Source organism: Chrysoperla carnea, assembly GCF_905475395.1.
Source record: "Chrysoperla carnea chromosome X unlocalized genomic scaffold, inChrCarn1.1 SUPER_X_unloc_24, whole genome shotgun sequence".
Classification (NCBI taxonomy): domain Eukaryota; kingdom Metazoa; phylum Arthropoda; class Insecta; order Neuroptera; family Chrysopidae; genus Chrysoperla; species Chrysoperla carnea.
In genome coordinates, this window is record NW_025408150.1 from 1 (window position 1) to 52,942 (window position 52,942).

At 24.5% G+C, this 52,942-nt stretch overlaps 7 non-coding genes across 7 annotated transcripts; all 7 read right to left on the minus strand.

The window, feature by feature from the left end:
* Positions 1-1,264: 1,264 nt before the first annotated feature.
* On the minus strand, positions 1,265-1,383 carry LOC123304140. Its single transcript, XR_006536188.1, has one exon. It is a non-coding gene; the product is annotated as a 5S ribosomal RNA (ribosomal RNA).
* A 6,355-nt stretch (positions 1,384-7,738) lies between these two features.
* On the minus strand, positions 7,739-7,857 carry LOC123304143. The gene has a single exon (XR_006536191.1). It is a non-coding gene; the product is annotated as a 5S ribosomal RNA (ribosomal RNA).
* A 6,355-nt stretch (positions 7,858-14,212) lies between these two features.
* LOC123304144 lies at positions 14,213-14,331 on the minus strand. The gene has a single exon (XR_006536192.1). It is a non-coding gene; the product is annotated as a 5S ribosomal RNA (ribosomal RNA).
* A 6,355-nt stretch (positions 14,332-20,686) lies between these two features.
* On the minus strand, positions 20,687-20,805 carry LOC123304145. Its single transcript, XR_006536193.1, has one exon. It is a non-coding gene; the product is annotated as a 5S ribosomal RNA (ribosomal RNA).
* A 6,356-nt stretch (positions 20,806-27,161) lies between these two features.
* Positions 27,162-27,280, minus strand: LOC123304146. The gene has a single exon (XR_006536194.1). It is a non-coding gene; the product is annotated as a 5S ribosomal RNA (ribosomal RNA).
* Positions 27,281-33,635: 6,355 nt separating this feature from the next.
* LOC123304141 lies at positions 33,636-33,754 on the minus strand. The gene has a single exon (XR_006536189.1). It is a non-coding gene; the product is annotated as a 5S ribosomal RNA (ribosomal RNA).
* Positions 33,755-48,155: 14,401 nt separating this feature from the next.
* On the minus strand, positions 48,156-48,274 carry LOC123304142. Its single transcript, XR_006536190.1, has one exon. It is a non-coding gene; the product is annotated as a 5S ribosomal RNA (ribosomal RNA).
* Between the last annotated feature and the right edge of the window lie 4,668 nt (positions 48,275-52,942).

Genomic DNA, 52,942 nt, shown 5'->3' on the forward strand with positions numbered 1-52,942 from the left:
AATACCTTGGATATTATCACGCAAAACTTTTCTATGACGTTTTGCACCCCCTTTTCCAAGACCCTTTCCACCTTTTCCTCTGCCAGTCATTTTAATAAAAAATTATTTACAATATTTTAACGAACGGATAACACGTGTGTTAACCTCACAAGTATTGTAATGTATGTGAGCGCCGGTACAATTGTGCCTTTTTATATAAAGCATTAAAGATTTTTTAAGCCACGCCTATACAATTTGATTAGTCCATACTCTGATAGCTATCCAATAGGATATGACAACAAAAATTTTGAAATTTCATATAAATATAAATACAACACATTTATTTCGCATTTAAACATTTGACTTTGTAGTATCAAATTGTCGAATATAATTTTTAAAATTGTGTGTTTTTTTGTAAAAACATTATTATTTGAAAATGGCTAGAACCAAGCAAACTGCACGTAAATCAACTGGTGGTAAAGCACCAAGAAAACAATTAGCAACGAAAGCTGCACGTAAAAGTGCACCAGCAACTGGTGGAGTAAAAAAACCACACAGATATCGTCCTGGTACAGTAGCTTTACGAGAAATTCGTCGTTATCAAAAAAGTACTGAATTGTTAATTCGTAAATTACCATTCCAACGTTTAGTACGTGAAATTGCACAAGATTTTAAAACCGATTTACGTTTTCAAAGTTCAGCTGTTATGGCATTACAAGAAGCTAGTGAAGCCTATTTAGTAGGTTTATTTGAAGATACCAATTTATGCGCAATTCATGCAAAGCGTGTTACAATTATGCCTAAGGATATACAATTGGCAAGACGTATTCGTGGAGAACGTGCATAAGCGTTTTAAATGACAATTTAAAAAAAAAAAAAACAAATAAGAAATATTTTCGGTCCTATATATAGGACCAACATATATTATTAAATAAGAGTATATTATTTTTATTAAAAAATATATATATATATATATATATAAATTATTGAAATAAAATTAAACATTATTAAAATTTTGTTATAATTATAAGCGATTGCTATTTCTAAAAATAAATAAATTTCATAAAATTTATATTATTTTATATTCATTTGAAATATTAAAAAAACTTCTCGCTTTAAAGTAACCATGATATGAGTTATAAATGCAATAAAATTTTATACAAAAAATAATATTTATTTGTTGACGAATAATATAAAAGGTTTACATTTCTAAATAACATATATTTATATATGGTGTGTAAAAAAAAAGAAAAGAAGAAAAATAATTTATATTTTTAATATAAAAAGGCAACCGCACACAGTGTTCCCAAGCGGTCACCCATCCAAGTACTGACTGTGCCCAATGTTGCTTAACTTCGGTGATCGGACGAGAACCGGTGTTTTCAACGTGGTATGGCTGTTGCCAGTAATAAATGAAAATTTTTACAAATATATATTTTTCATAAATATCATTAATATTAAAGTATATTATTAAAATTTTCAATGAAGTAATCAATTTAAATATATACTTATTTATTATACCATATATTTTAAATAAAAATGCAACCGCACACAGTATTCTCAAGTGGCCACCCATCCGTGGTACTGACTGTGGCAAATGTTTCTTAACTATTATTTTATAAAATATTTATACAAAAAATAATTTACTCTTATCAAATATTAATTTGTGGCCTGTATTAAGGCCTATGTTATTTTCATTTTTTAGCAAAAATAATGAAATATTTCAATATATTATTAAAGTAACAGATCATTTCTTTTTTGGTGCTGCTTTTTTAATTTTTGTAGGAGATGATTTGGCAACAGAAGCTTTCTTAGCTTTTGGTGCTTTCGGTTTACGAGCAGGGCTACTTTTGGCAGCGGATTTTGTACTTTTTGCTGGTTTTGCTTTAACTGGTGCTTTTTTTGATGCCGCTGATGATTTTGCAGTAACTTTTTTAGCAGCAGTTGATGATGATGGAGTCGCTTTTTTTGCTTTAGGCTTTTTGGCTGCCAATGATGTAGTTGTGGCTTTCTTTTCTTTTGGTGCCCGTTTACTTTTAGCACTCTTTGCTGAACCTTTTGCTCCACTTTCTTTTTTGGATACTTTTGATTTAGCTGAAGAATTAGATGAAGCGGAAGCAGCCAATTTGAATGAACCAGATGCACCTTTACCTTTAGTTTGTACCAAGGCTCCCTCAGTTACAGCAGCTTTTAAATATTTTTTAATAAATGGTGAAATTTTATCAGAATCCACTTTATAATTTGCAGCTAAATATTTTTTAATTGCTTGTAATGATGAACCACCACGTTCTTTTAAATTTTTAATTGCGTTAACAACCATTTCTGATGTACGTGGATGTGTTGGTTTTGAATGTTGTTTTGTACGTTTAGCACCAGAAGCTGTTGCTTTTTTTGTTGGTGTTGTAGAAGCAGCAGTAACCGCAGTTGCTGCAACAGCTGTAGAATTTTCTTCGGCCATATTTTTTTACTTTATAAAAATAATGTATTTATTATAAATATTTAAATGATAAAATATAATAATTCTATCAAATAAAAAATAAAGGTTTTCAATTATATCATTATTCACAATAATATAAGTCCCTATGTAAGTCAAAGTACCATGTAGAAAACACATAAAAATTAAATAGTATTTCTAATTTACTGTCGTAGTAAACATGATTTATTTTTTCAATTTCTATAATATATAAAATAATAAATTATAAATTTAATAATAATATTTATTTTATAAATTAAAATATATTTAATTTTTTTATTAACAATTATTAATAAACATAGTTTAATATTAATTATTTCAATCATACAAAACAATAATATTTTTAAGGTAAACTTAAAAAGTATATATTTTTATTTTTTATTTAATATCGATTTATTATAAATTATTAGTATATAAATAATTAAAAAATTTAATATATAAATATATATATTATAGTATAAGATTTCATTTTTAGAAAAACTTTTTTTGTCAATAATGAAAACGTATTATTATGAAATGTGTTAATCGAACATTGACAAAATATATTTCATTAGAAAATACTTTTATTTATGCATTAATATCAATAATTAACTATTAAATTAATTTTTTCATAATTATATAAAGAAATTTTATACTGATATAAGTATTTATATATTATAATATTTATTTTAAATATAAAAAAATTTATGACAAAATATATTATTAGAGTATTTGTTGAGATTAATATAAGATTATTTTAAATAAGAATTAATTTATATAATTATTAAAATATTATTAATTTTATGTTATGTAATTTTAATAAAAATAAATAATAATAATAATAAATATACAAATTTTTTAACAATTTAAATTTTATATGATCTAAATAATTTTGTTAAGTACGATATGAGAAATCATTGTAAGCTTCGTTAAGAAACTTTGTAATATAAAATAATAATAATAATATTAAATATATAAATAAATAAAATAAATTTGATATATATTTTTAGTTCATTCTGTGTATAAATCAAAGGATACCGAATAATTGGTAACGGATGCGATATATTATAGTATCGAGTATTAAAACATAATATATAAATTTATCTTGTTATTCAAATTTTTTGTTACTTAACTTATGTATTTAGAAAATTTATAATATTATTTATATAATTGACATAAAATCTTATAAATTGAAATTTTATTAATATGTATCAAAAGAAGAGAGTAACGTATTGATATAATATCAAAGGATACTGATTATTTAAATAACGAATACGTCATATATTGTTTGTGTAACGAAGTTCACTTGGCCATCTAGTTTAAAATAACATTTTCAATAGAAAGTTTATATGCTTTTTTTTTTTTTTTTCTTTAATTATTAAAAAAATAAATTGAAATTTAATTCAATCAAATTTTATAATAATTTTAAAAAAATTTTTCCTTTTAAAAAATATTTTGTGATGTTGTGATAATATGTATTAATACAAGTGCATCCTGATACTTTTATCTCTAGTAAAGGTATGAGTATCATGAACAGTTTTGTTATCTAATGATATTATTTTGATAATATTTTGTGTATATTCTTATAATATTTTGTCTAAATATCATCATAATACAATATTATTTTGATAATATTTTATGAATATTCTTATAATATGTTACCTAAATGTCATCATAATATGATGAATTATTTCCATAATAACATATAAAAAAAGAAAAAAAAAAAAAGAATCATTAATTTATAATTATTTAAATTGATTCTTTAAAAAAATATTATAATATATTATTTATAAAAATAATTTTTACTCTTATTTTAAATAAATTTGTGGCCTTTTATTAAAAGGCCTATGATCGATGTATTATTATTATAAAAATTAATGCAATGTTTTTAATTTATGCTTTCTTTTCAGTTTTCTTTGGTAATAACACTGCTTGAATGTTTGGTAATACACCACCTTGAGCAATTGTTACACCAGATAATAATTTATTTAATTCTTCATCATTACGAATTGCCAATTGTAAATGACGTGGAATGATACGTGTTTTTTTGTTATCACGGGCAGCATTACCAGCTAACTCGAGAACTTCTGCAACCAAATATTCCATAACAGCAGCCAAATATACTGGGGCACCAGCACCTACTCGTTCAGCATAATTTCCTTTTCGTAATAATCTGTGAATTCTTCCAACAGGAAATTGTAATCCTGCTCGGCTTGATCTTGACTTTGCCTTTCCCTTTACTTTACCACCTTTACCTCGTCCAGACATAGCGAATAAATTTATTTAATTAATATTTTTTTTTGTAAATATAATCACACAGATGTGTACGTTACGGGGATTGTAACATAAATGTTTAAAATGTTATTTGGGTATTTTAATTTATAATATTTATAAAATATAAAACTTTAAAAATAAACCAATCACCTTATAGTATTATTTTTAGCCAATCAGAGAGTAGTATTCATTTTTATTGTTATATCCATCTTCGCGTATATAATACGCTAGTTGTATACACGACACGCTCATACATATACTGACTGGTGTTCTGTAACTATCTGTGTATATTAATTGTTTGTAACAATGCCACCAAAAACAAGTGGAAAAGCAGCAAAAAAAGCTGGCAAAGCTCAAAAAAATATATCAAAGAGTGATAAGAAAAAGAAGAGGAAGCGCAAGGAATCATATGCAATTTACATTTACAAAGTATTAAAACAAGTGCATCCTGATACTGGTATCTCTAGTAAAGCTATGAGTATCATGAACAGTTTTGTTAATGATATTTTTGAACGTATTGCTGCTGAAGCATCACGTTTAGCACATTATAATAAACGTTCAACAATCACAAGTCGGGAAATTCAAACCGCAGTTCGATTATTATTACCTGGTGAATTGGCAAAGCACGCTGTTAGTGAAGGTACTAAAGCTGTTACAAAATATACAAGTTCAAAATAAATAAATCGAAAATATTATTTAATTGATAACATAAAAATACATCAACATATAAAAATGGCTCTCTTTTTAAGAGAGCCATCAAATTTTTTAAATAAGAGTAAATTATTTTTATATATACAAAAAAATAAAATAAACAATTATTAATATCATATTTAATATAAAATTTTATATATTAATAGCTTGAATATATCTATTATTAGTATATCAATATTATTAATTTTAAATATAATAAAGGATATCGCGGAATATATATCGTAAATCAGTGTAATGCAAATGCATTACATTACCTTTATTATTTTCATTTTACATTTACTACTTGTTTATGTACGCTTATAATTATTAGAAAAATATTTTTAATAATTTTAAAAAATAAATGAAATAATAAAAATTTAATAATAAATTATTTATTGAAAGTATAAAAAATGGTATAGCAAAATCTTTATTTTCTTTGATTAAGGCGAAATGTTTTATTAGTTATAAATTCGATAATCTCCTATCGATACTTGTTACTCTTAACTTGTATATATAAAAAATATAATAGTATATTAATTTATAATAAAATTTTTTCAAAAATTCAATAAGTTATTGTAAAATAAAATAGATAATATACAAATTATAATTTATTATTGCAGATATATTACAATAAAAAAAAAAAAAATAAATAAAAATATTTGGTAATGTATGTTATAAACAAAATAATTTGTTGTAAACAAATTATATAATATGTTATATTTATTAACAAATTTATTTACTCTTATATAAATAAAATTAGTGGCTTCCCAAAAAGGAAAGCCTGTTTAAATTTATCGGATGTATTAAATATTCTTTAATAAATTTACTAAATATTTTAAGTAAATTATTATATTTTCTTAACCTCCAAAACCATACAAAGTACGACCTTGTCGTTTTAATGCATATACAACATCCATAGCTGTAACTGTTTTACGTTTTGCGTGTTCAGTATATGTAACAGCATCCCGAATAACATTTTCAAGGAATACTTTAAGTACACCACGTGTTTCTTCATAAATTAAACCAGAGATACGTTTTACTCCACCTCGTCGTGCTAAACGACGAATTGCAGGTTTTGTAATACCTTGGATATTATCACGCAAAACTTTTCTATGACGTTTTGCACCCCCTTTTCCAAGACCCTTTCCACCTTTTCCTCTGCCAGTCATTTTAATAAAAAATTATTTACAATATTTTAACGAACGGATAACACGTGTGTTAACCTCACAAGTATTGTAATGTATGTGAGCGCCGGTACAATTGTGCCTTTTTATATAAAGCATTAAAGATTTTTTAAGCCACGCCTATACAATTTGATTAGTCCATACTCTGATAGCTATCCAATAGGATATGACAACAAAAATTTTGAAATTTCATATAAATATAAATACAACACATTTATTTCGCATTTAAACATTTGACTTTGTAGTATCAAATTGTCGAATATAATTTTTAAAATTGTGTGTTTTTTTGTAAAAACATTATTATTTGAAAATGGCTAGAACCAAGCAAACTGCACGTAAATCAACTGGTGGTAAAGCACCAAGAAAACAATTAGCAACGAAAGCTGCACGTAAAAGTGCACCAGCAACTGGTGGAGTAAAAAAACCACACAGATATCGTCCTGGTACAGTAGCTTTACGAGAAATTCGTCGTTATCAAAAAAGTACTGAATTGTTAATTCGTAAATTACCATTCCAACGTTTAGTACGTGAAATTGCACAAGATTTTAAAACCGATTTACGTTTCCAAAGTTCAGCTGTTATGGCATTACAAGAAGCTAGTGAAGCCTATTTAGTAGGTTTATTTGAAGATACCAATTTATGCGCAATTCATGCAAAGCGTGTTACAATTATGCCTAAGGATATACAATTGGCAAGACGTATTCGTGGAGAACGTGCATAAGCGTTTTAAATGACAATTAAAAAAAAAAAAAAACAAATAAGAAATATTTTCGGTCCTATATATAGGACCAACATATATTATTAAATAAGAGTATATTATTTTTATTAAAAAATATATATATATATATATATATAAATTATTGAAATAAAATTAAACATTATTAAAATTTTGTTATAATTATAAGCGATTGCTATTTCTAAAAATAAATAAATTTCATAAAATTTATATTATTTTATATTCATTTGAAATATTAAAAAAACTTCTCGCTTTAAAGTAACCATGATATGAGTTATAAATGCAATAAAATTTTATACAAAAAATAATATTTATTTGTTGACGAATAATATAAAAGGTTTACATTTCTAAATAACATATATTTATATATGGTGTGTAAAAAAAAAGAAAAGAAGAAAAATAATTTATATTTTTAATATAAAAAGGCAACCGCACACAGTGTTCCCAAGCGGTCACCCATCCAAGTACTGACTGTGCCCAATGTTGCTTAACTTCGGTGATCGGACGAGAACCGGTGTTTTCAACGTGGTATGGCTGTTGCCAGTAATAAATGAAAATTTTTACAAATATATATTTTTCATAAATATCATTAATATTAAAGTATATTATTAAAATTTTCAATGAAGTAATCAATTTAAATATATACTTATTTATTATACCATATATTTTAAATAAAAATGCAACCGCACACAGTATTCTCAAGTGGCCACCCATCCGTGGTACTGACTGTGGCAAATGTTTCTTAACTATTATTTTATAAAATATTTATACAAAAAATAATTTACTCTTATCAAATATTAATTTGTGGCCTGTATTAAGGCCTATGTTATTTTCATTTTTTAGCAAAAATAATGAAATATTTCAATATATTATTAAAGTAACAGATCATTTCTTTTTTGGTGCTGCTTTTTTAATTTTTGTAGGAGATGATTTGGCAACAGAAGCTTTCTTAGCTTTTGGTGCTTTCGGTTTACGAGCAGGGCTACTTTTGGCAGCGGATTTTGTACTTTTTGCTGGTTTTGCTTTAACTGGTGCTTTTTTTGATGCCGCTGATGATTTTGCAGTAACTTTTTTAGCAGCAGTTGATGATGATGGAGTCGCTTTTTTTGCTTTAGGCTTTTTGGCTGCCAATGATGTAGTTGTGGCTTTCTTTTCTTTTGGTGCCCGTTTACTTTTAGCACTCTTTGCTGAACCTTTTGCTCCACTTTCTTTTTTGGATACTTTTGATTTAGCTGAAGAATTAGATGAAGCGGAAGCAGCCAATTTGAATGAACCAGATGCACCTTTACCTTTAGTTTGTACCAAGGCTCCCTCAGTTACAGCAGCTTTTAAATATTTTTTAATAAATGGTGAAATTTTATCAGAATCCACTTTATAATTTGCAGCTAAATATTTTTTAATTGCTTGTAATGATGAACCACCACGTTCTTTTAAATTTTTAATTGCGTTAACAACCATTTCTGATGTACGTGGATGTGTTGGTTTTGAATGTTGTTTTGTACGTTTAGCACCAGAAGCTGTTGCTTTTTTTGTTGGTGTTGTAGAAGCAGCAGTAACCGCAGTTGCTGCAACAGCTGTAGAATTTTCTTCGGCCATATTTTTTTACTTTATAAAAATAATGTATTTATTATAAATATTTAAATGATAAAATATAATAATTCTATCAAATAAAAAATAAAGGTTTTCAATTATATCATTATTCACAATAATATAAGTCCCTATGTAAGTCAAAGTACCATGTAGAAAACACATAAAAATTAAATAGTATTTCTAATTTACTGTCGTAGTAAACATGATTTATTTTTTCAATTTCTATAATATATAAAATAATAAATTATAAATTTAATAATAATATTTATTTTATAAATTAAAATATATTTAATTTTTTTATTAACAATTATTAATAAACATAGTTTAATATTAATTATTTCAATCATACAAAACAATAATATTTTTAAGGTAAACTTAAAAAGTATATATTTTTATTTTTTATTTAATATCGATTTATTATAAATTATTAGTATATAAATAATTAAAAAATTTAATATATAAATATATATATTATAGTATAAGATTTCATTTTTAGAAAAACTTTTTTTGTCAATAATGAAAACGTATTATTATGAAATGTGTTAATCGAACATTGACAAAATATATTTCATTAGAAAATACTTTTATTTATGCATTAATATCAATAATTAACTATTAAATTAATTTTTTCATAATTATATAAAGAAATTTTATACTGATATAAGTATTTATATATTATAATATTTATTTTAAATATAAAAAAATTTATGACAAAATATATTATTAGAGTATTTGTTGAGATTAATATAAGATTATTTTAAATAAGAATTAATTTATATAATTATTAAAATATTATTAATTTTATGTTATGTAATTTTAATAAAAATAAATAATAATAATAATAAATATACAAATTTTTTAACAATTTAAATTTTATATGATCTAAATAATTTTGTTAAGTACGATATGAGAAATCATTGTAAGCTTCGTTAAGAAACTTTGTAATATAAAATAATAATAATAATATTAAATATATAAATAAATAAAATAAATTTGATATATATTTTTAGTTCATTCTGTGTATAAATCAAAGGATACCGAATAATTGGTAACGGATGCGATATATTATAGTATCGAGTATTAAAACATAATATATAAATTTATCTTGTTATTCAAATTTTTTGTTACTTAACTTATGTATTTAGAAAATTTATAATATTATTTATATAATTGACATAAAATCTTATAAATTGAAATTTTATTAATATGTATCAAAAGAAGAGAGTAACGTATTGATATAATATCAAAGGATACTGATTATTTAAATAACGAATACGTCATATATTGTTTGTGTAACGAAGTTCACTTGGCCATCTAGTTTAAAATAACATTTTCAATAGAAAGTTTATATGCTTTGTTTTTTTTTTTTCTTTAATTATTAAAAAAATAAATTGAAATTTAATTCAATCAAATTTTATAATAATTTTAAAAAAATTTTTCCTTTTAAAAAATATTTTGTGATGTTGTGATAATATGTATTAATACAAGTGCATCCTGATACTTTTATCTCTAGTAAAGGTATGAGTATCATGAACAGTTTTGTTATCTAATGATATTATTTTGATAATATTTTGTGTATATTCTTATAATATTTTGTCTAAATATCATCATAATACAATATTATTTTGATAATATTTTATGAATATTCTTATAATATGTTACCTAAATGTCATCATAATATGATGAATTATTTCCATAATAACATATAAAAAAAGAAAAAAAAAAAAAGAATCATTAATTTATAATTATTTAAATTGATTCTTTAAAAAAATATTATAATATATTATTTATAAAAATAATTTTTACTCTTATTTTAAATAAATTTGTGGCCTTTTATTAAAAGGCCTATGATCGATGTATTATTATTATAAAAATTAATGCAATGTTTTTAATTTATGCTTTCTTTTCAGTTTTCTTTGGTAATAACACTGCTTGAATGTTTGGTAATACACCACCTTGAGCAATTGTTACACCAGATAATAATTTATTTAATTCTTCATCATTACGAATTGCCAATTGTAAATGACGTGGAATGATACGTGTTTTTTTGTTATCACGGGCAGCATTACCAGCTAACTCGAGAACTTCTGCAGCCAAATATTCCATAACAGCAGCCAAATATACTGGGGCACCAGCACCTACTCGTTCAGCATAATTTCCTTTTCGTAATAATCTGTGAATTCTTCCAACAGGAAATTGTAATCCTGCTCGGCTTGATCTTGACTTTGCCTTTCCCTTTACTTTACCACCTTTACCTCGTCCAGACATAGCGAATAAATTTATTTAATTAATATTTTTTTTTGTAAATATAATCACACAGATGTGTACGTTACGGGGATTGTAACATAAATGTTTAAAATGTTATTTGGGTATTTTAATTTATAATATTTATAAAATATAAAACTTTAAAAATAAACCAATCACCTTATAGTATTATTTTTAGCCAATCAGAGAGTAGTATTCATTTTTATTGTTATATCCATCTTCGCGTATATAATACGCTAGTTGTATACACGACACGCTCATACATATACTGACTGGTGTTCTGTAACTATCTGTGTATATTAATTGTTTGTAACAATGCCACCAAAAACAAGTGGAAAAGCAGCAAAAAAAGCTGGCAAAGCTCAAAAAAATATATCAAAGAGTGATAAGAAAAAGAAGAGGAAGCGCAAGGAATCATATGCAATTTACATTTACAAAGTATTAAAACAAGTGCATCCTGATACTGGTATCTCTAGTAAAGCTATGAGTATCATGAACAGTTTTGTTAATGATATTTTTGAACGTATTGCTGCTGAAGCATCACGTTTAGCACATTATAATAAACGTTCAACAATCACAAGTCGGGAAATTCAAACCGCAGTTCGATTATTATTACCTGGTGAATTGGCAAAGCACGCTGTTAGTGAAGGTACTAAAGCTGTTACAAAATATACAAGTTCAAAATAAATAAATCGAAAATATTATTTAATTGATAACATAAAAATACATCAACATATAAAAACGGCTCTCTTTTTAAGAGAGCCATCAAATTTTTTAAATAAGAGTAAATTATTTGTATATATACAAAAAAATAAAATAAACAATTATTAATATCATATTTAATATAAAATTTTATATATTAATAGCTTGAATATATCTATTATTAGTATATCAATATTATTAATTTTAAATATAATAAAGGATATCGCGGAATATATATCGTAAATCAGTGTAATGCAAATGCATTACATTACCTTTATTATTTTCATTTTACATTTACTACTTGTTTATGTACGCTTATAATTATTAGAAAAATATTTTTAATAATTTTAAAAAATAAATGAAATAATAAAAATTTAATAATAAATTATTTATTGAAAGTATAAAAAATGGTATAGCAAAATCTTTATTTTCTTTGATTAAGGCGAAATGTTTTATTAGTTATAAATTCGATAATCTCCTATCGATACTTGTTACTCTTAACTTGTATATATAAAAAATATAATAGTATATTAATTTATAATAAAATTTTTTCAAAAATTCAATAAGTTATTGTAAAATAAAATAGATAATATACAAATTATAATTTATTATTGCAGATATATTACAATAAAAAAAAAAAAAATAAATAAAAATATTTGGTAATGTATGTTATAAACAAAATAATTTGTTGTAAACAAATTATATAATATGTTATATTTATTAACAAATTTATTTACTCTTATATAAATAAAATTAGTGGCTTCCCAAAAAGGAAAGCCTGTTTAAATTTATCGGATGTATTAAATATTCTTTAATAAATTTACTAAATATTTTAAGTAAATTATTATATTTTCTTAACCTCCAAAACCATACAAAGTACGACCTTGTCGTTTTAATGCATATACCACATCCATAGCTGTAACTGTTTTACGTTTTGCGTGTTCAGTATATGTAACAGCATCCCGAATAACATTTTCAAGGAATACTTTAAGTACACCACGTGTTTCTTCATAAATTAAACCAGAGATACGTTTTACTCCACCTCGTCGTGCTAAACGACGAATTGCAGGTTTTGTAATACCTTGGATATTATCACGCAAAACTTTTCTATGACGTTTTGCACCCCCTTTTCCAAGACCCTTTCCACCTTTTCCTCTGCCAGTCATTTTAATAAAAAATTATTTACAATATTTTAACGAACGGATAACACGTGTGTTAACCTCACAAGTATTGTAATGTATGTGAGCGCCGGTACAATTGTGCCTTTTTATATAAAGCATTAAAGATTTTTTAAGCCACGCCTATACAATTTGATTAGTCCATACTCTGATAGCTATCCAATAGGATATGACAACAAAAATTTTGAAATTTCATATAAATATAAATACAACACATTTATTTCGCATTTAAACATTTGACTTTGTAGTATCAAATTGTCGAATATAATTTTTAAAATTGTGTGTTTTTTTGTAAAAACATTATTATTTGAAAATGGCTAGAACCAAGCAAACTGCACGTAAATCAACTGGTGGTAAAGCACCAAGAAAACAATTAGCAACGAAAGCTGCACGTAAAAGTGCACCAGCAACTGGTGGAGTAAAAAAACCACACAGATATCGTCCTGGTACAGTAGCTTTACGAGAAATTCGTCGTTATCAAAAAAGTACTGAATTGTTAATTCGTAAATTACCATTCCAACGTTTAGTACGTGAAATTGCACAAGATTTTAAAACCGATTTACGTTTCCAAAGTTCAGCTGTTATGGCATTACAAGAAGCTAGTGAAGCCTATTTAGTAGGTTTATTTGAAGATACCAATTTATGCGCAATTCATGCAAAGCGTGTTACAATTATGCCTAAGGATATACAATTGGCAAGACGTATTCGTGGAGAACGTGCATAAGCGTTTTAAATGACAATTTAAAAAAAAAAAAAACAAATAAGAAATATTTTCGGTCCTATATATAGGACCAACATATATTATTAAATAAGAGTATATTATTTTTATTAAAAAATATATATATATATATATATATAAATTATTGAAATAAAATTAAACATTATTAAAATTTTGTTATAATTATAAGCGATTGCTATTTCTAAAAATAAATAAATTTCATAAAATTTATATTATTTTATATTCATTTGAAATATTAAAAAAACTTCTCGCTTTAAAGTAACCATGATATGAGTTATAAATGCAATAAAATTTTATACAAAAAATAATATTTATTTGTTGACGAATAATATAAAAGGTTTACATTTCTAAATAACATATATTTATATATGGTGTGTAAAAAAAAAGAAAAGAAGAAAAATAATTTATATTTTTAATATAAAAAGGCAACCGCACACAGTGTTCCCAAGCGGTCACCCATCCAAGTACTGACTGTGCCCAATGTTGCTTAACTTCGGTGATCGGACGAGAACCGGTGTTTTCAACGTGGTATGGCTGTTGCCAGTAATAAATGAAAATTTTTACAAATATATATTTTTCATAAATATCATTAATATTAAAGTATATTATTAAAATTTTCAATGAAGTAATCAATTTAAATATATACTTATTTATTATACCATATATTTTAAATAAAAATGCAACCGCACACAGTATTCTCAAGTGGCCACCCATCCGTGGTACTGACTGTGGCAAATGTTTCTTAACTATTATTTTATAAAATATTTATACAAAAAATAATTTACTCTTATCAAATATTAATTTGTGGCCTGTATTAAGGCCTATGTTATTTTCATTTTTTAGCAAAAATAATGAAATATTTCAATATATTATTAAAGTAACAGATCATTTCTTTTTTGGTGCTGCTTTTTTAATTTTTGTAGGAGATGATTTGGCAACAGAAGCTTTCTTAGCTTTTGGTGCTTTCGGTTTACGAGCAGGGCTACTTTTGGCAGCGGATTTTGTACTTTTTGCTGGTTTTGCTTTAACTGGTGCTTTTTTTGATGCCGCTGATGATTTTGCAGTAACTTTTTTAGCAGCAGTTGATGATGATGGAGTCGCTTTTTTTGCTTTAGGCTTTTTGGCTGCCAATGATGTAGTTGTGGCTTTCTTTTCTTTTGGTGCCCGTTTACTTTTAGCACTCTTTGCTGAACCTTTTGCTCCACTTTCTTTTTTGGATACTTTTGATTTAGCTGAAGAATTAGATGAAGCGGAAGCAGCCAATTTGAATGAACCAGATGCACCTTTACCTTTAGTTTGTACCAAGGCTCCCTCAGTTACAGCAGCTTTTAAATATTTTTTAATAAATGGTGAAATTTTATCAGAATCCACTTTATAATTTGCAGCTAAATATTTTTTAATTGCTTGTAATGATGAACCACCACGTTCTTTTAAATTTTTAATTGCGTTAACAACCATTTCTGATGTACGTGGATGTGTTGGTTTTGAATGTTGTTTTGTACGTTTAGCACCAGAAGCTGTTGCTTTTTTTGTTGGTGTTGTAGAAGCAGCAGTAACCGCAGTTGCTGCAACAGCTGTAGAATTTTCTTCGGCCATATTTTTTTACTTTATAAAAATAATGTATTTATTATAAATATTTAAATGATAAAATATAATAATTCTATCAAATAAAAAATAAAGGTTTTCAATTATATCATTATTCACAATAATATAAGTCCCTATGTAAGTCAAAGTACCATGTAGAAAACACATAAAAATTAAATAGTATTTCTAATTTACTGTCGTAGTAAACATGATTTATTTTTTCAATTTCTATAATATATAAAATAATAAATTATAAATTTAATAATAATATTTATTTTATAAATTAAAATATATTTAATTTTTTTATTAACAATTATTAATAAACATAGTTTAATATTAATTATTTCAATCATACAAAACAATAATATTTTTAAGGTAAACTTAAAAAGTATATATTTTTATTTTTTATTTAATATCGATTTATTATAAATTATTAGTATATAAATAATTAAAAAATTTAATATATAAATATATATATTATAGTATAAGATTTCATTTTTAGAAAAACTTTTTTTGTCAATAATGAAAACGTATTATTATGAAATGTGTTAATCGAACATTGACAAAATATATTTCATTAGAAAATACTTTTATTTATGCATTAATATCAATAATTAACTATTAAATTAATTTTTTCATAATTATATAAAGAAATTTTATACTGATATAAGTATTTATATATTATAATATTTATTTTAAATATAAAAAAATTTATGACAAAATATATTATTAGAGTATTTGTTGAGATTAATATAAGATTATTTTAAATAAGAATTAATTTATATAATTATTAAAATATTATTAATTTTATGTTATGTAATTTTAATAAAAATAAATAATAATAATAATAAATATACAAATTTTTTAACAATTTAAATTTTATATGATCTAAATAATTTTGTTAAGTACGATATGAGAAATCATTGTAAGCTTCGTTAAGAAACTTTGTAATATAAAATAATAATAATAATATTAAATATATAAATAAATAAAATAAATTTGATATATATTTTTAGTTCATTCTGTGTATAAATCAAAGGATACCGAATAATTGGTAACGGATGCGATATATTATAGTATCGAGTATTAAAACATAATATATAAATTTATCTTGTTATTCAAATTTTTTGTTACTTAACTTATGTATTTAGAAAATTTATAATATTATTTATATAATTGACATAAAATCTTATAAATTGAAATTTTATTAATATGTATCAAAAGAAGAGAGTAACGTATTGATATAATATCAAAGGATACTGATTATTTAAATAACGAATACGTCATATATTGTTTGTGTAACGAAGTTCACTTGGCCATCTAGTTTAAAATAACATTTTCAATAGAAAGTTTATATGCTTTGTTTTTTTTTTTTCTTTAATTATTAAAAAAATAAATTGAAATTTAATTCAATCAAATTTTATAATAATTTTAAAAAAATTTTTCCTTTTAAAAAATATTTTGTGATGTTGTGATAATATGTATTAATACAAGTGCATCCTGATACTTTTATCTCTAGTAAAGGTATGAGTATCATGAACAGTTTTGTTATCTAATGATATTATTTTGATAATATTTTGTGTATATTCTTATAATATTTTGTCTAAATATCATCATAATACAATATTATTTTGATAATATTTTATGAATATTCTTATAATATGTTACCTAAATGTCATCATAATATGATGAATTATTTCCATAATAACATATAAAAAAAGAAAAAAAAAAAAAGAATCATTAATTTATAATTATTTAAATTGATTCTTTAAAAAAATATTATAATATATTATTTATAAAAATAATTTTTACTCTTATTTTAAATAAATTTGTGGCCTTTTATTAAAAGGCCTATGATCGATGTATTATTATTATAAAAATTAATGCAATGTTTTTAATTTATGCTTTCTTTTCAGTTTTCTTTGGTAATAACACTGCTTGAATGTTTGGTAATACACCACCTTGAGCAATTGTTACACCAGATAATAATTTATTTAATTCTTCATCATTACGAATTGCCAATTGTAAATGACGTGGAATGATACGTGTTTTTTTGTTATCACGGGCAGCATTACCAGCTAACTCGAGAACTTCTGCAGCCAAATATTCCATAACAGCAGCCAAATATACTGGGGCACCAGCACCTACTCGTTCAGCATAATTTCCTTTTCGTAATAATCTGTGAATTCTTCCAACAGGAAATTGTAATCCTGCTCGGCTTGATCTTGACTTTGCCTTTCCCTTTACTTTACCACCTTTACCTCGTCCAGACATAGCGAATAAATTTATTTAATTAATATTTTTTTTTGTAAATATAATCACACAGATGTGTACGTTACGGGGATTGTAACATAAATGTTTAAAATGTTATTTGGGTATTTTAATTTATAATATTTATAAAATATAAAACTTTAAAAATAAACCAATCACCTTATAGTATTATTTTTAGCCAATCAGAGAGTAGTATTCATTTTTATTGTTATATCCATCTTCGCGTATATAATACGCTAGTTGTATACACGACACGCTCATACATATACTGACTGGTGTTCTGTAACTATCTGTGTATATTAATTGTTTGTAACAATGCCACCAAAAACAAGTGGAAAAGCAGCAAAAAAAGCTGGCAAAGCTCAAAAAAATATATCAAAGAGTGATAAGAAAAAGAAGAGGAAGCGCAAGGAATCATATGCAATTTACATTTACAAAGTATTAAAACAAGTGCATCCTGATACTGGTATCTCTAGTAAAGCTATGAGTATCATGAACAGTTTTGTTAATGATATTTTTGAACGTATTGCTGCTGAAGCATCACGTTTAGCACATTATAATAAACGTTCAACAATCACAAGTCGGGAAATTCAAACCGCAGTTCGATTATTATTACCTGGTGAATTGGCAAAGCACGCTGTTAGTGAAGGTACTAAAGCTGTTACAAAATATACAAGTTCAAAATAAATAAATCGAAAATATTATTTAATTGATAACATAAAAATACATCAACATATAAAAACGGCTCTCTTTTTAAGAGAGCCATCAAATTTTTTAAATAAGAGTAAATTATTTTTATATATACAAAAAAATAAAATAAACAATTATTAATATCATATTTAATATCAAATTTTATATATTAATAGCTTGAATATATCTATTATTAGTATATCAATATTATTAATTTTAAATATAATAAAGGATATCGCGGAATATATATCGTAAATCAGTGTAATGCAAATGCATTACATTACCTTTATTATTTTCATTTTACATTTACTACTTGTTTATGTACGCTTATAATTATTAGAAAAATATTTTTAATAATTTTAAAAAATAAATGAAATAATAAAAATTTAATAATAAATTATTTATTGAAAGTATAAAAAATGGTATAGCAAAATCTTTATTTTCTTTGATTAAGGCGAAATGTTTTATTAGTTATAAATTCGATAATCTCCTATCGATACTTGTTACTCTTAACTTGTATATATAAAAAATATAATAGTATATTAATTTATAATAAAATTTTTTCAAAAATTCAATAAGTTATTGTAAAATAAAATAGATAATATACAAATTATAATTTATTATTGCAGATATATTACAATAAAAAAAAAAAAAATAAATAAAAATATTTGGTAATGTATGTTATAAACAAAATAATTTGTTGTAAACAAATTATATAATATGTTATATTTATTAACAAATTTATTTACTCTTATATAAATAAAATTAGTGGCTTCCCAAAAAGGAAAGCCTGTTTAAATTTATCGGATGTATTAAATATTCTTTAATAAATTTACTAAATATTTTAAGTAAATTATTATATTTTCTTAACCTCCAAAACCATACAAAGTACGACCTTGTCGTTTTAATGCATATACAACATCCATAGCTGTAACTGTTTTACGTTTTGCGTGTTCAGTATATGTAACAGCATCCCGAATAACATTTTCAAGGAATACTTTAAGTACACCACGTGTTTCTTCATAAATTAAACCAGAGATACGTTTTACTCCACCTCGTCGTGCTAAACGACGAATTGCAGGTTTTGTAATACCTTGGATATTATCACGCAAAACTTTTCTATGACGTTTTGCACCCCCTTTTCCAAGACCCTTTCCACCTTTTCCTCTGCCAGTCATTTTAATAAAAAATTATTTACAATATTTTAACGAACGGATAACACGTGTGTTAACCTCACAAGTATTGTAATGTATGTGAGCGCCGGTACAATTGTGCCTTTTTATATAAAGCATTAAAGATTTTTTAAGCCACGCCTATACAATTTGATTAGTCCATACTCTGATAGCTATCCAATAGGATATGACAACAAAAATTTTGAAATTTCATATAAATATAAATACAACACATTTATTTCGCATTTAAACATTTGACTTTGTAGTATCAAATTGTCGAATATAATTTTTAAAATTGTGTGTTTTTTTGTAAAAACATTATTATTTGAAAATGGCTAGAACCAAGCAAACTGCACGTAAATCAACTGGTGGTAAAGCACCAAGAAAACAATTAGCAACGAAAGCTGCACGTAAAAGTGCACCAGCAACTGGTGGAGTAAAAAAACCACACAGATATCGTCCTGGTACAGTAGCTTTACGAGAAATTCGTCGTTATCAAAAAAGTACTGAATTGTTAATTCGTAAATTACCATTCCAACGTTTAGTACGTGAAATTGCACAAGATTTTAAAACCGATTTACGTTTCCAAAGTTCAGCTGTTATGGCATTACAAGAAGCTAGTGAAGCCTATTTAGTAGGTTTATTTGAAGATACCAATTTATGCGCAATTCATGCAAAGCGTGTTACAATTATGCCTAAGGATATACAATTGGCAAGACGTATTCGTGGAGAACGTGCATAAGCGTTTTAAATGACAATTTAAAAAAAAAAAAAACAAATAAGAAATATTTTCGGTCCTATATATAGGACCAACATATATTATTAAATAAGAGTATATTATTTTTATTAAAAAATATATATATATATATATATATAAATTATTGAAATAAAATTAAACATTATTAAAATTTTGTTATAATTATAAGCGATTGCTATTTCTAAAAATAAATAAATTTCATAAAATTTATATTATTTTATATTCATTTGAAATATTAAAAAAACTTCTCGCTTTAAAGTAACCATGATATGAGTTATAAATGCAATAAAATTTTATACAAAAAATAATATTTATTTGTTGACGAATAATATAAAAGGTTTACATTTCTAAATAACATATATTTATATATGGTGTGTAAAAAAAAAGAAAAGAAGAAAAATAATTTATATTTTTAATATAAAAAGGCAACCGCACACAGTGTTCCCAAGCGGTCACCCATCCAAGTACTGACTGTGCCCAATGTTGCTTAACTTCGGTGATCGGACGAGAACCGGTGTTTTCAACGTGGTATGGCTGTTGCCAGTAATAAATGAAAATTTTTACAAATATATATTTTTCATAAATATCATTAATATTAAAGTATATTATTAAAATTTTCAATGAAGTAATCAATTTAAATATATACTTATTTATTATACCATATATTTTAAATAAAAATGCAACCGCACACAGTATTCTCAAGTGGCCACCCATCCGTGGTACTGACTGTGGCAAATGTTTCTTAACTATTATTTTATAAAATATTTATACAAAAAATAATTTACTCTTATCAAATATTAATTTGTGGCCTGTATTAAGGCCTATGTTATTTTCATTTTTTAGCAAAAATAATGAAATATTTCAATATATTATTAAAGTAACAGATCATTTCTTTTTTGGTGCTGCTTTTTTAATTTTTGTAGGAGATGATTTGGCAACAGAAGCTTTCTTAGCTTTTGGTGCTTTCGGTTTACGAGCAGGGCTACTTTTGGCAGCGGATTTTGTACTTTTTGCTGGTTTTGCTTTAACTGGTGCTTTTTTTGATGCCGCTGATGATTTTGCAGTAACTTTTTTAGCAGCAGTTGATGATGATGGAGTCGCTTTTTTTGCTTTAGGCTTTTTGGCTGCCAATGATGTAGTTGTGGCTTTCTTTTCTTTTGGTGCCCGTTTACTTTTAGCACTCTTTGCTGAACCTTTTGCTCCACTTTCTTTTTTGGATACTTTTGATTTAGCTGAAGAATTAGATGAAGCGGAAGCAGCCAATTTGAATGAACCAGATGCACCTTTACCTTTAGTTTGTACCAAGGCTCCCTCAGTTACAGCAGCTTTTAAATATTTTTTAATAAATGGTGAAATTTTATCAGAATCCACTTTATAATTTGCAGCTAAATATTTTTTAATTGCTTGTAATGATGAACCACCACGTTCTTTTAAATTTTTAATTGCGTTAACAACCATTTCTGATGTACGTGGATGTGTTGGTTTTGAATGTTGTTTTGTACGTTTAGCACCAGAAGCTGTTGCTTTTTTTGTTGGTGTTGTAGAAGCAGCAGTAACCGCAGTTGCTGCAACAGCTGTAGAATTTTCTTCGGCCATATTTTTTTACTTTATAAAAATAATGTATTTATTATAAATATTTAAATGATAAAATATAATAATTCTATCAAATAAAAAATAAAGGTTTTCAATTATATCATTATTCACAATAATATAAGTCCCTATGTAAGTCAAAGTACCATGTAGAAAACACATAAAAATTAAATAGTATTTCTAATTTACTGTCGTAGTAAACATGATTTATTTTTTCAATTTCTATAATATATAAAATAATAAATTATAAATTTAATAATAATATTTATTTTATAAATTAAAATATATTTAATTTTTTTATTAACAATTATTAATAAACATAGTTTAATATTAATTATTTCAATCATACAAAACAATAATATTTTTAAGGTAAACTTAAAAAGTATATATTTTTATTTTTTATTTAATATCGATTTATTATAAATTATTAGTATATAAATAATTAAAAAATTTAATATATATATTTATATATTATAGTATAAGATTTCATTTTTAGAAAAACTTTTTTTGTCAATAATGAAAACGTATTATTATGAAATGTGTTAATCGAACATTGACAAAATATATTTCATTAGAAAATACTTTTATTTATGCATTAATATCAATAATTAACTATTAAATTAATTTTTTCATAATTATATAAAGAAATTTTATACTGATATAAGTATTTATATATTATAATATTTATTTTAAATATAAAAAAATTTATGACAAAATATATTATTAGAGTATTTGTTGAGATTAATATAAGATTATTTTAAATAAGAATTAATTTATATAATTATTAAAATATTATTAATTTTATGTTATGTAATTTTAATAAAAATAAATAATAATAATAATAAATATACAAATTTTTTAACAATTTAAATTTTATATGATCTAAATAATTTTGTTAAGTACGATATGAGAAATCATTGTAAGCTTCGTTAAGAAACTTTGTAATATAAAATAATAATAATAATATTAAATATATAAATAAATAAAATAAATTTGATATATATTTTTAGTTCATTCTGTGTATAAATCAAAGGATACCGAATAATTGGTAACGGATGCGATATATTATAGTATCGAGTATTAAAACATAATATATAAATTTATCTTGTTATTCAAATTTTTTGTTACTTAACTTATGTATTTAGAAAATTTATAATATTATTTATATAATTGACATAAAATCTTATAAATTGAAATTTTATTAATATGTATCAAAAGAAGAGAGTAACGTATTGATATAATATCAAAGGATACTGATTATTTAAATAACGAATACGTCATATATTGTTTGTGTAACGAAGTTCACTTGGCCATCTAGTTTAAAATAACATTTTCAATAGAAAGTTTATATGCTTTGTTTTTTTTTTTTCTTTAATTATTAAAAAAATAAATTGAAATTTAATTCAATCAAATTTTATAATAATTTTAAAAAAATTTTTCCTTTTAAAAAATATTTTGTGATGTTGTGATAATATGTATTAATACAAGTGCATCCTGATACTTTTATCTCTAGTAAAGGTATGAGTATCATGAACAGTTTTGTTATCTAATGATATTATTTTGATAATATTTTGTGTATATTCTTATAATATTTTGTCTAAATATCATCATAATACAATATTATTTTGATAATATTTTATGAATATTCTTATAATATGTTACCTAAATGTCATCATAATATGATGAATTATTTCCATAATAACATATAAAAAAAGAAAAAAAAAAAAGAATCATTAATTTATAATTATTTAAATTGATTCTTTAAAAAAATATTATAATATATTATTTATAAAAATAATTTTTACTCTTATTTTAAATAAATTTGTGGCCTTTTATTAAAAGGCCTATGATCGATGTATTATTATTATAAAAATTAATGCAATGTTTTTAATTTATGCTTTCTTTTCAGTTTTCTTTGGTAATAACACTGCTTGAATGTTTGGTAATACACCACCTTGAGCAATTGTTACACCAGATAATAATTTATTTAATTCTTCATCATTACGAATTGCCAATTGTAAATGACGTGGAATGATACGTGTTTTTTTGTTATCACGGGCAGCATTACCAGCTAACTCGAGAACTTCTGCAGCCAAATATTCCATAACAGCAGCCAAATATACTGGGGCACCAGCACCTACTCGTTCAGCATAATTTCCTTTTCGTAATAATCTGTGAATTCTTCCAACAGGAAATTGTAATCCTGCTCGGCTTGATCTTGACTTTGCCTTTCCCTTTACTTTACCACCTTTACCTCGTCCAGACATAGCGAATAAATTTATTTAATTAATATTTTTTTTTGTAAATATAATCACACAGATGTGTACGTTACGGGGATTGTAACATAAATGTTTAAAATGTTATTTGGGTATTTTAATTTATAATATTTATAAAATATAAAACTTTAAAAATAAACCAATCACCTTATAGTATTATTTTTAGCCAATCAGAGAGTAGTATTCATTTTTATTGTTATATCCATCTTCGCGTATATAATACGCTAGTTGTATACACGACACGCTCATACATATACTGACTGGTGTTCTGTAACTATCTGTGTATATTAATTGTTTGTAACAATGCCACCAAAAACAAGTGGAAAAGCAGCAAAAAAAGCTGGCAAAGCTCAAAAAAATATATCAAAGAGTGATAAGAAAAAGAAGAGGAAGCGCAAGGAATCATATGCAATTTACATTTACAAAGTATTAAAACAAGTGCATCCTGATACTGGTATCTCTAGTAAAGCTATGAGTATCATGAACAGTTTTGTTAATGATATTTTTGAACGTATTGCTGCTGAAGCATCACGTTTAGCACATTATAATAAACGTTCAACAATCACAAGTCGGGAAATTCAAACCGCAGTTCGATTATTATTACCTGGTGAATTGGCAAAGCACGCTGTTAGTGAAGGTACTAAAGCTGTTACAAAATATACAAGTTCAAAATAAATAAATCGAAAATATTATTTAATTGATAACATAAAAATACATCAACATATAAAAACGGCTCTCTTTTTAAGAGAGCCATCAAATTTTTTAAATAAGAGTAAATTATTTTTATATATACAAAAAAATAAAATAAACAATTATTAATATCATATTTAATATAAAATTTTATATATTAATAGCTTGAATATATCTATTATTAGTATATCAATATTATTAATTTTAAATATAATAAAGGATATCGCGGAATATATATCGTAAATCAGTGTAATGCAAATGCATTACATTACCTTTATTATTTTCATTTTACATTTACTACTTGTTTATGTACGCTTATAATTATTAGAAAAATATTTTTAATAATTTTAAAAAATAAATGAAATAATAAAAATTTAATAATAAATTATTTATTGAAAGTATAAAAAATGGTATAGCAAAATCTTTATTTTCTTTGATTAAGGCGAAATGTTTTATTAGTTATAAATTCGATAATCTCCTATCGATACTTGTTACTCTTAACTTGTATATATAAAAAATATAATAGTATATTAATTTATAATAAAATTTTTTCAAAAATTCAATAAGTTATTGTAAAATAAAATAGATAATATACAAATTATAATTTATTATTGCAGATATATTACAATAAAAAAAAAAAAAATAAATAAAAATATTTGGTAATGTATGTTATAAACAAAATAATTTGTTGTAAACAAATTATATAATATGTTATATTTATTAACAAATTTATTTACTCTTATATAAATAAAATTAGTGGCTTCCCAAAAAGGAAAGCCTGTTTAAATTTATCGGATGTATTAAATATTCTTTAATAAATTTACTAAATATTTTAAGTAAATTATTATATTTTCTTAACCTCCAAAACCATACAAAGTACGACCTTGTCGTTTTAATGCATATACAACATCCATAGCTGTAACTGTTTTACGTTTTGCGTGTTCAGTATATGTAACAGCATCCCGAATAACATTTTCAAGGAATACTTTAAGTACACCACGTGTTTCTTCATAAATTAAACCAGAGATACGTTTTACTCCACCTCGTCGTGCTAAACGACGAATTGCAGGTTTTGTAATACCTTGGATATTATCACGCAAAACTTTTCTATGACGTTTTGCACCCCCTTTTCCAAGACCCTTTCCACCTTTTCCTCTGCCAGTCATTTTAATAAAAAATTATTTACAATATTTTAACGAACGGATAACACGTGTGTTAACCTCACAAGTATTGTAATGTATGTGAGCGCCGGTACAATTGTGCCTTTTTATATAAAGCATTAAAGATTTTTTAAGCCACGCCTATACAATTTGATTAGTCCATACTCTGATAGCTATCCAATAGGATATGACAACAAAAATTTTGAAATTTCATATAAATATAAATACAACACATTTATTTCGCATTTAAACATTTGACTTTGTAGTATCAAATTGTCGAATATAATTTTTAAAATTGTGTGTTTTTTTGTAAAAACATTATTATTTGAAAATGGCTAGAACCAAGCAAACTGCACGTAAATCAACTGGTGGTAAAGCACCAAGAAAACAATTAGCAACGAAAGCTGCACGTAAAAGTGCACCAGCAACTGGTGGAGTAAAAAAACCACACAGATATCGTCCTGGTACAGTAGCTTTACGAGAAATTCGTCGTTATCAAAAAAGTACTGAATTGTTAATTCGTAAATTACCATTCCAACGTTTAGTACGTGAAATTGCACAAGATTTTAAAACCGATTTACGTTTCCAAAGTTCAGCTGTTATGGCATTACAAGAAGCTAGTGAAGTCTATTTAGTAGGTTTATTTGAAGATACCAATTTATGCGCAATTCATGCAAAGCGTGTTACAATTATGCCTAAGGATATACAATTGGCAAGACGTATTCGTGGAGAACGTGCATAAGCGTTTTAAATGACAATTTAAAAAAAAAAAAAACAAATAAGAAATATTTTCGGTCCTATATATAGGACCAACATATATTATTAAATAAGAGTATATTATTTTTATTAAAAAATATATATATATATATATATATATAAATTATTGAAATAAAATTAAACATTATTAAAATTTTGTTATAATTATAAGCGATTGCTATTTCTAAAAATAAATAAATTTCATAAAATTTATATTATTTTATATTCATTTGAAATATTAAAAAAACTTCTCGCTTTAAAGTAACCATGATATGAGTTATAAATGCAATAAAATTTTATACAAAAAATAATATTTATTTGTTGACGAATAATATAAAAGGTTTACATTTCTAAATAACATATATTTATATATGGTGTGTAAAAAAAAAGAAAAGAAGAAAAATAATTTATATTTTTAATATAAAAAGGCAACCGCACACAGTGTTCCCAAGCGGTCACCCATCCAAGTACTGACTGTGCCCAATGTTGCTTAACTTCGGTGATCGGACGAGAACCGGTGTTTTCAACGTGGTATGGCTGTTGCCAGTAATAAATGAAAATTTTTACAAATATATATTTTTCATAAATATCATTAATATTAAAGTATATTATTAAAATTTTCAATGAAGTAATCAATTTAAATATATACTTATTTATTATACCATATATTTTAAATAAAAATGCAACCGCACACAGTATTCTCAAGTGGCCACCCATCCGTGGTACTGACTGTGGCAAATGTTTCTTAACTATTATTTTATAAAATATTTATACAAAAAATAATTTACTCTTATCAAATATTAATTTGTGGCCTGTATTAAGGCCTATGTTATTTTCATTTTTTAGCAAAAATAATGAAATATTTCAATATATTATTAAAGTAACAGATCATTTCTTTTTTGGTGCTGCTTTTTTAATTTTTGTAGGAGATGATTTGGCAACAGAAGCTTTCTTAGCTTTTGGTGCTTTCGGTTTACGAGCAGGGCTACTTTTGGCAGCGGATTTTGTACTTTTTGCTGGTTTTGCTTTAACTGGTGCTTTTTTTGATGCCGCTGATGATTTTGCAGTAACTTTTTTAGCAGCAGTTGATGATGATGGAGTCGCTTTTTTTGCTTTAGGCTTTTTGGCTGCCAATGATGTAGTTGTGGCTTTCTTTTCTTTTGGTGCCCGTTTACTTTTAGCACTCTTTGCTGAACCTTTTGCTCCACTTTCTTTTTTGGATACTTTTGATTTAGCTGAAGAATTAGATGAAGCGGAAGCAGCCAATTTGAATCAACCAGATGCACCTTTACCTTTAGTTTGTACCAAGGCTCCCTCAGTTACAGCAGCTTTTAAATATTTTTTAATAAATGGTGAAATTTTATCAGAATCCACTTTATAATTTGCAGCTAAATATTTTTTAATTGCTTGTAATGATGAACCACCACGTTCTTTTAAATTTTTAATTGCGTTAACAACCATTTCTGATGTACGTGGATGTGTTGGTTTTGAATGTTGTTTTGTACGTTTAGCACCAGAAGCTGTTGCTTTTTTTGTTGGTGTTGTAGAAGCAGCAGTAACCGCAGTTGCTGCAACAGCTGTAGAATTTTCTTCGGCCATATTTTTTTACTTTATAAAAATAATGTATTTATTATAAATATTTAAATGATAAAATATAATAATTCTATCAAATAAAAAATAAAGGTTTTCAATTATATCATTATTCACAATAATATAAGTCCCTATGTAAGTCAAAGTACCATGTAGAAAACACATAAAAATTAAATAGTATTTCTAATTTACTGTCGTAGTAAACATGATTTATTTTTTCAATTTCTATAATATATAAAATAATAAATTATAAATTTAATAATAATATTTATTTTATAAATTAAAATATATTTAATTTTTTTATTAACAATTATTAATAAACATAGTTTAATATTAATTATTTCAATCATACAAAACAATAATATTTTTAAGGTAAACTTAAAAAGTATATATTTTTATTTTTTATTTAATATCGATTTATTATAAATTATTAGTATATAAATAATTAAAAAATTTAATATATAAATATATATATTATAGTATAAGATTTCATTTTTAGAAAAACTTTTTTTGTCAATAATGAAAACGTATTATTATGAAATGTGTTAATCGAACATTGACAAAATATATTTCATTAGAAAATACTTTTATTTATGCATTAATATCAATAATTAACTATTAAATTAATTTTTTCATAATTATATAAAGAAATTTTATACTGATATAAGTATTTATATATTATAATATTTATTTTAAATATAAAAAAATTTATGACAAAATATATTATTAGAGTATTTGTTGAGATTAATATAAGATTATTTTAAATAAGAATTAATTTATATAATTATTAAAATATTATTAATTTTATGTTATGTAATTTTAATAAAAATAAATAATAATAATAATAAATATACAAATTTTTTAACAATTTAAATTTTATATGATCTAAATAATTTTGTTAAGTACGATATGAGAAATCATTGTAAGCTTCGTTAAGAAACTTTGTAATATAAAATAATAATAATAATATTAAATATATAAATAAATAAAATAAATTTGATATATATTTTTAGTTCATTCTGTGTATAAATCAAAGGATACCGAATAATTGGTAACGGATGCGATATATTATAGTATCGAGTATTAAAACATAATATATAAATTTATCTTGTTATTCAAATTTTTTGTTACTTAACTTATGTATTTAGAAAATTTATAATATTATTTATATAATTGACATAAAATCTTATAAATTGAAATTTTATTAATATGTATCAAAAGAAGAGAGTAACGTATTGATATAATATCAAAGGATACTGATTATTTAAATAACGAATACGTCATATATTGTTTGTGTAACGAAGTTCACTTGGCCATCTAGTTTAAAATAACATTTTCAATAGAAAGTTTATATGCTTTGTTTTTTTTTTTTCTTTAATTATTAAAAAAATAAATTGAAATTTAATTCAATCAAATTTTATAATAATTTTAAAAAAATTTTTCCTTTTAAAAAATATTTTGTGATGTTGTGATAATATGTATTAATACAAGTGCATCCTGATACTTTTATCTCTAGTAAAGGTATGAGTATCATGAACAGTTTTGTTATCTAATGATATTATTTTGATAATATTTTGTGTATATTCTTATAATATTTTGTCTAAATATCATCATAATACAATATTATTTTGATAATATTTTATGAATATTCTTATAATATGTTACCTAAATGTCATCATAATATGATGAATTATTTCCATAATAACATATAAAAAAAGAAAAAAAAAAAAAGAATCATTAATTTATAATTATTTAAATTGATTCTTTAAAAAAATATTATAATATATTATTTATAAAAATAATTTTTACTCTTATTTTAAATAAATTTGTGGCCTTTTATTAAAAGGCCTATGATCGATGTATTATTATTATAAAAATTAATGCAATGTTTTTAATTTATGCTTTCTTTTCAGTTTTCTTTGGTAATAACACTGCTTGAATGTTTGGTAATACACCACCTTGAGCAATTGTTACACCAGATAATAATTTATTTAATTCTTCATCATTACGAATTGCCAATTGTAAATGACGTGGAATGATACGTGTTTTTTTGTTATCACGGGCAGCATTACCAGCTAACTCGAGAACTTCTGCAGCCAAATATTCCATAACAGCAGCCAAATATACTGGGGCACCAGCACCTACTCGTTCAGCATAATTTCCTTTTCGTAATAATCTGTGAATTCTTCCAACAGGAAATTGTAATCCTGCTCGGCTTGATCTTGACTTTGCCTTTCCCTTTACTTTACCACCTTTACCTCGTCCAGACATAGCGAATAAATTTATTTAATTAATATTTTTTTTTGTAAATATAATCACACAGATGTGTACGTTACGGGGATTGTAACATAAATGTTTAAAATGTTATTTGGGTATTTTAATTTATAATATTTATAAAATATAAAACTTTAAAAATAAACCAATCACCTTATAGTATTATTTTTAGCCAATCAGAGAGTAGTATTCATTTTTATTGTTATATCCATCTTCGCGTATATAATACGCTAGTTGTATACACGACACGCTCATACATATACTGACTGGTGTTCTGTAACTATCTGTGTATATTAATTGTTTGTAACAATGCCACCAAAAACAAGTGGAAAAGCAGCAAAAAAAGCTGGCAAAGCTCAAAAAAATATATCAAAGAGTGATAAGAAAAAGAAGAGGAAGCGCAAGGAATCATATGCAATTTACATTTACAAAGTATTAAAACAAGTGCATCCTGATACTGGTATCTCTAGTAAAGCTATGAGTATCATGAACAGTTTTGTTAATGATATTTTTGAACGTATTGCTGCTGAAGCATCACGTTTAGCACATTATAATAAACGTTCAACAATCACAAGTCGGGAAATTCAAACCGCAGTTCGATTATTATTACCTGGTGAATTGGCAAAGCACGCTGTTAGTGAAGGTACTAAAGCTGTTACAAAATATACAAGTTCAAAATAAATAAATCGAAAATATTATTTAATTGATAACATAAAAATACATCAACATATAAAAACGGCTCTCTTTTTAAGAGAGCCATCAAATTTTTTAAATAAGAGTAAATTATTTTTATATATACAAAAAAATAAAATAAACAATTATTAATATCATATTTAATATAAAATTTTATATATTAATAGCTTGAATATATCTATTATTAGTATATCAATATTATTAATTTTAAATATAATAAAGGATATCGCGGAATATATATCGTAAATCAGTGTAATGCAAATGCATTACATTACCTTTATTATTTTCATTTTACATTTACTACTTGTTTATGTACGCTTATAATTATTAGAAAAATATTTTTAATAATTTTAAAAAATAAATGAAATAATAAAAATTTAATAATAAATTATTTATTAAAAGTATAAAAAATGGTATAGCAAAATCTTTATTTTCTTTGATTAAGGCGAAATGTTTTATTAGTTATAAATTCGATAATCTCCTATCGATACTTGTTACTCTTAACTTGTATATATAAAAAATATAATAGTATATTAATTTATAATAAAATTTTTTCAAAAATTCAATAAGTTATTGTAAAATAAAATAGATAATATACAAATTATAATTTATTATTGCAGATATATTACAATAAAAAAAAAAAAAATAAATAAAAATATTTGGTAATGTATGTTATAAACAAAATAATTTGTTGTAAACAAATTATATAATATGTTATATTTATTAACAAATTTATTTACTCTTATATAAATAAAATTAGTGGCTTCCCAAAAAGGAAAGCCTGTTTAAATTTATCGGATGTATTAAATATTCTTTAATAAATTTACTAAATATTTTAAGTAAATTATTATATTTTCTTAACCTCCAAAACCATACAAAGTACGACCTTGTCGTTTTAATGCATATACAACATCCATAGCTGTAACTGTTTTACGTTTTGCGTGTTCAGTATATGTAACAGCATCCCGAATAACATTTTCAAGGAATACTTTAAGTACACCACGTGTTTCTTCATAAATTAAACCAGAGATACGTTTTACTCCACCTCGTCGTGCTAAACGACGAATTGCAGGTTTTGTAATACCTTGGATATTATCACGCAAAACTTTTCTATGACGTTTTGCACCCCCTTTTCCAAGACCCTTTCCACCTTTTCCTCTGCCAGTCATTTTAATAAAAAATTATTTACAATATTTTAACGAACGGATAACACGTGTGTTAACCTCACAAGTATTGTAATGTATGTGAGCGCCGGTACAATTGTGCCTTTTTATATAAAGCATTAAAGATTTTTTAAGCCACGCCTATACAATTTGATTAGTCCATACTCTGATAGCTATCCAATAGGATATGACAACAAAAATTTTGAAATTTCATATAAATATAAATACAACACATTTATTTCGCATTTAAACATTTGACTTTGTAGTATCAAATTGTCGAATATAATTTTTAAAATTGTGTGTTTTTTTGTAAAAACATTATTATTTGAAAATGGCTAGAACCAAGCAAACTGCACGTAAATCAACTGGTGGTAAAGCACCAAGAAAACAATTAGCAACGAAAGCTGCACGTAAAAGTGCACCAGCAACTGGTGGAGTAAAAAAACCACACAGATATCGTCCTGGTACAGTAGCTTTACGAGAAATTCGTCGTTATCAAAAAAGTACTGAATTGTTAATTCGTAAATTACCATTCCAACGTTTAGTACGTGAAATTGCACAAGATTTTAAAACCGATTTACGTTTCCAAAGTTCAGCTGTTATGGCATTACAAGAAGCTAGTGAAGTCTATTTAGTAGGTTTATTTGAAGATACCAATTTATGCGCAATTCATGCAAAGCGTGTTACAATTATGCCTAAGGATATACAATTGGCAAGACGTATTCGTGGAGAACGTGCATAAGCGTTTTAAATGACAATTTAAAAAAAAAAAAAACAAATAAGAAATATTTTCGGTCCTATATATAGGACCAACATATATTATTAAATAAGAGTATATTATTTTTATTAAAAAATATATATATATATATATATATAAATTATTGAAATAAAATTAAACATTATTAAAATTTTGTTATAATTATAAGCGATTGCTATTTCTAAAAATAAATAAATTTCATAAAATTTATATTATTTTATATTCATTTGAAATATTAAAAAAACTTCTCGCTTTAAAGTAACCATGATATGAGTTATAAATGCAATAAAATTTTATACAAAAAATAATATTTATTTGTTGACGAATAATATAAAAGGTTTACATTTCTAAATAACATATATTTATATATGGTGTGTAAAAAAAAAGAAAAGAAGAAAAATAATTTATATTTTTAATATAAAAAGGCAACCGCACACAGTGTTCCCAAGCGGTCACCCATCCAAGTACTGACTGTGCCCAATGTTGCTTAACTTCGGTGATCGGACGAGAACCGGTGTTTTCAACGTGGTATGGCTGTTGCCAGTAATAAATGAAAATTTTTACAAATATATATTTTTCATAAATATCATTAATATTAAAGTATATTATTAAAATTTTCAATGAAGTAATCAATTTAAATATATACTTATTTATTATACCATATATTTTAAATAAAAATGCAACCGCACACAGTATTCTCAAGTGGCCACCCATCCGTGGTACTGACTGTGGCAAATGTTTCTTAACTATTATTTTATAAAATATTTATACAAAAAATAATTTACTCTTATCAAATATTAATTTGTGGCCTGTATTAAGGCCTATGTTATTTTCATTTTTTAGCAAAAATAATGAAATATTTCAATATATTATTAAAGTAACAGATCATTTCTTTTTTGGTGCTGCTTTTTTAATTTTTGTAGGAGATGATTTGGCAACAGAAGCTTTCTTAGCTTTTGGTGCTTTCGGTTTACGAGCAGGGCTACTTTTGGCAGCGGATTTTGTACTTTTTGCTGGTTTTGCTTTAACTGGTGCTTTTTTTGATGCCGCTGATGATTTTGCAGTAACTTTTTTAGCAGCAGTTGATGATGATGGAGTCGCTTTTTTTGCTTTAGGCTTTTTGGCTGCCAATGATGTAGTTGTGGCTTTCTTTTCTTTTGGTGCCCGTTTACTTTTAGCACTCTTTGCTGAACCTTTTGCTCCACTTTCTTTTTTGGATACTTTTGATTTAGCTGAAGAATTAGATGAAGCGGAAGCAGCCAATTTGAATGAACCAGATGCACCTTTACCTTTAGTTTGTACCAAGGCTCCCTCAGTTACAGCAGCTTTTAAATATTTTTTAATAAATGGTGAAATTTTATCAGAATCCACTTTATAATTTGCAGCTAAATATTTTTTAATTGCTTGTAATGATGAACCACCACGTTCTTTTAAATTTTTAATTGCGTTAACAACCATTTCTGATGTACGTGGATGTGTTGGTTTTGAATGTTGTTTTGTACGTTTAGCACCAGAAGCTGTTGCTTTTTTTGTTGGTGTTGTAGAAGCAGCAGTAACCGCAGTTGCTGCAACAGCTGTAGAATTTTCTTCGGCCATATTTTTTTACTTTATAAAAATAATGTATTTATTATAAATATTTAAATGATAAAATATAATAATTCTATCAAATAAAAAATAAAGGTTTTCAATTATATCATTATTCACAATAATATAAGTCCCTATGTAAGTCAAAGTACCATGTAGAAAACACATAAAAATTAAATAGTATTTCTAATTTACTGTCGTAGTAAACATGATTTATTTTTTCAATTTCTATAATATATAAAATAATAAATTATAAATTTAATAATAATATTTATTTTATAAATTAAAATATATTTAATTTTTTTATTAACAATTATTAATAAACATAGTTTAATATTAATTATTTCAATCATACAAAACAATAATATTTTTAAGGTAAACTTAAAAAGTATATATTTTTATTTTTTATTTAATATCGATTTATTATAAATTATTAGTATATAAATAATTAAAAAATTTAATATATAAATATATATATTATAGTATAAGATTTCATTTTTAGAAAAACTTTTTTTGTCAATAATGAAAACGTATTATTATGAAATGTGTTAATCGAACATTGACAAAATATATTTCATTAGAAAATACTTTTATTTATGCATTAATATCAATAATTAACTATTAAATTAATTTTTTCATAATTATATAAAGAAATTTTATACTGATATAAGTATTTATATATTATAATATTTATTTTAAATATAAAAAAATTTATGACAAAATATATTATTAGAGTATTTGTTGAGATTAATATAAGATTATTTTAAATAAGAATTAATTTATATAATTATTAAAATATTATTAATTTTATGTTATGTAATTTTAATAAAAATAAATAATAATAATAATAAATATACAAATTTTTTAACAATTTAAATTTTATATGATCTAAATAATTTTGTTAAGTACGATATGAGAAATCATTGTAAGCTTCGTTAAGAAACTTTGTAATATAAAATAATAATAATAATATTAAATATATAAATAAATAAAATAAATTTGATATATATTTTTAGTTCATTCTGTGTATAAATCAAAGGATACCGAATAATTGGTAACGGATGCGATATATTATAGTATCGAGTATTAAAACATAATATATAAATTTATCTTGTTATTCAAATTTTTTGTTACTTAACTTATGTATTTAGAAAATTTATAATATTATTTATATAATTGACATAAAATCTTATAAATTGAAATTTTATTAATATGTATCAAAAGAAGAGAGTAACGTATTTGATACGAAAAAAAGGTTTGTGGTTACGGTCTGATCCCAATATTGAAACGAAAATAGGGTATCAAATTATTGAAACGTAGCGATTGCTGCCAATATTGATACAATGAGAAAATTTGATTTAAAAATTGTAACGAGGTTTATAGTTAGTTGATATTGGAACGTTATATTAGCGTGAAATGAACTAGTACTAATAAGAATGGTTGTTAACCGAGATATTCTCTCGAACTAGATTATCCTAGCCACGAGTTAACCGTACTCAATCTCATATATGTAACAAGTTCAATTCATTCATAAACGTTTACGTGGAAGCGTGAAAATTAATTAATCTGAAATATAAATTTGATTAAGAGAAAATAATGAAATCAGTATTTAAATTTTTAATAAATTCGAGTTTTATTCTTCACTAATAAAAGAGATTAAATTCAATTTCGTAACCAATATTCTTTCACAATAATTCAAAAAAAATAGTCTATACAAAAGCAAATAACAGAATTATATATACAAGTGACTTGATTCGACAAATTGCATACCGCATTCAACAAGTTCAAAAATAATGAAGTAAAAAAAAACAAAGAATATTACAACGAATGCATACCTCAATTTGTCAAGCCAAGCGACCGTTTTATGTTTATACAAAATGATATAGTCCCTATAAAGGAGAGTTAATCATATTTTAAAAGGATTAAAAATAATCCTAAGTTTACTTAATAAACTCTATAAAATATTAAATATTCATGACATAGTCAAAAATACAAAATGATATCGTCTCTATAAAGAGAGTTAACCATATATTAAACGGATTAGAAGAATCCAAAAGTTTATTTAATAAACTTTAAAAAAAAGAGAATAAATACATATTAATGACATCGTCAAATAATCTAAAATGATATCGTCTCTATAAAGAGAGTTAACCATATATTAAATGGATTAGAAGAATCCAAAAAGTTTATTTAATAAACTTTTAAAAAAAGAGAATAAATATATATAAATGACATAGTCTAAAAAAAATGAGTTAGTCATATTTAAAAGAAACAAAATGTTTCAAAAAAAAAATTAGCAAGGATGATTTATGCAACAAAAAAATAATTAGTTACAAATTTCTCATTTAGAAAAAATAATATAACAACAAAAGGTTCATGTTAAACTATATTCTGGAGTGTTAAATTCATCACACACCAAGAATACATGAACTTCCCAAAAAAGTTACATAAATCATTCCAATACTATATAAAATAACATTTTTATATCCTCTATCTAAGTTGCTTGCAATTCAATAAAATAATCTTAATTGATTGTCATTTAGCACTTAGATTGATTTAAAAGAACAAATATCAAACTTATTAAAGAAGTAAGATAAAGTTCAAAATGAAATTAAAATATTTAAAGTTTTTTTTGAATATCTCACCACAACATTTTGAATTTGAATGTTAATTTAATCGACGTTTATACATATCCTTGTTGTTCGAGGAAAGATGTATATATAGTTTTCTTTATTCCATGTTGTTGAGTATTAGATTGATGTCATCCTTGGTTTTGTACACACTGCCTGACTGTATACAATGTATAGCTTTTATATATGAATTTAAATAGCTGTCTCTATAATTTATATGTTAGCTATGTATACATCTTTCCTTGTCCAACTATTACTTATTTTTTTCCTTTTTATGAAAAATTTATACATATAAAAATATTGTAAGTATTTTTAATATTTCAGAAATTAAAAATGAAAATAGAAAATATTAATATTTTTCATAACATATCATTATAAGGATTTTTTTAAGAAAATTAATTTAACTTATATATATTTATCTGACATCTGTGCATCGGTAAAGTAATTATTCAACTAATGATTGGAGTCTTAGCTAAAAGTGATATTTCAATGTGTTTCACTCACCACCTCTAAAAAAAGTTCATCTTATAGCACTTCAGCACGTTTCAAGTGTGTGACATGTGTTCTAGATAATTCGTTAGTTTTTGGATCAATTAATTCTACACTAACTGGAGTTGTAAAACGGACGATTCTTTTAACATCGCTGAATCGAGGTGAAAATTTTCTGTCTTCGTTGATGTTTGATGCTGTAGGTGGTAGTCTAACTCGTACAAGTTGATTAACGTGGAATTTAACATCAGTTGGAGCTTGATGTTGTCGTGCTTTTCGCATTACAGTAGCTTTATGCAGTGCCTGCTGGACCATATCCACACTAGGAGGTTTTTCCATAGCCAAAATATCGGTGGTATTAAGTAATAAATCCAATGGTTGATTCCAAGTTCGCCCCAAAAAAACTGTTGCTGGTGAAGCTTTAATAATTGAGTGATATGTCGAATTGTAATTGAATATTATAAATGGCAATATTTTATTCCAGTCCTTATGTTTCATTTGGTATTGTTTGATTACGCAGGTTAAATTTATTTTTATATTCCTGTTTATTCTTTCTGTGATATTCCCTTGAGGACGGTAAGGCGAGGTATATCCAATGCGAATTCCATTTAATAATAAAAATTGTGTATATTTATTAGACTTGAAGCTTTTAGCATTATCGCTAATTAAAACTTTTGGAAATCCAAATACCATGAATAGTTGATGTAAAATTTTAATTACCACTGCTGACGTTGCTTTCCTAGTGGGGTAGGCCCAACAAAACTTGCTATAAGCATCTGTAATAACAAAAATATATTTGAAGCCATTATCTGCAGAAGGTATTAGCGGTCCAATAAAGTCTACGTATAATTTATTGTACACATTTTTTTCACTAATTGATGCATCAGGTGCTGAGATTTTATAGTTAATAGGTTTACAGGTAGCACAAACACTACACTTTTTAACATAATCTACAGTTTTTTTATATAAGTCAGGATATGAAAAACGTTTGGCGATTTCACGATAGGTTTTCGTGACGCCTGAATGACATCCAAATACTGAGGAATGAAAGTAATCTAATACATAGTCCAATAAAGAATCTGTGAGAACAATACGTTTATTTCTATTGCGCCCAACAAAACGAACTAATAAGCCATCGCGAATTGCAAAATTTTGTACATTTGAACCTGATTTAATTAATTGGTAAATGTGTCTACAATCTGGAGAAGCTTTTTGTTCCTTTTTTATAGATAAAAAACCTTTGGGGTCAGTTAATATCTGATTAAGAAGTGTAATTGGTTCTATGTTTTTTGATTGAATATTTTCCTCAATATTTGTTTCATTTTCACAAAATAATCTACTTAAACAATCGGCTACTACATTTTCTGTGCCTCTAATATGTTCTGTTGTAAAATTAAATTTCGAGATAGTTAATAACCATCTGGAAAGTTTATTAAAACGTTGTGGTGTATTAAATAAATACACCAAAGCGTTGCAATCAGTACGTAATATAAATTTTCGATCTAAAAGGTAGTCTTTAAATGTATTTAATGCATGTAAAACAGCCAATAATTCCAGTTGGTATACTGGGTATTTTGATTCTGCTGGATTAAGTTTTCGCGAACAGTATTCAATTGGATGTAGTTTGTTTTCAAATTTTTGCATTAGACAAGCACCTACACCTATAGAACTTGCATCTGTAGTTACTATGAAAGGATGTTTGTCATCAAAAATAGGAAATCGTAAAATTGGTGCCGTAGTGAGCACTGTTTTAAGTTTATTAATAGCATCCACATGTGTTTGCGTTATAATGAATTTAGCATCTTTCTTTTTTAAGGCATTTAAAGGTGCAACTATAGTACTAAAATTCTGTATATATCTAGCGAAGAAGGCTGCCATTCCAAGAAATGATTGTAATTCCTTAAGGTTTTTTGGAATAGGCATAGTTCTAATTGCTTCTACTTTTTCAGGATTAGGTATCCTACCTTCGGAAGAAATTACGTGTCCTAAGATTTTCAAACGTTGCATAAAAAATTTTGCTTTATCAGGATTAATAGTTAGATTAAGTTTTTTAAAACGCGCTAGTACTATTTGTAAATGTTTATGATGTTCTTGAATATTCTCCGAAAAAATAATAATATCATCATAATAGATTACCATAATTTTATTTATTAAGTCCGCAAATTCTTTTAGTAAGAGCCTACAAAGGGCTTGACTTGAAATACTGAGACCATACGGAATAACATTAAAGATAAATTGACCAAATTGTGTTATGATAGCCGTATAAGGTTTGCTGCTATCATCCAATGGCACCTGGTAGAATGCATTTGACATATCAATTAAACTATACACTGTGGCGTTTCCTAAGTTTGAAAATATATGATTAATTGATACATTACTTATTGGGTCAAAAACAATCTTTTTGTTCAAGAAACGATAGTCGGATACCATTCTAAATTCATTATTAGTTTTTTTTTTTACAAAAAATACCGGACTTGCCCAAGGAGATTGCGCTGGTTTAAGAATATCTAGATTTACCAGTTCATTAATATGATTTTTAAGTAATATTTCTTTATCAGGTGGTAGATAATACGGAGTCTTATGAATTGGTTCATTGTCTTTAATAAATATAGTGTATTCAAAATTACGCGCACGTCCCGGTGTTTTTGTTAGAACTATTTTATATTTATTTAATAATGCATTTAATTTATCTTGATTTAATTTATCTAAATTTATTTGAATTTCGCATATTGTATTAAAGGTAATCTTAGGTTCAGTATCAATGAATGGAATATTAAGATAATTAAAGTGATGAAATGATAATGAATTACTATTGAAATTCAATAAAATTCCACACTTATGTAGTGTTGGTATACCCAAAAGAATATCATATGGTAATGAATCAATGATGTAAAAATCTTGTTTCCAAGTTAGATGATCAATTTTAAAAGATAAATTAATTTTATTATGTATTTTTAAACTATTAGATCCTGGCAAAGATGCTGTTAAGGGTGAATTTATAATTTTAATTGCGAAAATTTTTTTAATTTTATTGTAGGCCTTTTTTGTAATAGCATTAATTGAACTACCTGAGTCTACTAATGCATGAAATTTAAAGTTACCGATGTTAATGTTTATAACAGGCAAATGTTTGGTGAGATTTACTAGTTTTTTGTAATGTCAGATTCGGAATTGTGAATATCAGCTTGGGTAGTGATATTATTTACAAAAGGGTTAGTATTTTCAGTTTTTACTTTTTGATTTTTTAGTAAAGAACAAAATTTAATTGTATGCCCTGATTTTTTACAGTGAGTACAGTTATACTGACTTTTATACTTTAGTTTATCACCATTATTGGTGTTTAATTTTTGTGTGTTTTGTTGATTTGAACTAGAATTATGTAAATTTGATTTTTGATTTTTATAAAACTTCGATCTAGCTGTGATTTCAGAAATTTTTCTTCCTAACTCATTCAACTTTACTATTGAATCGGGTGGATCCATTAATTTTATTAATTCAAATGTTTGGGCGTTTACATGTGCAAAGATTATATTAATTATACTAGAATCAGTAGATTCAGGTTGTAAAAGTTTTGCGTATTTTGTAATATCAGTAATAAATGATGAGAAAGTTTCATCATCTTTTTGTCGTCTGTTAACAAAACGATCTTTTGCTATTGTTAATTGAGAAGTTGATAAATAGTTTTCAATTAAGTCTTTTTTTATAAAGTTCCAAGTTCTTGCTTGTTCTAAATAATTTGCCCAAAAATCTTTTGCATTTTTATGTATTTTAGTAAATAAAAATTTTAAAAGAAAATGTTCTGAAACGAGATTTAATTTTGCTAGATTGTCAGTTTCAAGAGTGAAGCTAACTATACTATCAGGGTAGAATAAGTTTAATACTGGTATGTCTTTGGTAATTATATTTAAGTCAATTTTTTGAAATTTGTCATCTATAGAATTTTTTAAAGTAATTTTGGTACTTAGCTCCGAAATTTGATTGGTGTTATGCAGTGTTGCTTCGGAAATTTGATTTAATACCACATTGGTTTCCTGGATCAAATTTGAGGTTCCTTCCAATTGTGCTCCTAAATTTGTCCATAATTCATCCAAAGTTTCTTTGTCCATTGTGATTTTAAATAGTTGTTTGAATCTATAATGAATGTCCCTTTGTTCTTCAGGAGAAAATCCATAAAATTCCTCAACACTATTATCTGAATCTGAGTTCATAAATCTGTGAACAATAGTCTAAATACCCTGTTAAGATTTAAGAAAAATTATGAAAGAAAATGTTACGAATTTCAGAGGTGTAAATCTTGTTTTGTCTGCTACCAATATTGATACGAAAAAAAAGGTATCTAATTATTGAAACGTAGCGATTGCTGCCAATATTGATACAATGAGAAAATTTGATTTAAAAATTGTAACGAGGTTTATAGTTAGTTGATATTGGAACGTTATATTAGCGTGAAATGAACTAGTACTAATAAGAATGGTTGTTAACCGAGATATTCTCTCGAACTAGATTATCCTAGCCACGAGTTAACCGTACTCAATCTCATATATGTAACAAGTTCAATTCATTCATAAACGTTTACGTGGAAGCGTGAAAATTAATTAATCTGAAATATAAATTTGATTAAGAGAAAATAATGAAATCAGTATTTAAATTTTTAATAAATTCGAGTTTTATTCTTCACTAATAAAAGAGATTAAATTCAATTTCGTAACCAATATTCTTTCACAATAATTCAAAAAAAATAGTCTATACAAAAGCAAATAACAGAATTATATATACAAGTGACTTGATTCGACAAATTGCATACCGCATTCAACAAGTTCAAAAATAATGAAGTAAAAAAAAACAAAGAATATTACAACGAATGCATACCTCAATTTGTCAAGCCAAGCGACCGTTTTATGTTTATACAAAATGATATAGTCCCTATAAAGGAGAGTTAATCATATTTTAAAAGGATTAAAAATAATCCTAAGTTTACTTAATAAACTCTATAAAATATTAAATATTCATGACATAGTCAAAAATACAAAATGATATCGTCTCTATAAAGAGAGTTAACCATATATTAAACGGATTAGAAGAATCCAAAAGTTTATTTAATAAACTTTAAAAAAAAGAGAATAAATACATATTAATGACATCGTCAAATAATCTAAAATGATATCGTCTCTATAAAGAGAGTTAACCATATATTAAATGGATTAGAAGAATCCAAAAAGTTTATTTAATAAACTTTTAAAAAAAGAGAATAAATATATATAAATGACATAGTCTAAAAAAAATGAGTTAGTCATATTTAAAAGAAACAAAATGTTTCAAAAAAAAAATTAGCAAGGATGATTTATGCAACAAAAAAATAATTAGTTACAAATTTCTCATTTAGAAAAAATAATATAACAACAAAAGGTTCATGTTAAACTATATTCTGGAGTGTTAAATTCATCACACACCAAGAATACATGAACTTCCCAAAAAAGTTACATAAATCATTCCAATACTATATAAAATAACATTTTTATATCCTCTATCTAAGTTGCTTGCAATTCAATAAAATAATCTTAATTGATTGTCATTTAGCACTTAGATTGATTTAAAAGAACAAATATCAAACTTATTAAAGAAGTAAGATAAAGTTCAAAATGAAATTAAAATATTTAAAGTTTTTTTTGAATATCTCACCACAACATTTTGAATTTGAATGTTAATTTAATCGACGTTTATACATATCCTTGTTGTTCGAGGAAAGATGTATATATAGTTTTCTTTATTCCATGTTGTTGAGTATTAGATTGATGTCATCCTTGGTTTTGTACACACTGCCTGACTGTATACAATGTATAGCTTTTATATATGAATTTAAATAGCTGTCTCTATAATTTATATGTTAGCTATGTATACATCTTTCCTTGTCCAACTATTACTTATTTTTTTCCTTTTTATGAAAAATTTATACATATAAAAATATTGTAAGTATTTTTAATATTTCAGAAATTAAAAATGAAAATAGAAAATATTAATATTTTTCATAACATATCATTATAAGGATTTTTTTAAGAAAATTAATTTAACTTATATATATTTATCTGACATCTGTGCATCGGTAAAGTAATTATTCAACTAATGATTGGAGTCTTAGCTAAAAGTGATATTTCAATGTGTTTCATATTGATATAATATCAAAGGATACTGATTATTTAAATAACGAATACGTCATATATTGTTTGTGTAACGAAGTTCACTTGGCCATCTAGTTTAAAATAACATTTTCAATAGAAAGTTTATATGCTTTGTTTTTTTTTTTTCTTTAATTATTAAAAAAATAAATTGAAATTTAATTCAATCAAATTTTATAATAATTTTAAAAAAATTTTTCCTTTTAAAAAATATTTTGTGATGTTGTGATAATATGTATTAATACAAGTGCATCCTGATACTTTTATCTCTAGTAAAGGTATGAGTATCATGAACAGTTTTGTTATCTAATGATATTATTTTGATAATATTTTGTGTATATTCTTATAATATTTTGTCTAAATATCATCATAATACAATATTATTTTGATAATATTTTATGAATATTCTTATAATATGTTACCTAAATGTCATCATAATATGATGAATTATTTCCATAATAACATATAAAAAAAGAAAAAAAAAAAAAGAATCATTAATTTATAATTATTTAAATTGATTCTTTAAAAAAATATTATAATATATTATTTATAAAAATAATTTTTACTCTTATTTTAAATAAATTTGTGGCCTTTTATTAAAAGGCCTATGATCGATGTATTATTATTATAAAAATTAATGCAATGTTTTTAATTTATGCTTTCTTTTCAGTTTTCTTTGGTAATAACACTGCTTGAATGTTTGGTAATACACCACCTTGAGCAATTGTTACACCAGATAATAATTTATTTAATTCTTCATCATTACGAATTGCCAATTGTAAATGACGTGGAATGATACGTGTTTTTTTGTTATCACGGGCAGCATTACCAGCTAACTCGAGAACTTCTGCAGCCAAATATTCCATAACAGCAGCCAAATATACTGGGGCACCAGCACCTACTCGTTCAGCATAATTTCCTTTTCGTAATAATCTGTGAATTCTTCCAACAGGAAATTGTAATCCTGCTCGGCTTGATCTTGACTTTGCCTTTCCCTTTACTTTACCACCTTTACCTCGTCCAGACATAGCGAATAAATTTATTTAATTAATATTTTTTTTTGTAAATATAATCACACAGATGTGTACGTTACGGGGATTGTAACATAAATGTTTAAAATGTTATTTGGGTATTTTAATTTATAATATTTATAAAATATAAAACTTTAAAAATAAACCAATCACCTTATAGTATTATTTTTAGCCAATCAGAGAGTAGTATTCATTTTTATTGTTATATCCATCTTCGCGTATATAATACGCTAGTTGTATACACGACACGCTCATACATATACTGACTGGTGTTCTGTAACTATCTGTGTATATTAATTGTTTGTAACAATGCCACCAAAAACAAGTGGAAAAGCAGCAAAAAAAGCTGGCAAAGCTCAAAAAAATATATCAAAGAGTGATAAGAAAAAGAAGAGGAAGCGCAAGGAATCATATGCAATTTACATTTACAAAGTATTAAAACAAGTGCATCCTGATACTGGTATCTCTAGTAAAGCTATGAGTATCATGAACAGTTTTGTTAATGATATTTTTGAACGTATTGCTGCTGAAGCATCACGTTTAGCACATTATAATAAACGTTCAACAATCACAAGTCGGGAAATTCAAACCGCAGTTCGATTATTATTACCTGGTGAATTGGCAAAGCACGCTGTTAGTGAAGGTACTAAAGCTGTTACAAAATATACAAGTTCAAAATAAATAAATCGAAAATATTATTTAATTGATAACATAAAAATACATCAACATATAAAAACGGCTCTCTTTTTAAGAGAGCCATCAAATTTTTTAAATAAGAGTAAATTATTTTTATATATACAAAAAAATAAAATAAACAATTATTAATATCATATTTAATATAAAATTTTATATATTAATAGCTTGAATATATCTATTATTAGTATATCAATATTATTAATTTTAAATATAATAAAGGATATCGCGGAATATATATCGTAAATCAGTGTAATGCAAATGCATTACATTACCTTTATTATTTTCATTTTACATTTACTACTTGTTTATGTACGCTTATAATTATTAGAAAAATATTTTTAATAATTTTAAAAAATAAATGAAATAATAAAAATTTAATAATAAATTATTTATTGAAAGTATAAAAAATGGTATAGCAAAATCTTTATTTTCTTTGATTAAGGCGAAATGTTTTATTAGTTATAAATTCGATAATCTCCTATCGATACTTGTTACTCTTAACTTGTATATATAAAAAATATAATAGTATATTAATTTATAATAAAATTTTTTCAAAAATTCAATAAGTTATTGTAAAATAAAATAGATAATATACAAATTATAATTTATTATTGCAGATATATTACAATAAAAAAAAAAAAAATAAATAAAAATATTTGGTAATGTATGTTATAAACAAAATAATTTGTTGTAAACAAATTATATAATATGTTATATTTATTAACAAATTTATTTACTCTTATATAAATAAAATTAGTGGCTTCCCAAAAAGGAAAGCCTGTTTAAATTTATCGGATGTATTAAATATTCTTTAATAAATTTACTAAATATTTTAAGTAAATTATTATATTTTCTTAACCTCCAAAACCATACAAAGTACGACCTTGTCGTTTTAATGCATATACAACATCCATAGCTGTAACTGTTTTACGTTTTGCGTGTTCAGTATATGTAACAGCATCCCGAATAACATTTTCAAGGAATACTTTAAGTACACCACGTGTTTCTTCATAAATTAAACCAGAGATACGTTTTACTCCACCTCGTCGTGCTAAACGACGAATTGCAGGTTTTGTAATACCTTGGATATTATCACGCAAAACTTTTCTATGACGTTTTGCACCCCCTTTTCCAAGACCCTTTCCACCTTTTCCTCTGCCAGTCATTTTAATAAAAAATTATTTACAATATTTTAACGAACGGATAACACGTGTGTTAACCTCACAAGTATTGTAATGTATGTGAGCGCCGGTACAATTGTGCCTTTTTATATAAAGCATTAAAGATTTTTTAAGCCACGCCTATACAATTTGATTAGTCCATACTCTGATAGCTATCCAATAGGATATGACAACAAAAATTTTGAAATTTCATATAAATATAAATACAACACATTTATTTCGCATTTAAACATTTGACTTTGTAGTATCAAATTGTCGAATATAATTTTTAAAATTGTGTGTTTTTTTGTAAAAACATTATTATTTGAAAATGGCTAGAACCAAGCAAACTGCACGTAAATCAACTGGTGGTAAAGCACCAAGAAAACAATTAGCAACGAAAGCTGCACGTAAAAGTGCACCAGCAACTGGTGGAGTAAAAAAACCACACAGATATCGTCCTGGTACAGTAGCTTTACGAGAAATTCGTCGTTATCAAAAAAGTACTGAATTGTTAATTCGTAAATTACCATTCCAACGTTTAGTACGTGAAATTGCACAAGATTTTAAAACCGATTTACGTTTCCAAAGTTCAGCTGTTATGGCATTACAAGAAGCTAGTGAAGCCTATTTAGTAGGTTTATTTGAAGATACCAATTTATGCGCAATTCATGCAAAGCGTGTTACAATTATGCCTAAGGATATACAATTGGCAAGACGTATTCGTGGAGAACGTGCATAAGCGTTTTAAATGACAATTTAAAAAAAAAAAAAACAAATAAGAAATATTTTCGGTCCTATATATAGGACCAACATATATTATTAAATAAGAGTATATTATTTTTATTAAAAAATATATATATATATATATATATAAATTATTGAAATAAAATTAAACATTATTAAAATTTTGTTATAATTATAAGCGATTGCTATTTCTAAAAATAAATAAATTTCATAAAATTTATATTATTTTATATTCATTTGAAATATTAAAAAAACTTCTCGCTTTAAAGTAACCATGATATGAGTTATAAATGCAATAAAATTTTATACAAAAAATAATATTTATTTGTTGACGAATAATATAAAAGGTTTACATTTCTAAATAACATATATTTATATATGGTGTGTAAAAAAAAAGAAAAGAAGAAAAATAATTTATATTTTTAATATAAAAAGGCAACCGCACACAGTGTTCCCAAGCGGTCACCCATCCAAGTACTGACTGTGCCCAATGTTGCTTAACTTCGGTGATCGGACGAGAACCGGTGTTTTCAACGTGGTATGGCTGTTGCCAGTAATAAATGAAAATTTTTACAAATATATATTTTTCATAAATATCATTAATATTAAAGTATATTATTAAAATTTTCAATGAAGTAATCAATTTAAATATATACTTATTTATTATACCATATATTTTAAATAAAAATGCAACCGCACACAGTATTCTCAAGTGGCCACCCATCCGTGGTACTGACTGTGGCAAATGTTTCTTAACTATTATTTTATAAAATATTTATACAAAAAATAATTTACTCTTATCAAATATTAATTTGTGGCCTGTATTAAGGCCTATGTTATTTTCATTTTTTAGCAAAAATAATGAAATATTTCAATATATTATTAAAGTAACAGATCATTTCTTTTTTGGTGCTGCTTTTTTAATTTTTGTAGGAGATGATTTGGCAACAGAAGCTTTCTTAGCTTTTGGTGCTTTCGGTTTACGAGCAGGGCTACTTTTGGCAGCGGATTTTGTACTTTTTGCTGGTTTTGCTTTAACTGGTGCTTTTTTTGATGCCGCTGATGATTTTGCAGTAACTTTTTTAGCAGCAGTTGATGATGATGGAGTCGCTTTTTTTGCTTTAGGCTTTTTGGCTGCCAATGATGTAGTTGTGGCTTTCTTTTCTTTTGGTGCCCGTTTACTTTTAGCACTCTTTGCTGAACCTTTTGCTCCACTTTCTTTTTTGGATACTTTTGATTTAGCTGAAGAATTAGATGAAGCGGAAGCAGCCAATTTGAATGAACCAGATGCACCTTTACCTTTAGTTTGTACCAAGGCTCCCTCAGTTACAGCAGCTTTTAAATATTTTTTAATAAATGGTGAAATTTTATCAGAATCCACTTTATAATTTGCAGCTAAATATTTTTTAATTGCTTGTAATGATGAACCACCACGTTCTTTTAAATTTTTAATTGCGTTAACAACCATTTCTGATGTACGTGGATGTGTTGGTTTTGAATGTTGTTTTGTACGTTTAGCACCAGAAGCTGTTGCTTTTTTTGTTGGTGTTGTAGAAGCAGCAGTAACCGCAGTTGCTGCAACAGCTGTAGAATTTTCTTCGGCCATATTTTTTTACTTTATAAAAATAATGTATTTATTATAAATATTTAAATGATAAAATATAATAATTCTATCAAATAAAAAATAAAGGTTTTCAATTATATCATTATTCACAATAATATAAGTCCCTATGTAAGTCAAAGTACCATGTAGAAAACACATAAAAATTAAATAGTATTTCTAATTTACTGTCGTAGTAAACATGATTTATTTTTTCAATTTCTATAATATATAAAATAATAAATTATAAATTTAATAATAATATTTATTTTATAAATTAAAATATATTTAATTTTTTTATTAACAATTATTAATAAACATAGTTTAATATTAATTATTTCAATCATACAAAACAATAATATTTTTAAGGTAAACTTAAAAAGTATATATTTTTATTTTTTATTTAATATCGATTTATTATAAATTATTAGTATATAAATAATTAAAAAATTTAATATATAAATATATATATTATAGTATAAGATTTCATTTTTAGAAAAACTTTTTTTGTCAATAATGAAAACGTATTATTATGAAATGTGTTAATCGAACATTGACAAAATATATTTCATTAGAAAATACTTTTATTTATGCATTAATATCAATAATTAACTATTAAATTAATTTTTTCATAATTATATAAAGAAATTTTATACTGATATAAGTATTTATATATTATAATATTTATTTTAAATATAAAAAAATTTATGACAAAATATATTATTAGAGTATTTGTTGAGATTAATATAAGATTATTTTAAATAAGAATTAATTTATATAATTATTAAAATATTATTAATTTTATGTTATGTAATTTTAATAAAAATAAATAATAATAATAATAAATATACAAATTTTTTAACAATTTAAATTTTATATGATCTAAATAATTTTGTTAAGTACGATATGAGAAATCATTGTAAGCTTCGTTAAGAAACTTTGTAATATAAAATAATAATAATAATATTAAATATATAAATAAATAAAATAAATTTGATATATATTTTTAGTTCATTCTGTGTATAAATCAAAGGATACCGAATAATTGGTAACGGATGCGATATATTATAGTATCGAGTATTAAAACATAATATATAAATTTATCTTGTTATTCAAATTTTTTGTTACTTAACTTATGTATTTAGAAAATTTATAATATTATTTATATAATTGACATAAAATCTTATAAATTGAAATTTTATTAATATGTATCAAAAGAAGAGAGTAACGTATTGATATAATATCAAAGGATACTGATTATTTAAATAACGAATACGTCATATATTGTTTGTGTAACGAAGTTCACTTGGCCATCTAGTTTAAAATAACATTTTCAATAGAAAGTTTATATGCTTTGTTTTTTTTTTTTCTTTAATTATTAAAAAAATAAATTGAAATTTAATTCAATCAAATTTTATAATAATTTTAAAAAAATTTTTCCTTTTAAAAAATATTTTGTGATGTTGTGATAATATGTATTAATACAAGTGCATCCTGATACTTTTATCTCTAGTAAAGGTATGAGTATCATGAACAGTTTTGTTATCTAATGATATTATTTTGATAATATTTTGTGTATATTCTTATAATATTTTGTCTAAATATCATCATAATACAATATTATTTTGATAATATTTTATGAATATTCTTATAATATGTTACCTAAATGTCATCATAATATGATGAATTATTTCCATAATAACATAAAAAAAAAGAAAAAAAAAAAAAGAATCATTAATTTATAATTATTTAAATTGATTCTTTAAAAAAATATTATAATATATTATTTATAAAAATAATTTTTACTCTTATTTTAAATAAATTTGTGGCCTTTTATTAAAAGGCCTATGATCGATGTATTATTATTATAAAAATTAATGCAATGTTTTTAATTTATGCTTTCTTTTCAGTTTTCTTTGGTAATAACACTGCTTGAATGTTTGGTAATACACCACCTTGAGCAATTGTTACACCAGATAATAATTTATTTAATTCTTCATCATTACGAATTGCCAATTGTAAATGACGTGGAATGATACGTGTTTTTTTGTTATCACGGGCAGCATTACCAGCTAACTCGAGAACTTCTGCAGCCAAATATTCCATAACAGCAGCCAAATATACTGGGGCACCAGCACCTACTCGTTCAGCATAATTTCCTTTTCGTAATAATCTGTGAATTCTTCCAACAGGAAATTGTAATCCTGCTCGGCTTGATCTTGACTTTGCCTTTCCCTTTACTTTACCACCTTTACCTCGTCCAGACATAGCGAATAAATTTATTTAATTAATATTTTTTTTTGTAAATATAATCACACAGATGTGTACGTTACGGGGATTGTAACATAAATGTTTAAAATGTTATTTGGGTATTTTAATTTATAATATTTATAAAATATAAAACTTTAAAAATAAACCAATCACCTTATAGTATTATTTTTAGCCAATCAGAGAGTAGTATTCATTTTTATTGTTATATCCATCTTCGCGTATATAATACGCTAGTTGTATACACGACACGCTCATACATATACTGACTGGTGTTCTGTAACTATCTGTGTATATTAATTGTTTGTAACAATGCCACCAAAAACAAGTGGAAAAGCAGCAAAAAAAGCTGGCAAAGCTCAAAAAAATATATCAAAGAGTGATAAGAAAAAGAAGAGGAAGCGCAAGGAATCATATGCAATTTACATTTACAAAGTATTAAAACAAGTGCATCCTGATACTGGTATCTCTAGTAAAGCTATGAGTATCATGAACAGTTTTGTTAATGATATTTTTGAACGTATTGCTGCTGAAGCATCACGTTTAGCACATTATAATAAACGTTCAACAATCACAAGTCGGGAAATTCAAACCGCAGTTCGATTATTATTACCTGGTGAATTGGCAAAGCACGCTGTTAGTGAAGGTACTAAAGCTGTTACAAAATATACAAGTTCAAAATAAATAAATCGAAAATATTATTTAATTGATAACATAAAAATACATCAACATATAAAAACGGCTCTCTTTTTAAGAGAGCCATCAAATTTTTTAAATAAGAGTAAATTATTTTTATATATACAAAAAAATAAAATAAACAATTATTAATATCATATTTAATATAAAATTTTATATATTAATAGCTTGAATATATCTATTATTAGTATATCAATATTATTAATTTTAAATATAATAAAGGATATCGCGGAATATATATCGTAAATCAGTGTAATGCAAATGCATTACATTACCTTTATTATTTTCATTTTACATTTACTACTTGTTTATGTACGCTTATAATTATTAGAAAAATATTTTTAATAATTTTAAAAAATAAATGAAATAATAAAAATTTAATAATAAATTATTTATTGAAAGTATAAAAAATGGTATAGCAAAATCTTTATTTTCTTTGATTAAGGCGAAATGTTTTATTAGTTATAAATTCGATAATCTCCTATCGATACTTGTTACTCTTAACTTGTATATATAAAAAATATAATAGTATATTAATTTATAATAAAATTTTTTCAAAAATTCAATAAGTTATTGTAAAATAAAATAGATAATATACAAATTATAATTTATTATTGCAGATATATTACAATAAAAAAAAAAAAAATAAATAAAAA